The following is a 59,491-nucleotide window of genomic DNA, read 5'->3' as shown; positions in this document are numbered from 1 at the left end:
ATGTAACAGAAATAACACCAGTGCAGATGGTGACTACTTTCATTCTGTAGAGTCCTTAATTAAACTTTTCAGTAATGGGCACTGACTTGTGCCAAACCTCAGCTAGGTGATGAGTCCTGCGCATGACAGGCCTTTCAAAGCTGCATTTGGTTACTTCATGTCTTTGTGGTTAGGGCAGAGAAGGCCTGTCAGGTCTGTGCATCCTCTGTTCATCCTCTGTGAATGAAAATACCACAGCCAGTGATAAACATCCCCTCATTCCCCCTTTTGCTTTCTATTTCTCTAAAGTCTTTTTATCTGAAAAAAATTAATTATGTTTGATTGAACATTCGCTCAGAATCCTAATGTAATATCAGCAAAATAATGTTGCTTCACCAAGAAGTGAACTGGTGAGATAAATATCTCACATAGCATTCAAGCCTATGAACAGTACGAGTCTATGAGGCGTTAATGCTCTGTGTTTATAAGGAGCAGCATCAGTGCATTAGATGGACCTTGAGCATTGCGATGTGTCTCAAATCCCTTTATCTCTGCTGGCCATGCTACACCCCAGCCCAGCTGTCTGCCAGATATGGACTGTTTGGATATAGAGGGCAAACACAGAAGGGCCAAGGATGGAGAACCGAGGGCAGCTTGAGAGGGAGAGAGAGAGAGAGCGTAGTGGAGAGAGACATGGGGAATTCATGCAGCTCTACTTTTTCAGACTCATTTAGTTTCTTGTCTGTGTCCAAACATCCAGCTGTAACAGCTTACTAGGTACATAGTTGCACATCTATCTTATACTACTTTAAATAAATAGCACGTACATACAGTCATTATGCTGATAGTGGCTTAACACTTGATCTTATTGAAAAGTGCATCAGAGTTGGTTTTGTCAAGAAATTTTGAATCTGATACCATGTTAAGATGCCCTTTAAACTTGGCATTCTTTTTTTTTTGTAAATGAGGTTTAGCTTGGAAAATTAGTATCCATTTTTGCATAATTGTTGTTTCATACTTTTAGTTGTCGATGTCATGTTACATGACCATCTGCTATCAAATAAAGAATTCAAATGACTTTTTAGCCACATCAAAATGACTGAATTTCAAATCTCTACTTTCAATATTCTACTTTTCGTCAAGAAGAGAAGAATATGCTCTCACTCCTCACCAGACCTTTTCAACAACTTAAATTATGTTTCTATCACTGCCACTATTACAAAAATAGGAGAGCTCTCATCCTACCCAGACTGACAGTTGACATGCTGTTGAGTAACACAGGAGAGAAAGGGCCGTCTTATCTTTCAGAGTCTGTCAGTGTATGACATCTCTTTCCATCAAAGGAAAGCCTGCCAGTGCAATATCAAACACACACCTCCTCGCCTCACAATAGCTAGATCTGCCATGTGGCCAAGCTGCTGGCTCCTCTTAAAGCAGAAGATTATCCATGCTCATCTCCTTGTGGGTACGGATCGCTTAACCAAATAAAACCATCTTGTCAGTGCAACTGTTTGGCATGCAGCGATAGAAATATTATATAAACTGGACACACCAGTCACAGATCTGATTTACTAATAGGCATTTGAGATGTATAATCAACGAAACACAAAAGCACACAAGATATACACACACCTACTGACACAACACACATTTATGCATATGCACAAACTTTGTGCGTATGCATAAATGTATGTGCATATGTATATACTTCCCTTGTATGATAACTAAAGCCATTTTTGGGCCCAAGACACCACCAAGCTGCCAAATCTTGTTCCATATCTCTCAAAGTGAACAGGTGGCTCTTAATGATTTCCCAAATGAGCTGCAGAAAGCCTCTCTCTCCGGGAGCATGCAAGACAGGAGACGAGTGGAGCAGAGGATTCTTATAAAGGATTCTCCACATGAGCAATGGAAGAGAACCAAGGGGAAGCACAGAGAGATTACACCAGAAAGAGAGAAATTACTTATAACCTGAGAGAGGCAGTGACAAGATGAAGTAGGTAACTCAGAGTCCCAGACGTGGCACAGTGGAGGAATGTGCACAAGCAAAAAAGCCTTTATGGCTACCATCAGGGATTTCAAAAAAAGCTACATCTGCATCCCCATTGAATATTCCCATAGAACTCCCATTCCCACTGGCACAGTGAACAAACCAGTGCTAGATTTTTTTAAAAACGCCGTCATAAAATATTTTGTAGCTTTCTTTAAAATAATAGATAGTCAAGTTGCTACAACTAACAGGTACTGACAAAGAGCAAGAGTTGTTAAATGCAGAATATAGAAAATATTATGTGGAAAATTTTGCATGAATATGGTGTACTCTTATAGAGAATCAATTACTGTGAATTCTTTTTATGCAAAATGTCATTGAAATATGTTACTTTATCTGTATAGGAAAGACTCTGGGTCTGAGCTTGCTCTAGCCCTCTAGCCTGTCATCCTAACACAGAAAGATATGGTCAGCCCTGGCTTGATTTAGTAACATCTGTGTAGGGCTGCTCAAGCATTACTTTGAGGTTGAGGAAGTGAGTCTCAGTGCATGTGAATGCTAGTGAAAGGTATAAGTGCAGCTTTAAACCGGTGTTTTTGGGCTCTCTTTTTGAGTTATTTAAATGCATTGGGCTACTCCACTCCACATAAATGCATGTGTGCACACACGCACAAACACTCACACACAACGCATATATGTCTGTGTTCTCATGCACACCAGCATTCAGTTGCATCTGGTAATTTCAGACTACTGAAATATGGAAAGTACCCCTTTACATTAACATACAACTACTGTGCTGCATTCATTAGAAGATGTTCATTATGCTAAAAAATTGTGTGACCGAAGAAATAAGCACAAAAACAATAGTGAGTGATCACTTGCAAAGAATAAATAATGAAGTCTCTGCATGTGAGTTAAAGGAGTGGAACACTAACTTTACATTAATATCTTAGGCCTACATAAGGCTCAGGTCTACATTAACACCTGTATATTTTGGGAGGTTAGCTTTTCAAACTCATATGCATGAATCTTCATTTGGATAGGATTTTTTGCCATATGTCGGATCACTTTTTGATTATTGTTATTATACTTATACACACTATATGTTCAAAAGTAAGTAAAAATTTGATGATCAAATTTAAATGATTTGTTGGACATCCCATTCTACAACCATGGGCATTAATATTGGAATTGGTCCCGTTGCAGCTATAACGGCCTCCACTCTTCTGGGAAGTCTTTCAAAAAGAATTTGGAGTGCGCATGTGTGAACTTGTGCCATTTAGTTAGTGTTAGATCAAGATCGATATTCAAGACAAAAGAGCATTTGTAAGGTCAGGCACTGATGTTGGCGGAGAAGGTCAGGCCCAGAATCAATTTTCTAGTTTATCCCAAAGGTGTTCATTGGGGTTGAGGTCAGTGTTCTGTACCACTGAAGTTCCTCCATACCAAACTTCAACATAGCTTATCTTTATGGACCTCACATTGTGCAGTCATGCTGGAACAGGAAAGAATCTTTTCCAAACCATTGGCACAAAGCTGGAAGCATACAATTGTCTAAAATGTCTTTATTTGTATGCTGTAGCATTATCGTTACCCTACACTGGAAGTAAGCCCAAACCCTGAAAACTCAGACCATTATCCCTCCCCAGCCAAACTGTATTGTTGGCACAATGCATTCTGACAGGTAGAGATTTCCTGATTCAACCAGCAGACTGCCAGATAGTGAAGAATGATTCATCACTCCAGAGAACATATCCATGGCCTCAGAGTCCACCACATTACACCACTGCAGTAGATGCTTGCTTTGCATGTAATGGTCTTAGGCTTGTGTGCAGCTGCTCAGCCATGGAAACCTATTTCACAAAGCTCTCATTAAACAGTCCTTGTCCTCTTGTGGGTGATGCAGCAGAGGACAGACAATTTGCACACACTACGCATTTGAGCACTTGGAGCCCTGGTCTGTGAGTTTGTGTGCTGTAACTCAGCTTCCCTGAACCCATATGAAATACTACAAGTCCACTGACAAGGACACAAGATACAAGCAAATTGGGGTATATGTACCCAGCCACACGCTCATATGCTTTTTGTTTGATATTAATAAACTAGTTTTGGTAGACCGTGAAACAAAAACAGAGATGTGAAAGTTATTTTGGGAAATATAGATCGTTTTGTCTATAAGCAGCTTTGTGATTTGTCGCCCTCTAGTGGAACAACTAAACCACTTTTCATTATGAAAAAATATATTGGTGTACAAGATATGTCATGTGAACGCTGCACTACAAGATATGTTCTTTTGATTAAGGGCATCCGTCATGTAAAGTAACACACATCCAAAGACTGTTATATGTCATTTTGTGTCATAAGCATCCATAGAGTGTTTTATGTTATATTGTGTTAAACACCACATAGAACCTTTTTTTTCCTTTCTTCCTGATATTGACTCACATTTGCATTTCAGTGCCAGAATAAATTTGTTTATTTGTCTTCAGAATCAATGTACATGAATAATGCATATAAACTTTCCAGAAGTGTTCACTCAAGACTTTAAAGTAGCCTAATTTCCAGTGAAGAAAATACTTTGTTTGGAAAGCTATGAATATAGCATGTGACTAAATCTCACTGCTTAACTGTACTAGTGTTGGGGAATACCTGATAAGGTAACGTCCTTCAAGCAGTTATTTCTTAAAAGAAGCAAAACTCTCATAATAAGAAATATTATAAATAGTTATCCTACATTCAACCATTCAGTATATTTTTACTTGCTAAAATATTTATGCAGTAGTCTTTTCAGGATGTAATATTGCATTAAAGCTACACAGAAAGAAAATGTCATGCTTACCTAACACAACACTGTTTTTATGGTGTTGGTATTTTTGGTCTAACTTTTATACTGATCCGAGACCAGTTTCACCATTTCTCTTATAATTATAATGATTTTGATTTTGTTAATTTTTACACACCTTATTTGGGGGTGTATATAATACTGTATATAGAATTAAACTACAGTATATAGTCCCATGTAGTCCCTAAAAGACTAAATAGGGAAATCTAAGGTTTTATTTTTTTATGCTTATCACCTCACTTGACCAAGCCTACATCACAGAGAGAGAGACCAAGAAGTAAAAGAAGTAAGAAAGAAGTAAAAGAAGTAAGAAAGTTGAGCCTCAGAATATTTTCTAACTCTTCTCATTAGGCATAGGTCATAATGTAGAAAGGTGTGGGTCTTCTCTATGAGGTGAATGTGAAAGATGGTAGTCACTCAGTTACACCAATTGCATGATGGCAAATAATGCAACTCAATATTTCCTGTCACAAAACAAGTGGTTACAAAACTCTGAGCTCTCCAAACATATTTGAACTTGGTCTCTCTCTCTCTCTCTCACAACTGCTCCCGTCATACATCACCATTTAGCAGTCTGCCTACATGCTGGATTACATTTTAATGTCCCATCCCCTTGTGTGCATACTATTTGTGTATGTATTTATTTGCCATGGGTTTGCACTTTGATCTCCCTGTTAAAGAAGGTACAAGAAGCAGTATTTTAGTAATGTATGAAACTAGTGAAGATTAAAATTTGACAGAGTTGAGAAATTATGCCACATATAGAAGGAATAAGGTGGACCTAAAGTAGGTATAGTATAAGTATACTTAATTTTCAGCAGAAGTTGCTTCACTCACTGGCTCATGTTTAACGTAATGTTAAAGGACTAACATTGTAGTGAAATGAACTCTAGTAATGTCATATTTGCTTTAATAAATATAAATAACTAATTTTGATGGAAAAACACATGGGTAACTGATGTTTGCATAATGTTGCAGGTTGCAGATTTAATAATGGTTTTAGAAACTGTGAGAATTATTTCAGAATCCTTTTAGAATGTAGTGCAGCAAAAAGAAATTAGACACATTGCTGTTAACCTTTGCAACTGCATGGTCAGTCTCAAAACTTTTCTTACACCGAGGCATTGTGGTCTGCTATCAGAGATGTTCTATTTTCATAAACCCACTTCATCCATTCCTATCTTTCACACAGTGCTGAACATGAGTAAGAAATTGACACTAATTTAATCACATGGGGAAAAATGCTTGCATGGGTTTTTTCCAAAATAGGATTTTGCATTGTCATGTTTCTCCCAGTTTATGGAAGTATTACATTCATGTTGATGTGATTTGTTCTAATAACCTGTGTAATGCAGCTGATGCTAGTCTTTTATGCATGAGTTTATCATCTGTCACGTTTTCTCACTACTACTAAATGAAACATCACTCGGTGTGATTTTTAAGTAAAAAGGAGAAAATATATAAAGATATGTGAATCTGAAATGTATGCTATATTATTGAGAAAAAAAAAAGTTCAATATGTTGTGTTTTGAGGTTGTAGTTAATTTGATGCATTAATAGTTATTTATCCAGCTATCACTTAGAACACGTCTTGGACATCAGAGTTGCAACATGATGAAACCATAGTATAGTAACGTATTCTCCACTCTTAAGTTGTTCAAATATTAAAATGGCTATTTTGTAGATTATACCAATTGATTACATCAACTGACATGTCAATAACATGACAGATCAATAAATAGTAAGCTTCGATCATGTCAACATTTAATATGACAGCAAACTCAGCTCAAGTTCTTAAAAAAACAAAATGATTTTTCTGTTTTTCCTTCAGATTATATCAATTCACATGAAAAATCAAGTTTCCCTACCAACATTACTTTAGAGTGTTTAGGGAGAAAATGTTGTTTTGTCCTGCAATGCTAGTTGGAATAACAGAGTAGATCTTGTCTGGTGTAAGAACGGCAGTCTCCTTTACAACCGAAGTCCATATAAGAACAAAATACACATCACAAAATGACAAAATACACATCAAGCAGGATATAGTTTGACCCCCAAAATCCAAATAAACTACAGATATCTAATTTACAGCCTTCAGATGCAGGACACTATGAATGTTTCACATTAAGGCAACAATGGATACTGAGCACAGAAAGCAATTTTCTTTTCATATGTATTTTTAGAAATTCTATATGATTGATTAATTATAAAATATCATAAACAAGTGTAAAATACTAAACAAACATTTATTTTTTTCACCTGATTCTGTTGCCAGTCAGGTTGAGCAAACCACTTCCAATGAAAGAAATGCTACTCTACATAGTGCCCTTAGTTATAGGACTCATTGCAGTGTGTCTCATTATCTTCTGCAATGTGTGGAATCACAGGTGAGTCATCACTACAGGACACACCACAATAGCTCTTTCAATAGTTTAAAAATCTCATTGCTCTAGAAAACATACAATTTCAGAACCATTCATAAAAGCTAGGATATATTTTTAGGATATATTGTACATGTCTTGCTGAAATGTTACCTTATAAATTTCATTTATCATTTTTCTGCCTGGTCAGTATTACAATCCATCCAACTTTGATTATTTGGGATTTTCTATTATTCCTATGCAATGCAGACAACACTAGAGTGATGTGCACAGGACATTGCTCTTTTGTACCCTGTATTAAAGCCCCATGCAGGAAATGCTGGAGGCGTTCAAAAGTTCTCAGAGTCAGGGCTCCTGAGACTGCAGGGCTAGGGGTCATGGCTTCACTGACAATGTATGTCATGCATACTTGGAGGTAAATTCTTTATTTATTGTAGAGTTAAACTAGTGCCTAACTGTAAGATTTAAAGTGCATTAGGGCGGTTTTTAGTCAGTTCATGTGACATTGCTGGTGAGAACGGATTGTGCACACTATAAACATTTTGCATCACTTGCAAGGCTAAATAATTAAAAACTAATCTAAAGGTTGCCCAGTTTACATTAATTACAAATGTGTACTTCATTATCTTACCAGTGGTGTCTGGTAAGAGGGAGACAAAGTCTGAGGATGAGCACTGGCATTCAATGACTTTGTTGAGCACAAGTATAAAAGTAAAGGTTCAAATATAGACAAGAGACTCACAAACGATTATTCATGCATAGTATGTATGCATAGCATGAAAAACCCAAGCAAAACACACCAAAATAATCCTAATTCAAGTTCATACAACCCTCAGTAGTATATTCAGGGTAATCCCCATATACCTAAATAAAGTAGTCCACACACAATCTACAAAGCTAAGATACCCTGGCAATCATTGCACATTAACCACATGAATCAACAGCTAACAGATAAATGGCTAAAATGGCCTACACACACTAGAATAAACCAATTGGTTAAAACAATGTGAGAAAATAGCAAACAATCATGAATGGCAAAATGGTCAGAGGTTACAGAAACAAAAGGCATAGAGGGGAAAAAAGCATCAAACCCTTGCATGCAAACAAACTACATGGCTTCTTGCTATAAGGGTTCTTTGGACAACAAGTCCTGGATCCTATGACTCACCCTGCTTTCAGGCAGGTTTTTTGACAGTTCACCCGATGCATGCCAAGTCAGCATATGCATGCTCAAACATCCCTAACACCACCGGAAAACTTATTAAACCTCACGGTTGTCTGCTATATTGCCAGGAAATTGATCATGCTCCCCCTCAAACAGGGAAATCTAGTCCTTTCTGCCAAACCCCCTCATTTCACTGCACTAATTTATCGTGAGTGCAAACTTCGTATATGACAATTTGCAATGAGAAAAGAATGTGAATTTTATTACAGGAAATTGAAAATGAAAGGAGCTTCAAGTCACACAGGAACATGGTTTGTAAGTTCCTTCTTTCTATAAAAATTCTAATGGCATTTTTACATTTGTACTCAATGCATATTCATTGGCATCATTGGACGCTTGTTTAATAGGCTGCTTACCTTGAAAGAAACTGGGTCACTGGCAAGGCCATCTTCAGTCAACAGAGGAAGACACAGGGCCACCTCACAGTAATCAGGAGCAATTAGCAACACCTGTTCACTTGGCTGCTTTAAGCTATTACACTGGCTGATGGCTCACTTAATCTATATTGGTCTCCAGTATATGGAGACCTATAATTGAATCCAGCATGGCCTAAGTTACAATCTTGGCATTTTTGCGACTAAAATAATCAGGCTTAGATCAGCCTACAGTCAATGAAAAAGTTCTGTAAATTCTAGTCTTGGAAATATTGCATATTAGGCTAATGTACTGTATGTCTGAACTAAAATTCATTAGTATACATGATATCATACTAAGAGAAAACAGGAAATAGTTCTGCTTTGTCAAATTTATATTTAAATATTTGTAAGTACTTTTTTATGTTGGTATGAAATATTGTTCAGCTCCACTTTAGTGGGCAAATTAGGTCACGTATTTAGGAAGGATTCTTGAAATGAGACCAAATGATTACTGCCACGGTTTAAAAAGCATACGTCACAGAATAAGCTACTGCTGTGACAGTTTTCTGGGCATGATCATGGAAAATTTCATTCAAAATCAATTCTTTTTCTTACCTTTCTTATGCATCTGCAACTAGGTGAAATCTCTTCACAGCGTTCATCCTGATGAACAAACTTTCTGTGTAAGTTTCATACCCCAACCAACATGACCCCACTCTTGCTACTACCACCATTTCAACTCACTCTCATGCCTGGTATCAGGCACTGGCTTACATAATAAATGCTTTATGTTGCAGGCAACCAGTTTACTCTCTGAGATCAGTGTCTTTTTATTCTCAGGTCTATGCAAATACAAGCTTGAATGGAGATGCCATATGAATCTATAGCGTTGCCTTGAAGCATTGAAGTTTGGTTTCTCAAGATAGCAGCATCTGTGACTGCTTTTTCTAAATTTCCACACATCAGACAAAAATGTTTACCCACATTTCTGACACAATCATATTGAAATGACCTGGACAAAGTAGATCTACTTTCAGAAACCAGTTTACTTCATGTGTATTTAATTGGTAAAAGATTTAGTCATGCCAGTATTAAATTGTATTTCCACTGTAATTCCACAGTAATTTGCATAATGTAACAAGTTGCAGAAGAATAATATTGGTTTTAGAAACTGTGACATCTGAGGAAAGATGCTTATTTTCTATGTGATGAATTGTCAAACTCCTGCAGCAGCATTTAATAACTTTAAGTGTATATTACACAGAAGACCCTCTTACCCAGTGTGATTTACATTTTGAAAACAAAAGACTGAAAAACATTCGCAACATTCACATTTTCTGACTTCTGCACATTCCACCAAATCAGAAGAACAAGCAACTGTGGTCCACATCAAAAACACTTTTTTTTTTTTTTGGTGAAACAGATATTGTGCACAACAGTACATCTCTAGCTGCTGTAGCTAAAGTCATTGGTCATAAAGATAAATATTGTATATTTAGTTATGGTGGTTCACCATCACAAAACGATTAAAAGTTTCCTTTCAGACTGGCAGTACACATAAGGATGTAGACAACTACACATCAAGTAGGATGCAGGTTGGCCCCCACAATCCAAGTAAACTTCAGATAACTAATGTACAGACCAGGGAACGTATTGTGGCTGAGGCACATGATGTAGAATTCTCAGTTGCAGGCAGTTATCTGTGTGTATTTTATTTAGTGGAAAAAAGAAACATATGAGAGAATTAATGATCATTAACCATAGAAAGTGAAAAGATACAGATAATTCAAGCTAATAAATTCAAGATAATAAATATTTTAAAATTTATTCAAGGCATCAGTTCAAGGCATATTATCAAATATCAATATAGATATTTGAGAATAGCAGTAATTGTCACAGGACAAAAATTAAGAATTACTTCAGAATATAATGCAGCAAAAATTAAAGCCAGAAAAGAAACCCTGAAATCAGACACATTGCTGCTTAACATTTGCAAATTCACGGTCAGTCTCACTTTTCTTACACTGAGGCATTGTGGTCTGCTGTTAGATGTTTCTACTTTCATAAACACTTCCTCTCATCATCTCTGTATCCAAGCACTTCAGCAGCATCTCCTTTTTCACACAGTGCTGAATGTGTGTCAGAAATAGACACTTATTTAATCACATGGGGAAAAGTAGAAATTAATTTCAATGTTTTTATAAATATTTTTAACAATTCTGCAAATATACATAAACCAGTAGTGCTGGTTCAGTCTTGAATTTTATACAGGTGCAAACTGTTTCCTGGCTTGAGTTAGTATACATATCTGCATGTGCACAACCATGTTCACACCCACAAACATTAGTGTTTAGCTACAGCTGGTCATTTTGGGTTAAACTGCAATGTAGAAGGCACCCTTTATATTACCATGTTGTACTTATAAGGTGTTGACAATTGTTTTGCTCTAGCCATAGGAACATGACAAATATGAAGAACAGTTGTAACTGATCAAATACTTCATATTTTAATTTTCATCATGCCTGTTTGTTACATTGAGAGAAACATTGAATTCTGCATTAAAACTTTGGGTTTAAGTCTACATGCTTAGGTAGGTTATGTATGTAAACATATGCAAGTAGCTTCATTTATACAATATTTTCTAATATGGAGCATGTTTTATTTATTCTTATTATATTTGTCAAAAGCAAAAATAAATGTCTGAAAATACAAGTACATCACAGGCTTTATCTGTTTTCCTGACACAATGGTGATTAGAAACGCCTCCTATTGAAGGCCTACTATAATTACCTGTACTAGAAATGTCTGAAAAGGGGTTTCAATGAATTTCTGGCGACAGGAGCAAACAAATTACATTTAAATTGATACAATATATGAATTACTAAAAATGACACAAACACACACACACACACACACACACACACACACACACACACACACACACACACACTAGATTAAATGTTGAGATTTTATATTCTTCAAAGTGGGTGTTTTCTATACACAGCCTAATCAGTTTATTCCTAATGGTTTATTTGACTGGCACTTGTGTCTAAAGGAATGACTACCGAAAAGAACATCAGCCTCCCTCTAACCAGCATCATCTATAAAGAGCCATATTTTTTGGTTAGTTGCTATTACTAAGATATTTTTGATAGACTCTACAGTAAAAAATACACAGGGATGTTTACAGTCTGAGAAAAGTCTTGTCTATAAGCAGGTGGGTGATCTGTCTCCCTCTAGTGGTACTAAGTGCACACCTGCTGCATAAAACCATGTTGGAGATGTAGTTCATAGTACTTTTCATTATGACATAATGTGTCAGGTTAACACTGCACTATGGTATACAACTATAATATAGAATAACACAGACAATATATGGCAACTAGAATATAGAATAACACAGACATCCATAACAACACACAGAACCATTTCCTTACAGTGTTGTCTTCCCAATTTTCACTCAAATTTAAATTTAAGGGGCAGAGTCAGAATAAATTAGTGGATAGAGGGAATAAAGGCATTTAGACTTTCTGGGAAGTAGTTGCTTCAAACTTTTAAGAAATTGCCACTGAACAGTTGACTTTAAAATGAGGGTGGGAATCTAATAGTTCAACTGTAGTACTGGTTTGGACTATGCCATGATTATGAAACACTACACTTTTTTATCTGTTGCTTATTTTGTCCACTTGTCTAAGATGAGAAGTAGCAGCACAAAACATGTAGAAGTCTAGCTCTTGACTTTAATACCTATCTACATAATCAAAGTTGTCAACGGACAGCAGAGAACAAAAGGAAGTCTATACGCTAAAGTTTTTTTTAACACTTTAGCATAGGTCACAATGTGGGATGGTGTCAGCCTGGGTTCTGAGGTGAACATGAAAGATGGCTGCTGTTCAGTATGACTCATTTTTCAAAAAAAAGGTGATGCAACATGTGGTGGTTTCAGCAACACAAAAAACGGCCAAGGCACAAAAAGCATCTCAGGGCTCTCTGATCTTCTGATCTCCACTCTGATTATTCTCGCTCTAGTTGTTAACACTATTTCCATTTTAAATTACAGTTATACACAAAACAACTATTTTAGTCAGAATAGTTGTTGTAAGTCAAGAACATTTGACAATATTAAGCACAGTTGGAAGTCCTGTTACACTGAGCAGCTTTTTCTAAAATAACCTTCCAGCATCCCATGCGCTCTCTCTCTCTTTGACCCGTCTCCATTTGAGGCAGCCCATGTGATGAACAAAGAAGCACCACTAGGCCACCCCCTACGCATCACCATTTGGCAGTCTGACATCGCCTGTGAAACTCACTTCTACCACAGCCAAGTTCATTGGCTATCTATGCTGTTCATCAGACCTTCCATCTCCATTACCGTGCTCCTTAGTGGGGTTCATTTTTCTAAGTGAGAGTAAAAATATGTCAAGGTACATGCTTTTGTAGAAAAACTAAAGAACTCATCTTGCTTGCCAAGTTAGGCATTTATAAGATTTTTAGCTTTTAGAATGAATCTAACTAGGATGCATGCAATATGCCCCATCACACATGTTTGTGTTCTGGGTGTGTACGTGTTTCTATTACTCTGTGTGCAAAATACTCATTACAGTACCATTTGACCTGATTTCCCCTGGCCACAGACATGGCCACACATTTAATTTATGTTGATCCCAGTTGAAATTAAATAAAGCAATTAGATAAACTATAAAGGGAATTCATATAGATAGCTAGAAGTCATTTTTGACAAATTTGTCCACATATTTGTACTTATGAATATATGCAGCTCATGGATAAGTACAGGTAATTTTAGAACCTCTGACCTTTTTAACAGAGAAGAGCAGTTGGTTCAACTGTAAAAGTCAATTTGTCTCTCATCCTTATCAAGAAGTTGTAGTCTCTGTGTACTAAGCACATGTATCCAGAAACACAGCGAGAACACTGAAACTCTCTTGTGACTGTGGCACACCACAGGAAATTACTTTGGATGCTGCACAAGGTTATACATAGATTGAATCAGAGAATTCCTTTATGCCATCAGTAACAGTTTAAGTAACTATGCCTTACTTGCACACTTTACTTTCAGAGATATTCCTGATTGGCTGTATTCAACTGTATTTAACTGAAGTCTAGTGTTGTTCATTGTGCTTATTCTGAACTCTCACTACTGCTGTTCACTGTGCTTTTTCCTATAGTCTATTTAAATATTTACTATTTGTTTGCATATATTACTTTTTGTTTATTGTTCCATATATTTAATGTATTTTCATTCATTTTTAGATAGCGATAGCTTTCATGTAAAAACAAACAAATAAATAAATAAATATATATATATATATCTGCAGCTCATGGATGAGGCTAATTGTCATGGTACGGCCCCTCCCCCCTTAAATGTGTGTGTGTGTGTGTGTGTGTGCGTGTGTGTGTGTCTGTATGTGGGCGTCCGTATTGCCACGGCCTCTTGTGTTGTGCACCTGATCCTTGTTGTGTTTAATTGTCATGAGTGTATGTAAGTCTCATGTCTTATCGTCAAAGCTGTCAGTGTTTGACCCACTTAGTGTGTTTTTGTATGTGCTTTTGATTCAAAAGTATGTTCTGTTTAACGTGCTTTGGCCCTGCATCCTCTTTAACCCGTTAAACATCACACTAATTCATTACAACTAGCATTTCTGAAAACACAAATAAAAAGGTGGAGTCTTATGCCACTGTTATAACATTGTTAAACGTTTCCTGAAAATTTGAGTTTTCCCTTGTCTGTGTAGTTAGCCAACACCACTGTCAACAGATACGAACACCCTGTGTTAGTTTCTTACAAAACCAACATAAACCCACTCACATGGTGTTCCCACCATTTGACTCATTCTCTCTGTGAGGTGCCACTAGCTTAAAAACAATATAATGCAGTCAGAACTCACTGTTATTTGTTATTTATTCTCTTCATACACTTTAGACAAGTAATATGTTTTCCCACATTTCTGAGAATATCGTATTGTATTGTTTATTCGGAATAGAAGTATAAATAATTTGTCTTTCAGCAAGTACACTGCATAGTGTATATCTGAACCATCATTCTCTAAGATATTAGCAAATTAACTGCTTTATTAAAACAAACTGACACCACAAGGGTTAACTACATGTATATCTAATTGGTAAAATGTTTATTTATTGAAACATTCATTCACTGTGCTCAGTTGGCATAGTTAATAGACTCTCAATAAGGTATTGCTTTCATCAACAGAAGGAGTTCTCTGTGCTCCGACAAAACAGGTAGCACAGAGAACTCCTTCTCTGTTAATAATCTTTAGACATGACTTTGGATCAGATCTTCTTTCATTTTCACGCACAATAGAAACGGAGAGGCAATGTTCTTGGTCAGAGTTTTCCAGTTCTTGTGGCATCAGCACTACATGTTAAGAGTTTGCTTTGCTCATACACCTCTGATTCAACTTGTCTCTTTCTAATTTGACTGTCATTACAGGCATCCTCACAGGGTTATTCAAATGTGTAGTGCTTTAAACTGTGTAGAGTCTCATTTATCTAATCTTCATTTATTAAATAAAAAGATTTAGTCATGCCAGTATTAAATTGTATTTCCACTGTAATTCCACAGTAATTTGCATAATGTAACAAGTTGCAGAAGAATAATATTGGTTTTAGAAACTGTGACATCTGAGGAAAGATGCTTATTTTCTATGTGATGAATTGTCAAACTCCTGCAGCAGCATTTAATAACTTTAAGTGTATATTACACAGAAGACCCTCTTACCCAGTGTGATTTACATTTTGAAAACAAAAGACTGAAAAACATTCGCAACATTCACATTTTCTGACTTCTGCACATTCCACCAAATCAGAAGAACAAGCAACTGTGGTCCACATCAAAAACACATTTTTTTTTTGGTGAAACAGATATTGTGCACAACAGTACATCTCTAGCTGCTGTAGCTAAAGTCATTGGTCATAAAGATAAATATTGTATATTTAGTTATGGTGGTTCACCATCACAAAACGATTAAAAGTTTCCTTTCAGACTGGCGGTACACATAAGGATGTAGACAACTACACATCAAGTAGGATGCAGGTTGGCCCCCACAATCCAAGTAAACTTCAGATAACTAATGTACAGACCAGGGAACGTATTGTGGCTGAGGCACATGATGTAGAATTCTCAGTTGCAGGCAGTTATCTGTGTGTATTTTATTTAGTGGAAAAAAGAAACATATGAGAGAATTAATGATCATTAACCATAGAAAGTGAAAAGATACAGATAATTCAAGCTAATAAATTCAAGATAATAAATATTTTAAAATTTATTCAAGGCATCAGTTCAAGGCATATAATCAAATATCAATATAGATATTTGAGAAGAGCAGTAATTGTCACAGGACAAAAATTAAGAATTACTTCAAAATATAATGCAGCAAAAATTAAAGCCAGAAAAGAAACCCTGAAATCAGACACATTGCTGCTTAACATTTGCAAATTCACGGTCAGTCTCACTTTTCTTACACTGAGGCATTGTGGTCTGCTGTTAGATGTTTCTACTTTCATAAACACTTCCTCTCATCATCTCTGTATCCAAGCACTTCAGCAGCATCTCCTTTTTCACACAGTGCTGAATGTGTGTCAGAAATAGACACTTATTTAATCACATGGGGAAAAGTAGAAATTAATTTCAATGTTTTTATAAATATTTTTAACAATTCTGCAAATATACATAAACCAGTAGTGCTGGTTCAGTCTTGAATTTTATACAGGTGCAAACTGTTTCCTGGCTTGAGTTAGTATACATATCTGCATGTGCACAACCATGTTCACACCCACAAACATTAGTGTTTAGCTACAGCTGGTCATTTTGGGTTAAACTGCAATGTAGAAGGCACCCTTTATATTACCATGTTGTACTTATAAGGTGGTGACAATTGTTTTGCTCTAGCCATAGGAACATGACAAATATGAAGAACAGTTGTAACTGATGAAATACTTCATATTTTAATTTTCATCATGCCTGTTTGTTACATTGAGAGAAACATTGAATTCTGCATTAAAACTTTGGGTTTAAGTCTACATGCTTAGGTAGGTTATGTATGTAAACATATGCAAGTAGCTTCATTTATACAATATTTTCTAATATGGAGCATGTTTTATTTATTCTTATTATATTTGTCAAAAGCAAAAATAAATGTCTGAAAATACAAGTACATCACAGGCTTTATCTGTTTTCCTGACACAATGGTGATTAGAAACGCCTCCTATTGAAGGCCTACTATAATTACCTGTACTAGAAATGTCTGAAAAGGGGTTTCAATGAATTTCTGGCGACAGGAGCAAACAAATTACATTTAAATTGATACAATATATGAATTACTAAAAATGACACAAACACACACACACACACACACACACACACACACACACACACACACACACTAGATTAAATGTTGAGATTTTATATTCTTCAAAGTGGGTGTTTTCTATACACAGCCTAATCAGTTTATTCCTAATGGTTTATTTGACTGGCACTTGTGTCTAAAGGAATGACTACCGAAAAGAACATCAGCCTCCCTCTAACCAGCATCATCTATAAAGAGCCATATTTTTTGGTTAGTTGCTATTACTAAGATATTTTTGATAGACTCTACAGTAAAAAATACACAGGGATGTTTACAGTCTGAGAAAAGTCTTGTCTATAAGCAGGTGGGTGATCTGTCTCCCTCTAGTGGTACTAAGTGCACACCTGCTGCATAAAACCATGTTGGAGATGTAGTTCATAGTACTTTTCATTATGACATAATGTGTCAGGTTAACACTGCACTATGGTAAACAACTATAATATAGAATAACACAGACAATATATGGCAACTAGAATATAGAATAACACACACATCCATAACAACACACAGAACCATTTCCTTACAGTGTTGTCTTCCCAATTTTCACTCAAATTTAAATTTAAGGGGCAGAGTCAGAATAAATTAGTGGATAGAGGGAATAAAGGCATTTAGACTTTCTGGGAAGTAGTTGCTTCAAACTTTTAAGAAATTGCCACTGAACAGTTGACTTTAAAATGACAATCTCTGAGGGTCGGAATCTAATAGTTCAACTGTAGTACTGGTTTGGACTATGCCATGGTTATGAAACACTACACTTTTTTATCTGTTGCTTATTTTGTCCACTTGTCTAAGATGAGAAGTAGCAGCACAAAACATGTAGAAGTCTAGCTCTTGACTTTAACACCTATCTACATAATCAAAGTTGTCAATGGACAGCAGAGAACAAAAGGAAGTCTATACGCTAAAGTTTTTTTTAACACTTTAGCATAGGTCACAATGTAGGATGGTGTCAGTCTGGGTTATGAGGTGAACATGAAAGATGGCTGCTGCTCAGTATGACTCATTTTTAAAAAAAAGGTGATGCAACATGTGGTGGTTTCAACAACACAAAAAACGGCCAAGGCACAAAAAGCATCTCAGGGCTCTCTGATCTTCTGATCTCCACTATTACTATTCTCGCTCTAGTTGTTAACACTGGCTATTCAGAGGATGCTTTCTATTTCCATTTTAAATTACAGTTATACACAAACCAACTATTTTAGTCAGAATGGTTGTTGTAAGTCAAGAACATTTGACAATATTAAGCACAGTTGGAAGTCCTGTTACACTGAGCAGCTTTTTCTAAAATAACCTTCCAGCATCCCATGCGCTCTCTCTCTCTTTGACCCGTCTCCATTTGAGGCAGCCCATGTGATGAACAAAGGAGCACCACTAAGCCCTTACGCATCACCATTTGGCAGTCTGACATCATCTGTTCAAACTCACTTCTACCACAGCCAAGTTCATTGGCTATCTATGCTGTTCATCAGACCTTCCATCTCCATTACCGTGCTCCTTAGTGGGGTTCATTTTTCTAAGTAAGAGAGTAAAAATATGTCAAGGTACATGCTTTTGTAGAAAAACTAAAGAACTCATCTTGCTTGCCAAGTTAGGCATTTATAAGATTTTTAGCTTTTAGAATGAATCTAACTAGGATGCATGCAATATGCCCCATCACACATATTTGTGTTCTGGGTGTGTACGTGTTTCTATTACTCTGTGTGCAAAATACTCATTACAGTACCACTTGACCTGATTTCCCCTGGCCACAGACATGGCCACACATTTAATTTATGTTGATCCCAGTTGAAATTAAATAAAGCAATTAGATAAACTATAAAGGGAATTCATATAGATAGCTAGAAGTCATTTTTGACAAATTTGTCCACATATTTGTACTTATGAATATATGCAGCTCATGGATAAGTACAGGTAATTTTAGAACCTCTGACCTTTTTAACAGAGAAGAGCAGTTGGTTCAACTGTAAAAGTCAATTTGTCTCTCATCCTTATCAAGAAGTTGTAGTCTCTGTGTACTAAGCACATGTATCCAGAAACACAGCGAGAACACTGAAACTCTCTTGTGACTGTGGCACACCACAGGAAATTACTTTGTATGCTGCACAAGGTTATACATAGATTGAATCAGAGAATTCCTTTATGCCATCAGTAACAGTTTAAGTAACTATGCCTTACTTGCACACTTTACTTTCAGAGATATTCCTGATTGGCTGTATTCAACTGTATTTAACTGAAGTCTAGTGTTGTTCATTGTGCTTATTCTGAACTCTCACTACTGCTGTTCACTGTGCTTTTTCCTATAGTCTATTTAAATATTTACTATTTGTTTGCATATATTACTTTTTGTTTATTGTTCCATATATTTAATGTATTTTCATTCATTTTTAGATAGCGATAGCTTTCATGTAAAAACAAACAAATAAATAAATAAATATATATATATATATCTGCAGCTCATGGATGAGGCTAATTGTCATGGTACGGCCCCTCCCCCCTTAAATGTGTGTGTGTGTGTGTGTGTGTGTGCGTGTGTGTGTGTCTGTATGTGGGCGTCCGTATTGCCACGGCCTCTTGTGTTGTGCACCTGATCCTTGTTGTGTTTAATTGTCATGAGTGTATGTAAGTCTCATGTCTTATCGTCAAAGCTGTCAGTGTTTGACCCACTTAGTGTGTTTTTGTATGTGCTTTTGATTCAAAAGTATGTTCTGTTTAACGTGCTTTGGCCCTGCATCCTCTTTAACCCGTTAAACATCACACTAATTCATTACAACTAGCATTTCTGAAAACACAAATAAAAAGGTGGAGTCTTATGCCACTGTTATAACATTGTTAAACGTTTCCTGAAAATTTGAGTTTTCCCTTGTCTGTGTAGTTAGCCAACACCACTGTCAACAGATACGAACACCCTGTGTTAGTTTCTTACAAAACCAACATAAACCCACTCACATGGTGTTCCCACCATTTGACTCATTCTCTCTGTGAGGTGCCACTAGCTTAAAAACAATATAATGCAGTCAGAACTCACTGTTATTTGTTATTTATTCTCTTCATACACTTTAGACAAGTAATATGTTTTCCCACATTTCTGAGAATATCGTATTGTATTGTTTATTCGGAATAGAAGTATAAATAATTTGTCTTTCAGCAAGTACACTGCATAGTGTATATCTGAACCATCATTCTCTAAGATATTAGCAAATTAACTGCTTTATTAAAACAAACTGACACCACAAGGGTTAACTACATGTATATCTAATTGGTAAAATGTTTATTTATTGAAACATTCATTCACTGTGCTCAGTTGGCATAGTTAATAGACTCTCAATAAGGTATTGCTTTCATCAACAGAAGGAGTTCTCTGTGCTCCGACAAAACAGGTAGCACAGAGAACTCCTTCTCTGTTAATAATCTTTAGACATGACTTTGGATCAGATCTTCTTTCATTTTCACGCACAATAGAAACGGAGAGGCAATGTTCTTGGTCAGAGTTTTCCAGTTCTTGTGGCATCAGCACTACATGTTAAGAGTTTGCTTTGCTCATACACCTCTGATTCAACTTGTCTCTTTCTAATTTGACTGTCATTACAGGCATCCTCACAGGGTTATTCAAATGTGTAGTGCTTTAAACTGTGTAGAGTCTCATTTATCTAATCTTCATTTATTAAATAAAAAGATTTAGTCATGCCAGTATTAAATTGTATTTCCACTGTAATTCCACAGTAATTTGCATAATGTAACAAGTTGCAGAAGAATAATATTGGTTTTAGAAACTGTGACATCTGAGGAAAGATGCTTATTTTCTATGTGATGAATTGTCAAACTCCTGCAGCAGCATTTAATAACTTTAAGTGTATATTACACAGAAGACCCTCTTACCCAGTGTGATTTACATTTTGAAAACAAAAGACTGAAAAACATTCGCAACATTCACATTTTCTGACTTCTGCACATTCCACCAAATCAGAAGAACAAGCAACTGTGGTCCACATCAAAAACACATTTTTTTTTTTGGTGAAACAGATATTGTGCACAACAGTACATCTCTAGCTGCTGTAGCTAAAGTCATTGGTCATAAAGATAAATATTGTATATTTAGTTATGGTGGTTCACCATCACAAAACGATTAAAAGTTTCCTTTCAGACTGGCGGTACACATAAGGATGTAGACAACTACACATCAAGTAGGATGCAGGTTGGCCCCCACAATCCAAGTAAACTTCAGATAACTAATGTACAGACCAGGGAACGTATTGTGGCTGAGGCACATGATGTAGAATTCTCAGTTGCAGGCAGTTATCTGTGTGTATTTTATTTAGTGGAAAAAAGAAACATATGAGAGAATTAATGATCATTAACCATAGAAAGTGAAAAGATACAGATAATTCAAGCTAATAAATTCAAGATAATAAATATTTTAAAATTTATTCAAGGCATCAGTTCAAGGCATATAATCAAATATCAATATAGATATTTGAGAAGAGCAGTAATTGTCACAGGACAAAAATTAAGAATTACTTCAAAATATAATGCAGCAAAAATTAAAGCCAGAAAAGAAACCCTGAAATCAGACACATTGCTGCTTAACATTTGCAAATTCACGGTCAGTCTCACTTTTCTTACACTGAGGCATTGTGGTCTGCTGTTAGATGTTTCTACTTTCATAAACACTTCCTCTCATCATCTCTGTATCCAAGCACTTCAGCAGCATCTCCTTTTTCACACAGTGCTGAATGTGTGTCAGAAATAGACACTTATTTAATCACATGGGGAAAAGTAGAAATTAATTTCAATGTTTTTATAAATATTTTTAACAATTCTGCAAATATACATAAACCAGTAGTGCTGGTTCAGTCTTGAATTTTATACAGGTGCAAACTGTTTCCTGGCTTGAGTTAGTATACATATCTGCATGTGCACAACCATGTTCACACCCACAAACATTAGTGTTTAGCTACAGCTGGTCATTTTGGGTTAAACTGCAATGTAGAAGGCACCCTTTATATTACCATGTTGTACTTATAAGGTGTTGACAATTGTTTTGCTCTAGCCATAGGAACATGACAAATATGAAGAACAGTTGTAACTGATGAAATACTTCATATTTTAATTTTCATCATGCCTGTTTGTTACATTGAGAGAAACATTGAATTCTGCATTAAAACTTTGGGTTTAAGTCTACATGCTTAGGTAGGTTATGTATGTAAACATATGCAAGTAGCTTCATTTATACAATATTTTCTAATATGGAGCATGTTTTATTTATTCTTATTATATTTGTCAAAAGCAAAAATAAATGTCTGAAAATACAAGTACATCACAGGCTTTATCTGTTTTCCTGACACAATGGTGATTAGAAACGCCTCCTATTGAAGGCCTACTATAATTACCTGTACTAGAAATGTCTGAAAAGGGGTTTCAATGAATTTCTGGCGACAGGAGCAAACAAATTACATTTAAATTGATACAATATATGAATTACTAAAAATGACACAAACACACACACACACACACACACACACACACACACACACACACACACACTAGATTAAATGTTGAGATTTTATATTCTTCAAAGTGGGTGTTTTCTATACACAGCCTAATCAGTTTATTCCTAATGGTTTATTTGACTGGCACTTGTGTCTAAAGGAATGACTACCGAAAAGAACATCAGCCTCCCTCTAACCAGCATCATCTATAAAGAGCCATATTTTTTGGTTAGTTGCTATTACTAAGATATTTTTGATAGACTCTACAGTAAAAAATACACAGGGATGTTTACAGTCTGAGAAAAGTCTTGTCTATAAGCAGGTGGGTGATCTGTCTCCCTCTAGTGGTACTAAGTGCACACCTGCTGCATAAAACCATGTTGGAGATGTAGTTCATAGTACTTTTCATTATGACATAATGTGTCAGGTTAACACTGCACTATGGTATACAACTATAATATAGAATAACACAGACAATATATGGCAACTAGAATATAGAATAACACACACATCCATAACAACACACAGAACCATTTCCTTACAGTGTTGTCTTCCCAATTTTCACTCAAATTTAAATTTAAGGGGCAGAGTCAGAATAAATTAGTGGATAGAGGGAATAAAGGCATTTAGACTTTCTGGGAAGTAGTTGCTTCAAACTTTTAAGAAATTGCCACTGAACAGTTGACTTTAAAATGACAATCTCTGAGGGTCGGAATCTAATAGTTCAACTGTAGTACTGGTTTGGACTATGCCATGGTTATGAAACACTACACTTTTTTATCTGTTGCTTATTTTGTCCACTTGTCTAAGATGAGAAGTAGCAGCACAAAACATGTAGAAGTCTAGCTCTTGACTTTAACACCTATCTACATAATCAAAGTTGTCAATGGACAGCAGAGAACAAAAGGAAGTCTATACGCTAAAGTTTTTTAACACTTTAGCATAGGTCACAATGTGGGATGGTGTCAGCCTGGGTTATGAGGTGAACATGAAAGATGGCTGCTGTTCAGTATGACTCATTTTTAAAAAAAAGGTGATGCAACATGTGGTGGTTTCAACAACACAAAAAACGGCCAAGGCACAAAAAGCATCTCAGGGCTCTCTGATCTTCTGATCTCCACTATTACTATTCTCGCTCTAGTTGTTAACACTGGCTATTCAGAGGATGCTTTCTATTTCCATTTTAAATTACAGTTATACACAAACCAACTATTTTAGTCAGAATGGTTGTTGTAAGTCAAGAACATTTGACAATATTAAGCACAGTTGGAAGTCCTGTTACACTGAGCAGCTTTTTCTAAAATAACCTTCCAGCATCCCATGCGCTCTCTCTCTCTTTGACCCGTCTCCATTTGAGGCAGCCCATGTGATGAACAAAGGAGCACCACTAAGCCCTTACGCATCACCATTTGGCAGTCTGACATCATCTGTTCAAACTCACTTCTACCACAGCCAAGTTCATTGGCTATCTATGCTGTTCATCAGACCTTCCATCTCCATTACCGTGCTCCTTAGTGGGGTTCATTTTTCTAAGTAAGAGAGTAAAAATATGTCAAGGTACATGCTTTTGTAGAAAAACTAAAGAACTCATCTTGCTTGCCAAGTTAGGCATTTATAAGATTTTTAGCTTTTAGAATGAATCTAACTAGGATGCATGCAATATGCCCCATCACACATGTTTGTGTTCTGGGTGTGTACGTGTTTCTATTACTCTGTGTGCAAAATACTCATTACAGTACCACTTGACCTGATTTCCCCTGGCCACAGACATGGCCACACATTTAATTTATGTTGATCCCAGTTGAAATTAAATAAAGCAATTAGATAAACTATAAAGGGAATTCATATAGATAGCTAGAAGTCATTTTTGACAAATTTGTCCACATATTTGTACTTATGAATATATGCAGCTCATGGATAAGTACAGGTAATTTTAGAACCTCTGACCTTTTTAACAGAGAAGAGCAGTTGGTTCAACTGTAAAAGTCAATTTGTCTCTCATCCTTATCAAGAAGTTGTAGTCTCTGTGTACTAAGCACATGTATCCAGAAACACAGCGAGAACACTGAAACTCTCTTGTGACTGTGGCACACCACAGGAAATTACTTTGTATGCTGCACAAGGTTATACATAGATTGAATCAGAGAATTCCTTTATGCCATCAGTAACAGTTTAAGTAACTATGCCTTACTTGCACACTTTACTTTCAGAGATATTCCTGATTGGCTGTATTCAACTGTATTTAACTGAAGTCTAGTGTTGTTCATTGTGCTTATTCTGAACTCTCACTACTGCTGTTCACTGTGCTTTTTCCTATAGTCTATTTAAATATTTACTATTTGTTTGCATATATTACTTTTTGTTTATTGTTCCATATATTTAATGTATTTTCATTCATTTTTAGATAGCGATAGCTTTCATGTAAAAACAAACAAATAAATAAATAAATATATATATATATATCTGCAGCTCATGGATGAGGCTAATTGTCATGGTACGGCCCCTCCCCCCTTAAATGTGTGTGTGTGTGTGTGTGTGCGTGTGTGTGTGTCTGTATGTGGGCGTCCGTATTGCCACGGCCTCTTGTGTTGTGCACCTGATCCTTGTTGTGTTTAATTGTCATGAGTGTATGTAAGTCTCATGTCTTATCGTCAAAGCTGTCAGTGTTTGACCCACTTAGTGTGTTTTTGTATGTGCTTTTGATTCAAAAGTATGTTCTGTTTAACGTGCTTTGGCCCTGCATCCTCTTTAACCCGTTAAACATCACACTAATTCATTACAACTAGCATTTCTGAAAACACAAATAAAAAGGTGGAGTCTTATGCCACTGTTATAACATTGTTAAACGTTTCCTGAAAATTTGAGTTTTCCCTTGTCTGTGTAGTTAGCCAACACCACTGTCAACAGATACGAACACCCTGTGTTAGTTTCTTACAAAACCAACATAAACCCACTCACATGGTGTTCCCACCATTTGACTCATTCTCTCTGTGAGGTGCCACTAGCTTAAAAACAATATAATGCAGTCAGAACTCACTGTTATTTGTTATTTATTCTCTTCATACACTTTAGACAAGTAATATGTTTTCCCACATTTCTGAGAATATCGTATTGTATTGTTTATTCGGAATAGAAGTATAAATAATTTGTCTTTCAGCAAGTACACTGCATAGTGTATATCTGAACCATCATTCTCTAAGATATTAGCAAATTAACTGCTTTATTAAAACAAACTGACACCACAAGGGTTAACTACATGTATATCTAATTGGTAAAATGTTTATTTATTGAAACATTCATTCACTGTGCTCAGTTGGCATAGTTAATAGACTCTCAATAAGGTATTGCTTTCATCAACAGAAGGAGTTCTCTGTGCTCCGACAAAACAGGTAGCACAGAGAACTCCTTCTCTGTTAATAATCTTTAGACATGACTTTGGATCAGATCTTCTTTCATTTTCACGCACAATAGAAACGGAGAGGCAATGTTCTTGGTCAGAGTTTTCCAGTTCTTGTGGCATCAGCACTACATGTTAAGAGTTTGCTTTGCTCATACACCTCTGATTCAACTTGTCTCTTTCTAATTTGACTGTCATTACAGGCATCCTCACAGGGTTATTCAAATGTGTAGTGCTTTAAACTGTGTAGAGTCTCATTTATCTAATCTTCATTTATTAAATACAGCAATTTCAACATTCTTCTGCGAAGTGATGTATCAGTCAAACAGCCAATATCTGATGACTGACATGTTCATGCTCTAGTGAAAGAATTCATACTTATTGCGCATGTCTCCCAAAACAAAGCAGATTTTTTCTAAGAAAGAAATGGATTGTTATTTAGTTATTCACTTTAAGGAGTATTATTCCGTTATTACTGCAAATTATTCACTAACCACATTGAAAATATTTTGACTGATATGCAGTTGCAGGATTCAACAGCAAGTCTTGGAAGTTTAAAGGTGCCATGTACACCTTAATGTTTTCTGACGCATTGTGGTCTGCTGTCAGAGATGTTCTGCTTTCATAAACCCACTTCCTCTCATCCTCTCTGTATCTGCACACTTCAGCAGCATCTCCTCTTTTACACGGCGCTGAATGTGTGTCAGAAATAGACACTTATTTAATCACATGGGCAAAAATACTGACATGGTGGTTTTTCAAACTAGGATATTGCATCTCGGTTGCTGCATCATCATGTTTCTCCCAACTTATGGAGGTATTTCATTCATGTTCATATGATTTGTTCTGATTAACTGTGTGTGCAGCCAATGCTAGTCTTTCATGTGTGAGTGCAACCAACGTGTGTCACTTTTTCTCACTACCACTAAATGAAATATCACTCAGTATGATTAGCAAGTTAAGAAGAGACCCCATATACATAGATAAATATGTGAATATAAAATTACGCATTATTATTAAGAAAAAAAAATTGGTCAAGAGCTTGTGTTTGAGGTTATGTTTAATTTGATGCATTAGTGCAGTTATTTATCCAGCTATCAGGTAGTACAGGTCTTGATCATCAGAATCGAGTTCTTGTTTTGATTTGATGTCCCATAATTTTGGAACATCTGGCATGATAAATCCATAGTGTGATGACATAGGTGAAGAGAGTAGGTAAAATTTTTAAAATATGAAAGATGTTTTTTTTGTAGATTATACAAGATGATATCAGCTCATATGTGCCAAATATTATTCACCAGATCAATAAATATTAAACCTTGATGCTGTCAACATTTACAGTTTTTTTTCCACACTTTTTTCAATATTGTGTCCATTTTTTCCAAACACTTAACACATTCACTATATCAATACACTATGTGAACTATACTATACTTTTGCATTGTTTTGATACTGTAATGCTCGGTGGTTCAAGCAGGATGCGGGGACGAGTTGCAGAAACATATATGTTTCTTTTTTGAATTACATTATATTGCAATTTGAGAACAAATAGCAAAATATAGTAAACCCCCTGAAGAATACTGTGGCTTTGTTTCTTTATCATATATTGTTGTTCATTATACAGTAAATATTGTTCTTCTTGATTTCTGATACAGTCAAACATTCATTTATTGTTTACTGTAAATGTACTGTAACAGTCATGACATCTATTATGTAAGGTAAGCCAAGAGAACAAAAGTTTCTGTAGATGGATGGAGAAATATTTGTGGAAGTAAACACAGTGGAAAGAGAAATACATGGTATATGTATTTTGCAATGTTACAAGTTTGCATTTTGAAGTTCTATGGGCTTATAAAGTGGAGAGAGGATGAGGATGTGAATAAGGGACGTACACGTGTGTGTGTGTGTGTGTGTGTGTGTGTGTGTGTGTGTGTGTGTGTATGTGTGTGTGTGTGTGTGTGTGAGAGTGTGGGCATGTCCCTTGGGCTGGGTGCTGACCAAACCATGACAAAATGACTTTTCTGATTTTCCATCTTGCCTATGAAAGATGGCAAATATTATTCACCAAATCAATAAATAGTAGACCTTGATCATGTGAACATTTAATATGGGACTGAACTTACCTCAAGTACTTTTATGTTTTTCCTGCAGATTATATGAAATCACACAAGAAATCAAGTTTCCTTACCAACATTACTGCATCTCAGGGAGAAAATGTTGTTTTGTCCTGCAATGCTAGTAGAAATAACAGAGGAGATATTGTCTGGCGTAAGAATGATAGTCTCCTTTACAACCAAAGCCCATATAAGAACCAAACTAAGACAAACTACACAACAAGCAGGATGCAGGTTGATCCCCAAAGTCCATGGAAACTACAGATATCTAATGTACAACCTTCAGATGCAGGACACTATGAATGTTTCCCATTCAAGCAACAATGGATACTGAGCATAGAAGGTAATTCCAGATTATGATCAGTGATTTTAAAATACATTTTTAGTAATTGTAAAAAATGGCTCCCTTTTAACATAATACATTTTGTGATTAATAATAAACAAGTCAAATTGTAAGTATGTATGTTCATCTGATTTTGTTGCCAGTCAGGAAGAACAAACCATATTCACTGAAACAAATGCTGCTCTACATAGTGCCCACAGTTACAGGACTCATTGCAGTGTGTCTCATTATCTTTTGCATTGTGTGGAATCACAGGTGAGTCATCACTTCAACAGATTGAGAAAAATCACAGGACTCTTTTACCAAACTGGGCCCCATTTCTCAAATGCATCAAGCAATTAAGATAATCTTAAATAAGAGAGAGAGTGTTCTGTATAATACCATTTAAAGATTATCTTTGTTTATGGTGCTTTTGGGAAACCTAGCCCTGATCTGATAAGCATCACATAAGGTTTTATTAACATCTACTTATAAAACATTCACCTAATTTTATAATAACCCCATTGCCATTGAAAACTATACTGTATGCTATATTAGTAGAGCTTAACACAGCAGGTCATTTAAATACAGTCTTGTGTAAATAGGACCCTTAGTGGTAAATTTAATGAGCGGGATTGTTCAAATTCAAGTTCAAGTTCAAGAGGTTTTATTGTCATTTCAGCTATATACAAGTACACAACAAAAACGAGACAATGTTTCTCCGGGACCATGGTGCAACATAAAAACAAGAGTGCAACAGACAACATGCTACACAAGTGCAAACAGTCCAATATAGTGCAAAATGTCATTAAATAAGGAACAATGGTGTTGAATGCTGAACTGAAGTCTATGAACAGCATTCTTACGTAGGTGCCCTTTTTATCCAGATGTGTGAGTACCAGATGAAGTGTGGTAGAGATGGCATCATCTGTAGAGCGGTTGGGGTGGTACGCGAACTGCAGGGGGTCCAGAGAAGGGGGAAGCTGGGTCTTGATGTGTCTCATGACGAGTCTCTCGAAGCACTTCATGATGATGGATGTGAGTGCGATGGGACGGTAGTCGTTGAGACACGACACCGTGGGCTTCTTAGGCACGGGGACGATGGTCGTGGTCTTGAAGCATGTTGGGACCACGGTGCAGCTCAGAGAGATATTGAAGATGTCTGTCAGGACATCTGCAAGCTGGTCAGCACATTCTTTGAGCACACGCCCTGGGATGTTGTCTGGTCCAGCAGCTTTCCGTGGGTTAACTCCACGCAGAGTACGCCTCACATCAGCCGCCGTCAGGCACAACACCTGGTCATTTTGCGGAGGGATGGACTTTTCTGCTGCAACGTTGTTCTGTGCTTCAAACCGTGCATAGAAGTCATTCAGTGCATCTGGGAGGATGGCATCACTGTCACAGGAAGGTGATGTTTTCCTGTAGTTAGTAATGGCCTGAATGCCCTCTCACATGCCACCAGTTTGGGGAGTACATTTCAACCTTTACCAAAATGGTTATTCTATGTTACATCATCTGAAGTAAGGAACACGTGACTAGAGGTTTTGAAGTTATTAATCACACCTAGATTAGTAACACCACAGAAACTGATACATAAAGGCTTTCCTATCAGAAAAAGAAAACATTTGCTTCATTTTAATTAAACCTGGCTCGTGCCAAATACTCACAGATAATCAGAACTGTTTAGGAAATACTGTACTCATGCTGTCAGAGTCTTACCTTACAGCACATCATACATTTCAGCATGTGTCTTGGTGTGTTAATCAACATTCTTAGTATAGCTCTCAACTTCAATCTTTGTATATGTTATGCTGCAGATCAGAGAATATAACATTTAATTTCTGCTACAGAAAACTAAAACGGAAAGTGGCTTCTGGTCACAGGGAAACAGAGGATGAGTCTGTGAGTTCTTTCTCTCTATACATTTAAATGGAATTGTTAAAATATATGTATATTTAATAAGCGCATGTGCTACATGCACATAAATATAATTTTACTTTAATATTGTCAAATCATACTACTATATCTGTAATTAAATAAATCTTCAAGTTAGATTTAGTCATTTATATATATATATATATATATATATATATATATATATATATATATATATATATATATATATATAAATGACTAAATCTAACTTGAAGATTTATTTAATTACAGATTATATTATATATTATATAGAAGATTATATAGTGAATATCAATCACTTAGAATGTTTTGCTGTTGCTTAATACAAAATAAGATAGCAGCAGGACAGGCCACATAAGAATAGGTCATTTTGTTTTTAACATATATAATCAGTGGCCACATTGCAAATTAAATCTACATCTGTACCTACTAAGACAATAACTGAGTTACTGTGTCTAAGTACCTTAGGTCTATATACTAATAGATTGTAAGTACCATTTCTCATTTGTTTGTGAAAAGCAACAAACACATGGAAGAAAAAAGGACCAATTTCAAAGCAGTCAATATTTTGAAAGATTCAACTCAGTATATGGAGAAATCCAGAACTGAAAATATAAGAATGCTTACTGGTAAGCACTACACTACACATCATGCAAAGTTATGTGACACATTTGGTGTCACATCTAGAAGAGAGCAATTGTTATTTATCAGTTTACTATTGAATTCCTTGCAAAGTGCCCATAATGTGATCAACACAGAAATGGATTATGAAAAGTTGTAAAATTTACATAATTTATGATATACTTCAACAACCAATTTAATTAGATTCTTAAACATAATTAATTAGAAGCTCCCTGCTTACCCAAGCAGAGGATATGAGAGGTGTACACCTCATAGCTGATGGTCCATGATATTTCCAGGGCTGTACAAAAAAATACTGACAGATGCGGCGTTTAATCAGCACACCCTCCTGTTGATACTCCACTTCAGCTCACGTGTTTGTGTGCTTATGAATGCTCTTGAAACAATATAGTGAATATGTTGTAGGATGTTGCACTTTGTGCTATGAAAAGCTGCAGAATTTTACAAAAAAATGGGACTGGGGAGAGAATATCAATCACAGCCTCTCACATATAGGAAACCTTCAGACACAAACAAACGCATACATAAAAATAAATAAAGCATGAACTGTATCCCATGAAGTAATAAAATTGTTTAATTGGATCGTATGTATTTAGGCTAATTAGCCTATTTATTTTGATGTTCCTACATATATATGTATATATATATATTTCATATTCAGAGGTGGATAGTACATAACTACATTTTCTCAGAATGATCTACTTGTAACGGCTGGTGGCCTGAATGCCGCAGGGCGTGGAGCAGGAAGCGCAGATTTCCTCGACAGGGACGAACATTTATTACACAAATGATAGCGGCACTCAAACGTATTACAAACGATAACATGAACACGAAACGAGTGACATTTAAACAAACACGATGAACACGCATACGCTTTCACAATGACGAAGAAACATTAACACGTTACATAGACAGTGACCAACAACGCTGCACACCCTGACGTGAGTTTAAATACACGCAGACAAAACGAAGTACAGGTGTGCGCAGGCGTGGCCACAAATGAGTCCTCCCACTGCACGTGGCTGGCCAAACCACGTGCCTCGCGGGAGGCGAGCGTTCCGTGACATTACTTAGATATTTTTGGACTTGCAGTTCTTTAACTATTGTCAAATCATAACTTTGTATACTTGTTTGAAAGGTTATTAAAACATTCCTATTTAATCATTAAGATTTAACTATAAATTAATGTGTGTGTGTTTAGTTTTACTAACTTATGTGGGTGACAGTAATTGAACTACTTTTTGTTGGTCATAAATCTAAATTTTTAAAACATCATATTTTTATTATAGACCAATATATGATAAAAATAAAAAACAATACCAAGCTTTTTCCTGGAAAATGTTGTTAATACTAATACGGTAGTACTAATATTAGTTAATACTAATAATACACATTAATACATTTACATTCCGAATTTATATCTTAATTATTTTTATATAACACTTGATTAGATTTATAGCTTTTATTGTTGCATTGTTTGTATTTTACTTTATTTCTTGTCTTTATTTTTACTTTTATGCATTCTTAGTAAACTATGTTGTAGTTGTGTTCAATTTTTAGTTTTATTTTTAATTATTCTTTCAGTTATCTGAAATTGTTTATTTCTTGTGGTATAGTGCTGTTTTTTTTTCTGATGTTATTGTTTTAGGCATTCTGTATCACTTTGAGTAAATGTGCCTCCTCAACTCTGTCCAAAAGGAAACAGTAACAACTCTATCTAACATTTACATCATTTAGCTGACACCTCCAAAGCTGAATACTCCTTGATTAGTTGAGGGTTAAGAGCCTTGCTCAGAGGTAGAACACTGGCAACCTGTTAGTGGTGAGGCTTGAACTGGCAACCTTTTGGTTACTAAATGAGTAGCTTAGCCACTGAGCTACCCCTCCCTTGACCTTAGCACTGATGTTACACAGGCCTGTGTGCTCACTTTACAGTGACTGTACTTGTAACAATGAGTCTGTTAAACTAATTTTGCAAATGACCACTCTGGTTGGTAACAATGTGGTGTTAAACACAAAACAGTGTGGAGATGATCATTGATTTCAGGAAGCTCAACCCTGCAGTGCCATTAGAAAGTCAGTAAGCAGAGCAGATTCTTATAAATTCCTGGGCACCAATATTAAGCAGGATCTGCAATGGGACACACACGTATGGTGCTAATTTAGTGCCAAAACTTCACAAACAGAAACTATTCTGTAAATATTACACTATTTGCAAGCAAACGGGACATGGTGTACAAATCCAAAACTCCATACACACAACGCTGCTGATATGAATAAGGTCTAGCAGTGCCTTTATAATTGAACATAATGGAACTCACCATCACCTCTTCCATCTCTGTCTGTTTCGACACACCAAGTCTAGGCTGCAGTGAGTTGTGTGATGGTGCAGAGAAAATTACTGGCTGCTGGCTCTCCACACCCAAGCACATCATCTAGGTGGAGGAAGAGGCTGAGGAAGATCATGGCTGATGCAATACACCCTAGTCACTTTCTTCCAATGGCTTCCATCTCAGTGGAGGCCAGGAGTAAGAGCTCTAAAGACTCAAACTAACCGTCAGCTCCATACCTGCTTTCTCCACTTTCCTCTCCTGTAGTCAATGTGCACACATGCCTTTTAACGTATGAAATATATTTGCTACACACAAAGTGCTCATGTCTTCAGCCGCAATACCACGGTATAATATATACTGAAGCACCTGATTTTAACTAGAATTCCAATGCACTTATAAGAACTTGTAGATTGTATATTTATGTATATACATACATATGTACATCTGGTACTTGGCATATAAAGATTCTGAGTCAGATTCTGATGATCAACCTGCTTTTGCTTCCTTTGTGCCTTTTCTTGAGAAATTTGGCAAATGGATCCTAAACTGTAGAATCTGTGCACCATTACATTTACATTTACAGCATTTAGCAGATGCTCTTATCCAGAGCAACTTACAAAAGTGCTTTGTCATATACTCATAGAATACATCCTATCCAGTAGAGTAGGTTAGAGTCCAATATATCAATGAACAATGTTGTTAGTCAACATAGGAGCAGGGTCAATGGTCATTTAAACATTTCATGAACAGATGGGTCTTCAATTTGCATTTGAAGACTGCAAGGGACTCTGCTGTTTGGACAGCAAGTGGAAGTTCTTTGCACCATCTTGGAGCCAGGACAGAGAGCAGTCTCAATGCTTGTCTTCCGTGAGACTTGAAGCATGGCATTTCAAGCCAAGTCATAACTGAGGTTCAAAGTGCTCGATGTACTCGGGCTTTGACCATTGACATCATGTATGGAGGGGCTTGTCCATTTTTGGCTTTGTAGCATCAAGGATTGCTACCACCCCCACCCCCACTACCACGCCCACCCCCCATCACGTTCAGGTTTTCATAGATTATGGAATAGTGGAGAAGTTTATGGATGATTCTGTGGCTGTGCAGCTTGCACTTCCCCTGGTTTCTTGTTTGCCTTTGCCTTTTTTCCAATTTGCATTCCAAAATTCTAGGGTTTTTATACAGCATACACATTAAATAAATGCCAACTGTTCACTTGATATACACTTTCGAAATGTTCTGGTTAGAACAAAATAGGGAGCTCTAATATTATTGTAATGGACTTCAGTACCGTTAAGAACCTAATATTTGCCCATTCACAATTTAAGCACCGAGCTTGAGCACAGCCATCCTACCAGTGTTGTACAAGTTAAAAGTAGCTGTTAATGCTTTCTGTAACATTAGTTACATTGATATTTATCCATTTTTACCACTATGATGACCATCTGAAATGATTCATGGGTATTTTGTAAAGTTTTAATGATTTTTATTTCAGCATGAACTGGAGAATGGCCACTAGAGGTCCCTATATGTTTTCACTGAAGAATGATTCATAGACAAAAACTAAAACAACAAATTCACCTGAAGTTGTCAACAATTCTAAAATTAAAGCCACATTTTGCACTGTACGAATTCACCATTCTACAAACATACGGTAATCTCCTTCTTCACTTGGGGTCTCTTTTCTCCATTTTCTTCTCCCACCATCTCTGAGACATCTTGCCTTCTGCTGCACTGAGCCTGTCCTCTGCTGTCTAATAGTTATGATGGACATAACTCACGTTGAGACTTCATTTTAGCTCACACTTTATGCTTATTTGAAGGCAAGTCTAACAGCTAATGCTTATTATGAAAGAATCCTTGTGGCCTTTGGACTGTGGTGAGAGAGGCAATTGTTCTCACCTGTTCTAAAACACTTGCTCTCATAGCTCAGTGAACAGCTGACTTTAATGTGTAGACAATGCAAGTTATATGTGGAAGCTCCATCACACTGCTCTTTGTTTTTTCATACAGTGCATCAATGCTTTGAAAAAAATGCCACCTTAACACTGTGTAACTACGTTCCAGCGCAATAATATAGGGATCTAAAGTAAGCAATAGCTTCTGTTCTTGTCTTTGACGGGCTAGAATTCTAGGCTAGTGTGCTTTGGAAGAATCCACTGATTGTTAGATCTTACATGTTTAGCTAAACCTGGAGGCTGGGTTAACATGGGCCTACACCATTTTGCATACATGGGTGTAAGAGAGAGAGATGATATTTACTAACCGTCAAAATGATTTATTGCTTGATTTGATTGATTGATTTGACAGTTGTCAATCATCCCACCACCCCGACCCCTCCCCTCCCCCACATATAGATAGATAGATAGATAGATAGATATTATAATAATAATAATAATAATTATTATTATTATATGATTTATGATGTGACAATATTAATGAAAATGAATTAAAGCACAATGAGGGATCCTCAAAATAGTTTTATTGACTTAAAAAAAAAATTTAATTGAGAAATAATCAAGTGATTAAATTGAGTCTTAAACGAATACATACCACCCAGTCTTTAATGTCCGCTCTGCTCCGCTGCCGGTCATGTACTGATACCCAAACATGCGTATGGGTCTTGGTTATATGTCTCTCTCTCTCTCACTCACCCACTCACTCACTCACCCATCCCACTCCCTTCCATTGACCGATTCTCTAAGAAGTCACACCTCCGCACAAATCCTCCCCCCTACCCATACAGGAAAAAACATTCTGACAAAAATTGATGTAAGGCCCCTCATCCCTGCCACTCCCCTACCATTGGCTGATTCTCTAAGTCACACCTCCTCACAAGTCCTCCCTCCTACCATGCAGGAAAAACTTTCTGACAAAATTGATATAAAGACTCCCCCCCAAAAAACCAAACTTCTCCCAGGATCAGAAATGCACTAGGCCAGAAAGATCAAATTTTGCCACCTTTTTTTTTTTCTCCCTACACAACCACCCGGTCTGACCAATGTGTATAAGAGGTTTCTTTAATTGAGAAATATTATTGCGATTAAAGAAAATGACTTTTTTCAGTCTCATACTACACCAGTTTTTCCCCACTTTCTCTGTGTGTTCAGTATCCTCTCTGACACACACTCTGCAGTCAGGGGTCACTGGCACACTCATTCTCTCTCTCACACACCTCCTCACATCTTATCTGCTATATGTACTCAATCAGGGCAATAAGTAAACTTTTCACAAAACATCATAAAGTTTCCTTTTATTTATTTTTTTCTGTGATTTCTAAACAAATGTGTTTACTCTGTAAGTTTTATCACACAAGGTTCTTGTCCGTTATCACACGTTGGGCCCTTAAGACTTTTCAGTGCATTCCACATCTGAGAGTGGTGTTGGGGAGGGGTGGATTGTAATTTACAGCTTTTATCCAAAAACCATTTATTTTCTCCACCTACACTTCTTTTTTAAAGCCGTGTTTTACGTACTTCACTCCTTTAGCTCACAGTCGTAATTGTAAGCGATACATCTGAAAACTTTTGTTAAGACCTCCGAACGAACATGGACATGGCTCAACTGTTTTCAACAGGTACGTTTTTTTTTATCCATTCATGTTAAAACATATTAGTATAAGTTACAAAAAAGGCTGACGTGTATTTAACTATTTATTTAGCTAATGGTTGAAATACTTTATCGTGCGTTGTGTAATTTAACTCCGTGGGGCTTAGCGTCATAATTAATTTCAGGTCTACACAAAACATACATTTTAACAAACAATCATTATGTATTATGTACAAGCTATTGTATCTATTCTTTTGCAAGCTAGCTAGGAAAGGATATTGTCTTTATTCTGATGATTTTTTGATCAATATGTAATATGACCATTGTGTTTTAGAGTACATGAAACATTTTGATCGACTGAAACTCTTTTGATCGACTGAAACTCTTTTGATCGATGGCTATTCTTATTCTCATGGCTAGCTATATAGAAAAACTTTAACTTAGGTAATTCTATTTACTTAAATTAAGCATTAAATGACGTAAGATCTATTTGTTCTGGTAAAGAGGACACCATCATGACGATCTTTTATGCTCACGGTCTATAATTCTGTTCTATGCATTTCTGTAGATTCAGACGATCACGAGTTCCTTGAATATGTGGAGAACTGCCAACCAAGGTAATTTCTCATTTGTGAACTTTGATACATTTTAATTTTATGTATTTTATTTATCATTTAAATTTTTTGTTATTTTTTATCAGCAGATATAAGGACACAAGATGATGAAACAGTTTATATACTGAATGAGTTGATACAAGGTATTACATTCTATAGCAAGTCTATGTTGAAATATCGAATTTTGTCTAATAGTTTATGCAGTGCATTAATTTATCACACAGAGGCAGAAGGGGTGAATCCCTCTACTGTCATCCACTATTCATTGAGCCCTCTGGCTGAGCTCACAATTTTTTCAGGGGAGCTCATACAACCGGTGACATCTTTAGAAACGTATGCAGAGGTCACTGTGGCTTCTAACATACGTCTAACTAACTCTAGGCCTGTTCAAGCTGTTCAAGCATTAACCTGAATCAGTGCTTGACTGTGTTAAATGAGAGGCTCTTAAGTGGTGATTGTACTCAACAGCCGGGTTCTTCAGCCAGTTTTGATAACAGTTTTGATAACGATGAACAGAGTCCAAAAACGTATGAAACTGATGTAGAATTTCTCCCTTCAGATAATACTGAAAACCGTATGGAAACGGAACAAACGGGGTATGGGGTAAATCCTGACATTAGAATAATTCGTAGAGAAAAGTTCAATAACACAGAAATTAGGAGGAGAGTTAATTTTGCCTCACTGGGTAATGTTAACAGTTTTGTAGAATTTTACAATTACGTTCTAAAGGTTATAAACAGTATGATGGATACCGCTAATGAAATAGCTGGACCAAGAGATGCTGTAAATGTTCTAGTTCAAGGTCCTAATCTGAATGTTTCATCGCAACTTGAGTTGAATAACGGGGCCATGGAACTAGATTCTTTTCTAACCACGCTCGAGAAAGCTATGCAGAGAAATCTTGAGATCCTGGCAAGTGATAGTATGGAACTGGTGATTCAGATAGTGCACCCCCCCCAAAGGCGATGTTAGGAATAAAATAGCACACCTCTTCAGATCAGACGTTTTCCAAAAGAAGATGAGACATCTGTATGCTTTGTACAACACCGACAGCAATCTATGTTTTTCCTTATGTGTCGCACAGCTTTTGAATCCTCAGGAAACACCCCAATACATTGAAAATGTTGCTAGTCAGATGCAGTGGGGTGTAGGATTATCCAATAATGATACAGATAGTTTTAACAATATAAACCGATTTGAGAAGTTATTGAATTGTAAAATAGTTGTGTTGTATCAGATGCTCAACAAAAGCGGTTACTCCTTTTTTGAAACTAGCAGGACACCCCATGAGAAAACCATTTTCTTATTCTTACACGACAACCATTACTAGTGTTAAAAATATTGAGGGTCTTCTCGGGTTTGAATACGTCTGTTGTTTTTGTTACAAAGGGTTCACAAGTATGAGAAAACACAAATGCAATTATTACTGTAACATATGTCTTGATCCAGAATGTTATAGTTATACTCAGAATACGTTGCAGTGTTCAGATTGTCTAAGACTGTGTAGGTCAGATTACTGCTACGAAAAACACAAAGAAGAGATGCGAAACCTGTTGGGTGATACATATTCATTATGCAAAATAGGATTCTACTGCCCCAAATGCGGAATGGTAGAACATCTGAGCCCCTTTAGCACAGGTAAAAAAGAATATAAATGTGCTCAGCCTCGGTGAAAAGTTTGTAGTTAAAAAAATAGAATCGGAGGTCAAACACGAATGTTTCATACAACCGTTACAGGTAGAGATGGTGAACGAAAGTTACATATTTTATGATATAGAGTCCAGACAGGAAACGGGCATACATATAGCTAAATTTATTTGCTGCATGGGGTTTAATGAGGGGGTGTGGACGACTGAAGGTGATGGGTGCATCTAAGCCTTTTTTAAAATGTTCCATCATAGAAAATTCGAAGGATACACATTTGTAGCACATAATGCAAGGGGTTATGATTCCTATCTTTTGTTGAATGAAAGAAAGAAGGGGTTATTCCTACTATCATAGCACAAGAGGGGAAAATTTTGTGCTTTGAAGACACCGCATATCAACAGAGATTTATAGACAATTTCTCATTCCTACCTATGTGAAACTTAGCACCATTCCAAAAGCCATGGGCTTTACAGATGTTAAAAAAGGAACATTCCCCCACTTCTACAACACCATAGAGAATCAGAACTATGTGGGGTCATATCCTCAGTCTCAGTTTTACGGTGTGGATACGATGAAGCCCAAAGAGAGGCAAGATTGGTATGAAATGGTCACTGATAAAGTCTTTGACTTCAGAAAAGGGATTAAAGAATACTGCTGTAATGATGTAAAGATTTTGCAAACAGGGTGTAAAATTTTCAGGAGTGAGATTCTGAGAGACACAGGCGTTGACCCTTTCAAGTTGATTACCATAGTATCCGTACGCAGCCGTACGAAAACACTTCACCTCCCTCTACCCTTATGTGAATAAGGTAAAAATGTATCCCATAGGTCACCCCGTTATCCTTTATCGTGACTTTGGGTCGTTGGAAAACTACTTCGTCATCATCAAGGTAAAGGTTTTACCTCCCAGGGGGTTGTGGGCCCCTGTTCTTCCCTACCGGGTAAAGAAGAAACTCTTGTTCCCTCTCTGTAGAACCTGCGCTGAGCAACAACAGCAGAGCTGTGATCATGGGAATGATGAGAGGGCCCTGACAGGTGCAGTGTGGAGCTGATGTCGGCCCTGCAGAAGGGGTACAGAGTGATGAAAGTATTTGAGATTTGGCACTTTCCTAATAGAACAAATGAGCTGTTTTCAGAATACGTTAAAATGTTTTTGAAAACCAAACAAGAGAGCTCAGGTTATCCTTCCTGGGTGATTGATGAAACCACAAAAAAAGGAGTACATTCAAAAATATAAAGAGAATGAAGAGGTTAAGCTGGAGGAAGAGAAAATTTCAGTCAACCCAGCCAAGAAGTCCACAGCTAAACTCGCGATGAATTCTTTGTGGGATAAGATGTGTCAAAAACCAGACAGGTGAAACACGGTTTTGTTCAGAGATCCTAATAAATTTTTAGAGTAAATGTTCTCAAACCTGTACGATGTAAGTCATTTCTCTTTTCTGAACGACGAGGTGGCAATGGTGTTGTGGCATCACAAGGATATCAGCTGCTATAAACCGGGGTAAGCTAACGTTTTCATAGGTATATTTATGACTGCATATGCTAGGCTCGAGCTGTACAATTTGATAGATCGTTTACAAGACCGTGATCTTGTACACAGATCTTGTACACAGATATGGATAGCATCATCTTCAAAAGTCATCAAGGTGATTGGATACCGCCTTTGGGCGATTACCTGGGGCGATTACCTGGGGGGTCTTACAAGTGAGTTGGACTGCGGAGACGAGATTGTAGAATTTGTCAGCTCAGGACCTAAAACATACGGGTATAGGACTCTCAAAGGTAAAACAACAATGAAAGCCAAGGGTATCACTTTAAACTATTCAAATGCTAAACTTGTAAACCTGAAATCTCTGACAGAACTGGTTGACGAATGTGTGAAAAACGATGATCAGACTAGAGTACTTACGACCACCCACAATCAAATCATGAGAGATAAAATGGGCTTTCTCTTGAAAAGCAAAGCACAAATGTAGATTCACGATCGTTTATGACAAACGTGTTTTCTTGCCCGATTTCAGGACTCTGCCGTACGGGTATTAAGAATCTGATTGTATATAGGATTTGTATTTTTTTTAGTGTTATTGTAAAATGTCTCTAACTCATTGTTTTGATGCTAGCATGCAGGTACCATTTTCGTGTATCTTTTGCGGTCCTAGCAATAGCGGAAAATCTTTTTTCATCAAAACATTACTTGAAAATTGTAATGGGACGTGGTCTAAAGTTCCTGTCCAGATAAAGTCCAGATAATCATCACCATTGCCTACCACGTAAAATTCGATCGGAGAATTGTCAGTAACGATTTTAAATGAGGTTTTGCTATAGAGATACCTCTTTTAATAATGGGTACAGCCATCCTGTATAGCGCTTTGAATATAGCACCGAGCCCGGAACCATACATCATCGGGGTTCCTGCAAACCTGGGAAGTCCATTCCCCGCCTGGTGCTTGTAGTAGTCCACATAGACCTGAGGATTCACGTAACTTGCGCCAATCATTAAAACAAAACAAAACAAAACAAAACAAAAACATTATCTATTCATTTAATCAAATATGAAATGTGTGTTTTGTGGGGCTAAAGTTAAGCTTTGCCACAAATTTCGCATACAGAAACGGTATATGAATGTTTTGATCAGATTTCACCTGGATGGCAATATCGTTTATGAAAGATTTGCTAACAGGTACGTAGTGTGGCTTGTCGTACGTTAAAGTGATTCTTTCGTTGTTCTCCCCAGTTATATGTACACATCTCAGCAAAGGAACAAAACCGTCCCCTACTCTCTGATATTGTATAATATCCGTATACACGAACATGGTGTAAGACCCCGCGTGAATGCCTCTGGCTCCTCACGTGTGAGAGGTTCATGATCCAGACCCAGAATGAATGAAAGGTTTCATTGAGTCCCTAGCGAATAGAGTTTGTTAGTCATCAGACGAATTTTGTTTTTCATGGGTTGTTATTCTATTTTTAGATCAAGATCTAAACTTCTTATCTCCTTATTCACTTCCATAACCAGATGTTCTATATTATTATAATACCCATGGTTCAGAAGACATGTAAATACCACACCATTTTCTTCTTCTGCAGAGAGTTTAACAAAAAAGACACTTTCCGTGTCCGACTCCTTCAGCGAGTACCATGTGTGCCACCTCCCATCCCCCCACCAACTCTATGGGCTTCAGAAATTTGGTTGTGTAGCACGAAATCTTATTATCGGGGTAAATGTCTTTGGAGGCGTTGCGCGGTAGAGTCACGTAGAATCCGCTCTCTTCCATGGTGATCGGATTATAATTTCATTTTGATTTAGCACCCCTTTTAACCTTTCACAATGTTAAGGACGTCCTCGGCCGGAATCCAGGAGTTAAATTTATCGGGCCACCCAACCTACTTGATCAAGCACATCTTTTTTCGGTTCCTAGTTTTTTCAGATATAATCTTTTTTTTTTATTTTAAAGACTTTGTCTTTTCCCACTATAATGTTTTGCAGCACCTGTTCATAAAAGGTCCCATCTATATTTTCCCCATCGAAATCCCGTAATTTGTATACGGGAGTGTCTCTCTTTAGACATTCAGAAACGGTCAAATATTCATCCGTAAAGTTCTGCTCGTACCCTTTCTCGAACTGTAATCGTGAAATTCTGACGGTATCACCGACTCTAAACTTCAATCTTAGTTTTTCCATTTTGTTCGGTTGAAACAACCCATACAAGGTTTTAAACACCTTGAAGGATTTTCCTTTGTTCACTTCAACGGGTTTCATTTTAATGCTGCTGTGATAGCTGTTGTTATAAGCATGAACCAAGTCCTTGTGGGGTTTCAGAAATTAAATGAAAGTTACACTAATAGAGAATAATGCACAGAATGGAATAGGACTAATGCTTGAATTAATAAAATAATTACTGTATGTCCAGACATAACAGGAAATGCCCTAAACGTGCATATGTGCGATTGTGCAGGAAGACATGCGTACGCGACAGTTAGACAGAGGCGACGGCTGAGATGGAAAAGTACAAAAGCAGAAGTGACGCAAGGCGAGAAAACTATAAGTCTGTCTGTTGCAAAGTTATGCTTTAGATTTCACTCGCACTGCGTTGTGAAGTGACATCTCCAGAGCTCTGTATTAATAAAAGGCCACAAGGTAACGCACTGGTTCCTGTCTCTTCTTTCCTGCATCAACGGACACGACATCCTCTACCACATCGATGTATTTTATCGTATTGGCTGTGAAGTATCTCCACATTTCAATGTCCTGTAGAGCCGTTCACACATTGATGCTTTTTGTCCCGTCCCGGTAGCAGAGTGACTGAACTTATGTTTTTTCATTAATGTTTTAAACTTTTATTAAAACATTCTTTCCCTTCATCAGTCTGAAGTTTTTTAGGAACTCTACCTTTTTAGAATCGAAACAAAGGCTTTGGTAACCTCGGCACCTGTCTTGTTTTTCATCAAGCATACTTGGAAAGTATATGTATTCACGTTAGCATAAATTTCATGTCCCCGTTATGTTGGTCATGTCCACCAAATCGGCCTGCCATTGTTTATCTGTTTTTTTTTTTACAATGACTGTTTCTTTTAAGTTTCACAGAGATTGGTTTATGTAGTGTGTACGCATCCTGAGCCGCTAACCAGTTTTTGATTTCCTTATCACCAACGCTTTTACCAATTTCATCCACCACGGATGTTTGCAGACTCTCGACCCCTTCATAGGATCCGGGGTTTGAAGGAGTACAGTAAATATTTTTTCAGCAGACGTTCAGTCATGGCGAAATGATTGAAACGCAATGAAGAGAGTGCTAGAATGGATTATGGTTTTATTAGCATATTTTCAGCAAAAGAGGTTATGTTTACATTACGTTCAACTAAAAATGAAAGCATGCAATCATAGGTTTTATATACATCAACCTTTTCATCGTTACTTAGTTTCAAAATGCATACATCTATTACATAGGTGAATATACATATTAGATGCCCGTTTTTACATTCACCGGGGTTTTCAAACATGAGAAAGAACATGACATATATATATATATATATATATATATATATATATATATATATATATATGTAAAGGATAACATGTATTATTGGCTTCTGATACTAGAGAACTCCACTGACTGTTAGACTCACGTACTACACACATCAGCTTTTCCAAATTATATACAGATTTGATCTTATTGTTAACGTTTACTGTTCTGACTCTATTTTCAAGGGTTTTACAGAACAGCGTGATCAACTCCATCCTCAGTACTCTTTTTTTTTTTTCCTCGGGTGAAGGACCGGTACAGGTGTCGAAGAGGTTTCCCATATGAGCTGATCACCCGGCTTCAGGCTTTTGTGCAGATTCCAGTAGTCCAGTAGTCCAGAGAAACAAATGTCTACCTCACCCTCGGAGATCGTCTTCGCCATGACGTTGTACATGCCGTATGGAGGTCTCTGGCTTTTCCATTCATGTTCGCTAACACCCTCGGAACACCACAGCTCTTTCTCGTTAACGTAGTCAAACTCTGTGCACCATCTTCTGAACTCTGTCCAGTCATAGTGATCAAACACCATTTGTTCTCTAGCTCGTGTCCGGATTATTGACAGCTGTCAAACCAATCAAGCAATAAATCATTTTGTCGGGTTGTAAATACAATCTCTCTCTGGTTTATAGTAAGGATTTTGGTGCTTTGATTAATAAATTATATTTTAAATATGCTTCTACCAAATGTCATGTGTGCTACTATATTGCTTGGAATGCTAGCAATCATGCTATAGAATGTTTTAAAATAAAATGTTTAAAAATAAAATTAAATTAAAAAATAAATAAATTTTAAAAAGGAACCTATAACCAGTGCACTTATATAATATTAAAACTTCAATTTGTTTCAAGGCTGCTTCATGAGAGTAAATCTTTCATTGGCCATTTTAACACCAGCTAGACATAGAGCCAAATTCTCCAGTAAGGGTTCAATCAACTATAGGCAGCTGGCAGCAGGAAGTACCTGTCAGTGGCAGCTGCCAGAAGGGAGATACCAGTCACGTATGGCAGCTGCCAGTCAAGACTGGATGCCTAAGCCTGAATGGCAGCTGCATCGTAGCTGCTAATATCTAGTCAGTGACTGCTGCTATAGAAAGTAATGATCTGAGAGGTGGAGGGGGTGACTGTGATGGCCCTGCACTGGGACATTACCTGTTTTGTGAGTGGGAGGAGAAAATAGCAGATTTAGACCTTCACTCATCTCTCCTTTTCAAGTTCTCACTGGAAGTAACATCAGCAAAGTCATCCTACTTCAGAGGAAAAATAGAAACATCAGCCTTTGATCTACGAATCCTTCCCTCCCCCTCCTCCCTCTTCTCTTACCTCTGAGTATTTTGTCACATTCTTTGAGGAGAAGGTTGCAAGAAGGTTGCCAGTCCTTTTCCTTTGTTCCCATTCCTCCCACCAATATTCCCACCCTTGCATCCAACTAACTGACCTGTTTTTCTCCACTCTCCACAGGCAAGAACTTTCCACTCCTGACACCCAGCAATCTGACTAGCTTTTTGGATCCCATTCTTTCCACTCTGTTGCACACAGAAATCTGCTTCCATTCATCACTACCATCATCAACCACTGATTAATCTCAGGATATGTGCCTATGAAGTTCAGTACTGCCAAGTTGGTACAAACCTAAAGAAGGCCCCTCTTGATATCGCTGACCTCACTCTTTCCTCTCAAAAATTCTTGAACAAGCAGTCTATAATCACTTGTCCTTCTTTCCCACCCAGAACCAGCTCCAGGATCTGTTTGTGCAGGTGTTGCTTCTGCGTTCACAGGAGAGAAAGAGCTCTTTTCTTTGAGAGGTGACCTCGATTGCAGAAATACAGTTAAACATCTCAGCCACATGTACTTACAAGGCACAAAAAATATGTTATACATGTTTAAAATTAATAAGTACATTTCCTCAATTCTACACAATAAATTACAATCTTGTGTCTGTGCACCTATAAAAATCATGATTAATGTAATTTTTTTCATCTGAATTGGTTCTGTATTTTTTATTGATCCAATTTAGTGCTACATTGTTTGGTTATGATTCAAACTAATTTGCTAATCTTTTTTGTTTCAGGATTTGTCATTCTGCCCTACTCCACCAAACCAAACACGAAATCCCTGCATGCCTCAGGAGAACATCGGAGATCGGCCTCTCCGAATATTGATTACATCTGACTCTAATTAGCCTCTTTTTTACATATTTATGTAAAGCCATAACCATTCCCCAGTGTATTTTCATTTCATTATGCAAACTAAGTGGTATATTTGGATTGTATTTTTTCGTGTTTTGTACCTGGACTGTTTTTTGGAGTACACTACTTTGGTTTTTCCCTGTCTACACATCACATGTTTATTGTTACTTTGGATTTGACTTACGCCTGTACCTGACTCTGATTTGGAAAACCTTTCCTGTTTGTTCATTCTCGGCATCACTTCTGGCCCCTTGTCTTTCCCCAAGTAAATCATTATTCATCATCCTAATCTGCAAGTGTCCTTATTACCTTCATATTACAAATCCTGAAATCAGACACATTGCTGCGTAACATTTGCAAATGCAGTCAGTCTCGTCACTTTTCTTAAACTGAGGTTTTGTGGTCTGCTGTCAGAGATGTTCTACTTTCATAAACACACTTCCTCTCATCCTCTCTGTATCTAAGCACTTCAGCAGCATCTCCACAGTGCTGAATGTGTGTCAGAAATAGACACTTATTTAATCACATGGGGAAAAATAGAAAGTAGAAAGTAATTTAAATTTTTTATGTATATTTTTAGAAATTCTGCAAATATACATAAACCAGTAGTGCTGGTTCAGTCTTGAACTTTATACAGGTGCAAACTGTTTCCTGGCTTGAGTTAGTATACATATCTGCATGCACACAACCATGTTCACACCCAAACTCATATTAGTGTTTAGCTACAGCTGGTCATTTTGGGTTACGATGCAATGTAGAAGGCACCCTTTATATTACCATGCTGTGACATTGCTGTACTTATAAGAAGGTGTTGATTATTCAATACGACAATTGTTTTACTCTAGCCATAGGAACATGACAAATGTGATGAACAGTTGAAACTGATCAAATACTTAATATTTGAATTTTCACCGTGCCTGTTTGTTAAAGCAGAGAAACTTTTGGGTTTAAGTCTACATGCTTAGGTAGGTTATGTATGCAAACATATGCAAGTAGCTTCATTTATACAATATTTTCTAATATGCAGTCACGTTTTTTTTTTTTCTTATTATATTTATGTCAAAAGCAAAAATAAATGTCTGAAAATGCAAATACATCACAGGCTTTATCTGTTTTCCTGACACAATGGTGATTAGCAATGCCTCCTATTGAAGGCCCACTATAATTAACTGTTCTAGAAATGTCTGAAAAGGGGTTTTAATGAATTTCTGGGGACAGGAGCAAACAAATAAAATTTAAATTGATACAATATTTTAATTACTAAAAATTACACAAACACACACACACACACACACACACACACACACACACACACACACACACACACTCACAGACACACACTGCTGGATTATATGTTGAGATTTTATATTCTTCAAGGTGGGTGTTTTCTATACAGAGCCTAATCAGTTTATTCTTAATGGTTTATTTGACTGGCACTTGTGTAAAGAAATGACTCCCGGAAAGGACATCAGCCTCCCTCTAACTAGCATTATCCATAAAGAACCATATTATTTGGTTAGTTGCTATTACTAAGATATTTTTGATAGACTCTACAATAAAAAAATACACAGGGATGTTAAAAGTCTGAGAAAAGTCTTGTCTATAAGCAAGTGGGTGATCTGTCTCCCTCTAGTAGTACTAACTGGACTCCTGCTGCATAAAACCATGTTGGAGATGTAGTTCATAGTACTTTTTTCATTATGACATAATGTGTCAGGTTAACACTGCACTATGGTAAACAACTATAATATAGAATAACACAGACAATATATGGCAACTAGAATATAGAATAACACACACATCCATAACAACACACAGAACCATTTCCTTACAGTGTTGTCTTCCCAATTTTCACTCAAATTTAAATTTAAGGGGCAGAGTCAGAATAAATTAGTGGATAGAAGGAATAAAGGCATTTAGACTTTCTGGGAAGTAGTTGCTTCAAACTTTTAAGAAATTGCCACTGAACAGTTGACTTTAAAATGACAATCTCTGAGGGTCGGAATCTAATAGTTCAACTGTAGTACTGGTTTGGACTATGCCATGGTTATGAAACACTACACTTTTTTATCTGTTGCTTATTTTGTCCACTTGTCTAAGATGAGAAGTAGCAGCACAAAACATGTAGAAGTCTAGCTCTTGACTTTAACACCTATCTACATAATCAAAGTTGTCAACGGACAGCAGAGAACAAAAGGAAGTCTATACCCTAAAGTTTTTTAACACTTTAGCATAGGTCACAATGTGGGATGGTGTCAGCCTGGGTTCTGAGGTGAACATGAAAGATGGCTGCTGTTCAGTATGACTCATTTTTTAAAAAGCAGGTGATGCAACATGTGGTGGTTTCAACAACACAAAAAACGGCCAAGGCACAAAAAACATCTCAGGGCTCTCTGATCTTCTGATCTCCACTATTACTATTCTCTCTCTAGTTGTTAACACTGGCTATTCAGATGATGCTTTCTATTTCCATTTTAAATTACAGTTATACACAAACCAACTATTTTAGTCAGAATGGTTGTTGTAAGTGGAGAAGCACTTGACACTCTTAAGCACAGTTCAAGTTTCAAATTTCAAGTTTGGTTTATTTCTCACATACACAGTATAACTCACAGTGAAATGGTTGAGAGTGCTCTGTCCAAACTGAGGAAAAAGAAAACAGGGGTGCATAGAGAAATATATATATTCTATATATGTACAAAAATATATTAACAATGTATGTACAATATATGTATAATACATATATATGTGTACAATTACCAGTTGCAATATACAATTTACAGTTTACAATTTAGTTATTTCAGTCTTTTTATGATGTTATTGACATCATACGCAGTGCACAGAGTGGTCCCCACAGTTCATCCTTTGCCCTGATTCAGGGCCCGAATGGCCTGCGGGAAGAAGCTCTTTTTCAGTCTCTCTGTGCTGGTCTTCAGGGAGCGAAAGCGCTTCCCTGACCTCAACAGAGAGAAGAGGCTATTGTTGGGATGAGTGGGGTCCTTCACAATCCTCCTGGCCTTGGTCTGGCACCGCTTGTGGTAGATGGTCTGCAGGTCAGGAAGTTCCGTGTGAGTGATGCGCTCTGCTGAACACACTACCCTTTGTAGTGCTTGTCTGTCCTGCTTGGTGCTATTCCCAAACTAGACTGTGATGTTCCCCGTGAGGACGCTCTCGATAGGGCAGGTGTAGAAGTTCCGCAGTACCTTGGAGGGCAGTCTGAAGTCTCTTAGGCGTCTGAGGTGGTAAAGACACTTCTTTGCCAGGGAGTTGGTATGGCGGGACCAGGACAGGTCCTGCGAGATGTGAACACCAAGGTACTTGAAACTATCTACTCTCTCCACCGTGGTTCCACTGATCCTCACTGGTTGGTAGTGCCGCTCCTACTTCTTGATGCAATCCACAATCAGCTCCTTTGTCTTACTGACGTTTAGGAGGAGATTATTTTCCTGGCACCAGTTTTCCAAGTGTTTAATCTCCTCCAGGTAGGCCCTCTCATCGTTGTCTGAGATCAGGCCCATGACAACGGTGTCGTCAGCAAACTTGACAATGATGGTGGAGCTGGAAGTGGCTGTGCAGTCGTAGGTGTACAGTGAGTAGAGCAGGGGGCTTAGGACACAACCCTGAGGAGCTCCAGTGCTGAGGGTGAGGGTGGATGAGGCACAGTTGCCCACCCGTACTGATTGTGGTCTGTCTGGTAGGAAGTTGCAGATGCAGTCGCACAGGGATGTATGCAGTCCTAGATCCTCCAACTTAGTAGTGAGTAGGGAGGGGATGATAGTGTTAAATGCTGAACTGTAGTCGACAAACAGCATTTTAACATAATTTCCCCTCCCTTTGTGCAGGTGGGTCAGTGTGGTATGGAGCAGATGTGCAATTGCGTCATCAGTGGAGCGGTTGTGGCGGTATGCAAACTGCAGTGGGTCCATGGAGGCTGGCAGTGAAGATGTGATGAAGTCTCTGACTAGCTTTTCAAAGCACTTCATCACGACCGATGTGAGGGCAACAGGGCGGTAGTCATTGAGGTCGGAGAGTCGAGGTTTCTTCGGGACGGGGACGACGGTGGATCGCTTGAAGCTGGACGGGACGATACCGAGCGTCAGGGAGAGATTGAAGATGTCGGTGAATACCGGGGCTAGCTGGTCTGCGCAGGCTTTGAGGACCCTCCCGCAGATACCGTCTGGTCCCACCGCCTTCCTGGTATTCACCCTTTTAAACACTCTCCTCAGGTCACTCTCCGTGATGATGAGAGGGCGCTGTTCTATGGTGGGCTCTGCGCATACACCGTTGGCTGCGCCGATAGTACCATTACCATTAGCACTAGCGCTGTTAGCATTAGCGCGGCTAGCATTAGCGCTGCTAGATGTAGCCTCGAAGCGAGCGAAGAATGTATTCAGCTCGTTCGCCAGAGACTCATCCGCACTCATCAGTCCGGAGGGTGGGCTCCTGTAGTCCGTGATCGTCAGTAGTCCCTGCCACAGGGATCTAGAGCCACTCTGCTGGAACTGTCTAGTTTCTTCCCGTAGCGCCGCTTCGCCTACTTCACCGCCCTGCGCACTCCGTATGCTGCAGACTTGTACTCGTTGGAAGTCCTGTTAAGAATGTTTTATTAATCAATTAATCTTTTGTTATATTATCTCTGTATGTAAGATATTTACCACTTGAAGATATGTAAATTAGCAATATTTAATCCACCTAAGTACAATTAATTTCAGAACCCCTGACCTTTTTAACAGAGGAGAGCAGTTGGTTCAGCTGTAAAAGCCAGTTTGTTTCTCATCCTTATCAAGTAGTTGTAGTCTCTGTGTACTAAACACATGCATCCAGAAACACAGTGAGAACACTGAAACTCTCTTGTGGCTGTGGCACACCACATGAAATTACTTTGTATGCTGCACAAGGTTATACATAGATAGAATCAGAGAATTCCTTTATACCATCAGTAACAGTTTAAATAACTATGCCTTACTTGCACACTTTACTTTCAGAGATATTCCTAATTGGCTGTATTCAACTGTAATTAACTGATGTCTAGTGTTGTTCATTGTGCTTATTCTGAACTCTCACTACTGCTGTTCACTGTGCATTTTGCTATGGTCTATTTAAATCTTTACTATTTGTTTGCATATATTACCGTTTGTTTGTTGTTCCTTATATTTAATGTATTTTCATTCATTTTTAGATAGCGATAGCTTTCATGTAAAAATAAATATATATAGAGAATTCATTTTTGACAAATTTGTCCACATATTTGTACTTATGAGTATATCCATGAGGCTAATTAAATATATGGATGAGGCTAATTCATTACAACTAGCATTTCAGAAAACACAAATAAAAAGGTGAACTGTTATGCCACTGTTATAACATTGTTAAAATTTCCCTGAAAATTAAAGTGTTTTCCCTTGTCTGTGTAATTAACCACTACTTTCAACAGACACGAACTGCCTGTGTTAGTTTCTTACAAAACCAGCATAAACCCACTCACATGGTGTTCCCACCATTTGACTCATTCTCTCTATATGAGGTGCCACTAGCTTAAAAACAATATAATGCAGTCAGAACTCACTGTTACTTGTTATTTGTTCTCCTCATACACTTTAGACAAGAAATATGTTTTCCCACATTTCTGAGAATATCGTATTGTATTGTTTATTTGGAGTAGAATGTAAACTAGAAGTATAAATAGTTTGTCTTTCAGCAAGTACGCTGCATAGTGTATATCTGAACCATCACTGTCTAAGATATTAGCAAATTAACTGCTTTATTAAAACAAACTAACACCATATAGGTTAAGTACATGTATATCTAATTGGTAAAATGTTTATTTATTCAAACATTCATTCACTGTGCTCAGCTGGCATAGTTAATAGACTCAATAAGTTATTGCTTTCATCAACAGAAGGAGTTCTCTGCGCTCTGACAAAACGGGTAGTATTTGTTAAAAATGTTTAGACATGGCTTTGGATCAGATCAGATCTTCTTTCATTTTCACGCACAATAGAAACGGACAGGCAATGTTCTTGGTCAGAGTTTTCCAGTTCTTGTGGCATCAGCACTACATGTTAAGAGTTTGCTTTGCTCATACACCTCTGATTCAACTTGTCTCTTTCTAATTTGACTGTCATTACAGGCATCCTCACAGGGTTATTCAAATGTGTAGTGCTTTAAACTGTGTAGAGTCTCATTTATCTAATCTTCATTTATTAAATACAGCAATTTCAACATTCTTCTGCGAAGTGATGTATCAGTCCAACAGCCAATATCTGATGACTGACATGTTCATGCTCTAGTGAAAGAATTCATACTTATTGCGCATGTCTCCCAAAACAAAACAGTTTTTTTCTAAGAAAGAAATGGATTGTTATTTAGTTATTCACTTTAAGGAGTATTATTCCGTTATTACTGCAAATTATTCACTAACCACATTGAAAATATTTTGACTGATATGTAGTTGCAGGATTCAACAGCAAGTCTTGGAAGTTTAAAGGTGCCATGTACACCTTAATGTTTTCTGACGCATTGTGGTCTGCTGTCAGAGCTGTTCTGCTTTCATAAACCCACTTCCTCTCATCCTCTCTATATCTGCACACTTCAGCAGCATCTCCTTGTTCACACAGTGCTGAATGTGTGTCAGAAATAGACACTTATTTAATCACATGGGGAAAGATACTGACATGGTGGTTTTTCAAACTAGGATATTGCATCTGGGTTGCTGCATTGTCATGTTTCTCACAGCTTATAGAGGTATTTCATTCATGTTGATATGATTTGTTCTGATAAACTGTGTGCGCAGCCAATGCTAGTCTTTCATGTGTGAATGCAACGTGTCACTTTTTCTCACTACCACTAAAAGAAACATTACTCAGTATGATTAGTAAGTTAAAAGGAGACCCCATATACATAGATAAATATGTGAATCTAAAATTATGGCATATTAGTGAAAGAAACATGTAATTGTTCAAGAGCTTGTGTTTTAGGTTATGTTTAATTTGATGCATTAGTGCAGTTATTTATCCAGATATCAGGTAGGACAGGTCTTGAACATCATAATAGAGTTCTTGGTTTGATTTGATGTCGCATAATTTTGGAACATCTGGCATGATAAATCCATAGTCTGGTCACATAGGTGAAGAGAATACATTTTTAAAATATGAAAGATGGGTTTTTTTGTTTTTTTTTGTAGATTATATAAGATGATATCAGCTCATATGTGCCAAATATTATTTACCAGATCAATAAATAAGCCTCAATGCTGTCAACATTTAGTTTTTTTTCACACTTGAAATATTGTGTCCATTTTTTCAAACACTTAACACATTCACTATATCAATAGACAATGTAAACTAAACTATACTTTTACAATGTTTTGATACACAAGGCATTCAACCACCACTTCTTCGAAAATTCATGAATACCTCAGTATTCGGCACCAGGAAAAGTCTGTTGGACTCTCTGTGTGTGTGTGTGTGTGTGTGTGTGTGTGTGTGTGTGTGTGTGTGTGTGTGTGTGTGTGTGTGTGTGTGTGTGTGTGTAAGAATGTGGGCATGTCCAATGGGCTGGGTGCAGACCAAACCATGACAAAATGACTTTTTTGGTTTTCCATCTTGCCTATGAAAGATGGCAAATATTATTCACCAAATCAATAAATAGTAGACCTTGATCATGTGAACATTTAATATGGGACTGAACTTACCTCAAGTATTTTTATGTTTTTCCTGCAGATTATATGAAATCACACGAGAAATCAAGTTTCCCTACCAACATTACTGCATCTCAGGGAGAAAATGTTGTTTTGTCCTGCAATGCTAGTAGAAATAACAGAGGAGGTACTGTCTGGCGTAAGAATGGCAGTCTAATTTACAACCAAAGCCCATATAAGAACCAAACTATGACAAAGGACACTATGAATGCATCCCATTCAAGCAACAATGGATACTGAGCATAGAAGGTAATTCCAGATTATGATCAGTGAATTTAAAATACATTTTTAGTAATTGTAAAAAAATGGCTCCCTTTTAACATAATTCATTTTGTGATTAATAATAAACATGTCAAATTGTAAGTATATATTTGTTCATCTGATTTTGTTGCCAGTCAAGAAGAACAAACCATATTCACTGAAAGAAATGTTACTCTACATAGTGCCCTTAGTTGCAGGACTCATTGCAGTGTGTCTCATTACCTTCTGCAATGTGTGGAATCACAGGTGAGTCATCACTACAGGACACACCACAATAGCTCTTTCAAGAGTTTAAAAATCTCATTGCTCTAGAAAACATACAATTTCAGAACCATTCATAAAAGCTAGGATATATTTTAGGATATATTGTACATGTCTTGCTGAAATGTTACCTTATAAATTTCATTTATCATTTTTCTGCCTGGTCAGTATTACAATCCATCCAACTTTGATTATTTGGGATTTTCTATTATTTCTATGCAATGCAGACAACACTAGAGTGATGTGCACAGGACATTGCTCTTTTGTACCCTGTATTAAAGCCTCATGCAGGAAATGGTGGAGGCCTTCAACAGTTCTCAGAGTCAGGGCTCCTGAGACTGCAGGGCTAGGGGTCATGGCTTCACTGACAATGTATGTCATGCATACTTGGAGGTAAATTCTTTAATTATTGTAGAGTTAAACCAGTGCCTAACTGTAAGATTTAAAGTGCATTAGGGCGGTTTTTAGTCAGTTCATGTGATATTGCTGGTGAGAACGGACTGTGCACACTATAAACATTTTGCATCACTTGCAAGGCTAAATAATTAAAAACTAATCTAAAGGTTGCCCAGTTTACATAATTGAAGATGTGTACTTCATTATCTTACCAGTGGTGTCTGGTAGGGAGACAAAGTCTGAGGAAGAGCACTGGCATTCAATGACTTTGTTGAGCACAAGTATAAAAGTAAAGGTTCAAATATAGACAAGAGACTCACAAACGATTATTCATGCATAGTATGTATGCATAGCATGAAAAACCCCAGCAAAACACACCAAAATAATCCTAATTCAAGTTCATACAACCCTCAGTAGTATATTCAGGGTAATCCCCATATAACTAAATAAATTAGTCCACACACAATCTACAAAGCTAAGATACCCTGGCAATCATTTCACATTAACCACATGAATCAACAGCTAACAGATAAATGGCTAAAATGGCCTACACACACTAGAATAAACCAATTGGTTAAAACAATGTGAGAAAATAGCAAACAATCATGAATGGCAAAATGGTCAGAGGTTACAGAAACAAAGGCATAGAGGGGAAAAAAGCGTCAAACCCTTGCATGCAAACAAACTACATGGCTTCTTGCTATAAGGGGTCTTTGGACAACAAGTCCTGGATCCTATGACTCACCCCGTTTTAAGGCAGGTTTTTTGACAGTTCACCCAATGCATGCCAAGTCAGCATATGCATGCTCAAACATCCCTAACGCCACCGGAAAACTTATTAAACCTCACGGTTGTCTGCTATATTGCCAGGAAATTGATCATTCTCCCCCTCAAACAGGGAAATGTAGTCCCTTCTGCCAAACCCCCTCATTTCACTGCATTAATTTATCGTGAGTGCAAAGTTCGTATATGATCATTTGTGATGAGAAAATAACGTGAATTTTGTTACAGGAAATTGAAAATGAAAGGAGCTTCAAGTCACACAGGAACATGGTTTGTAAGTTCCTTCTTTCTATAAAAATTAAAATGGCATTTTTACATTTGTACTCAATGCATATTCATTGGCCTCATTGTGAAGGACACTTGTTTAATAGGCTGCTTACCTTGAAAGAAACTGGGTCACCAGCAAGGCCATCTTCAGTCAACAGAGGAAGACACAGGGCCACCTCACAGTAATCAGGAGCAATTAGCAACACCTGCTCACTTGGCTACTTCAAGTTCTTACACTGGCTGATGGTTCACTTAATCTATATTGGTCTCTAGCCTATGGGGACCTGTGATTGAATCCATCATGGCTTGAGTTACAATGTTACAGTCTTGGCATGTTTGGGACTAAAATGATCAGGCTTAGCCTACAGTCAATGAAAAAGTTCTGTAAATTCTAGTCTGGGAAATATTGCATATTAAGCTAATATACTGTATGTCTGAACTAAAATTCTTTAGCATACATGATACCATACTAAGAGAAGACAGGAAATAGTTCTGCTTTGTCAAATTTATATTTAAATATTTGTAAGTACTTTTTTTATGTTGGTATGAAATATTGTTCAGCTCCACTTTAGTGGGCAAATTTGGTCATGTATTTAGGAAGGATTCTTGAAATGAGGCCAAATGATTACTGCCAGGGTTTAAAAAAGCATAAGTCACAGAATAAGCTACTGCTGTGACAGTTTTCTGGGCATGATCATGGAAAATTTCATTCAAAATCAATTATTTTTCTTACCTTTCTTATGCATCTGCAACTAGGTGAAATCCCTTCACAGCGTTCATCCTGATGAACAAACTTTCTGTGTAAGTTTCATACCCCAACCAACATGACCCCACTCTTGCTACTACCACCGTTTCAACTCACTCTCTTGCCTGGTATCAGGCACTGGCTTACACAGTAAATGCTTTATGTTGCAGGCAACCAGTTTACTCTCTGAGATCAGTGTCTTTTTATTCTGAGGTCTATGCAAATACAAGCTTGAATGGAGATGCCATATGAATCTATAGCGTTGCCTTGAAGCATTGAAGTTTGGTTTCTCAAGATAGCAGCATCTGTGACTGCTTTTTCTGAATTTCCACACATCAGACAAAAATGTTTACCCACATTTCTGACACAATCATATTGAAATGACCTGGACAAAGTAGATCTACTTTCAGAAACCAGTTTACTTCGTGTGTATTTAATTGGTAAAAGATTTAGTCATGCCAGTATTAAATTGCATTTCCACTGTAATTCCACAGTAATTTGCATAATGTAACAAGTTGCAGAAGAATAATATTGGCTTTAGAAACTGTGACATCTGAGGAAAGATGCTTATTTTCTATTTTCTTTTTTTTTTTTGGTGAAACAGATATTGTGCACAACAGTACATCTCTAGCTGCTGTAGCTAAAGTCATTGGTCATAAAGATAAATATTGTATATTTAGTTATGGTGGTTCACCATCACAAAACGATTAAAAGTTTCCTTTCAGACTGGCGGTACACATAAGGATGTAGACAACTACACATCAAGTAGGATGCAGGTTGGCCCCCACAATCCAAGTAAACTTCAGATAACTAATGTACAGACCAGGGAACGTATTGTGGCTGAGGCACATGATGTAGAATTCTCAGTTGCAGGCAGTTATCTGTGTGTATTTTATTTAGTGGAAAAAAGAAACATATGAGAGAATTAATGATCATTAACCATAGAAAGTGAAAAGATACAGATAATTCAAGCTAATAAATTCAAGATAATAAATATTTTAAAATTTATTCAAGGCATCAGTTCAAGGCATATAATCAAATATCAATATAGATATTTGAGAAGAGCAGTAATTGTCACAGGACAAAAATTAAGAATTACTTCAAAATATAATGCAGCAAAAATTAAAGCCAGAAAAGAAACCCTGAAATCAGACACATTGCTGCTTAACATTTGCAAATTCACGGTCAGTCTCACTTTTCTTACACTGAGGCATTGTGGTCTGCTGTTAGATGTTTCTACTTTCATAAACACTTCCTCTCATCATCTCTGTATCCAAGCACTTCAGCAGCATCTCCTTTTTCACACAGTGCTGAATGTGTGTCAGAAATAGACACTTATTTAATCACATGGGGAAAAGTAGAAATTAATTTCAATATTTTTATGTATATTTTTAAATATTCTGCAAATATACATAAACCAGTAGTGCTGGTTCAGTCTTGAATTTTATACAGGTGCAAACTGTTTCCTGGCTTGAGTTAGTATACATATCTGCATGTGCACAACCATGTTCACACCCACAAACATATTAGTGTTTAGCTACAGCTGGTCATTTTGGGTTAAACTGCAATGTAGAAGGCACCCTTTATATTACCATGTTGTACTTGGTAAGGTGTTGACAATTGTTTTGCTCTAGCCATAGGAACATGACAAATGTGAAGAACAGTTGTAACTGATGAAATACTTCATATTTTAATTTTCATCATGCCTGTTTGTTACATTGAGAGAAACATTGAATGCTGCATTAAAATTTTGGGTTTAAGTCTACATGCTTAGGTAGGTTATGTATGTAAACATATGCAAGTAGCTTCATTTATACAATATTTTCTAATATGGAGCATGTTTTATTTATTCTTATTATATTTGTCAAAAGCAAAAATAAATGTCTGAAAATACAAGTACATCATAGGCTTTATCTGTTTTCCTGACACAATGGTGATTAGAAACGCCTCCTATTGAAGGCCTACTATAATTACTTGTACTAGAAATGTCTGAAAAGGGGTTTCAATGAATTTCTGGTGACAGGAGCAAACAAATTACATTTAAATTGATACAATATATGAATTACTAAAAATTACACAAACACACACACACACACACACACACACACACACACACACACACACACACACACACACACTAGATTAAATGTTGAGATTTTATATTCTTCAAAGTGGGTGTTTTCTATACACAGCCTAATCAGTTTATTCCTAATGGTTTATTTGACTGGCACTTGTGTCTAAAGGAATGACTACCGAAAAGAACATCAGCCTCCCTCTAACCAGCATCATCTATAAAGAGCCATATTTTTTGGTTAGTTGCTATTACTAAGATATTTTTGATAGACTCTACAGTAAAAAATACACAGGGATGTTTACAGTCTGAGAAAAGTCTTGTCTATAAGCAGGTGGGTGAACTGTCTCCCTCTAGTGGTAATAAGTGCACACCTGCTGCATAAAACCATGTTGGAGATGTAGTTCATAGTACTTTTCATTATGACATAATGTGTCAGGTTAACACTGCACTATGGTATACAACTATAATATAGAATAACACAGACAATATATGGCAACTAGAATATAGAATAACACACACATCCATAACAACACACAGAACCATTTCCTTACAGTGTTGTCTTCCCAATTTTCACTCAAATTTAAATTTAAGGGGCAGAGTCAGAATAAATTAGTGGATAGAGGGAAT

The 59,491-nt window shown here is 37.0% G+C and overlaps 5 long non-coding RNA genes across 7 annotated transcripts; all 5 read left to right on the top strand.

Annotated features, from left to right (window-relative positions):
* The first annotated feature begins 9,406 nt into the window (after positions 1 to 9,406).
* Positions 9,407 to 10,850, top strand: LOC145657661 (uncharacterized). The gene is made up of 2 exons (XR_014123536.1): positions 9,407 to 9,453; positions 9,611 to 10,850. It is a non-coding gene; the product is annotated as an uncharacterized LOC145657661 (long non-coding RNA).
* Positions 10,851 to 26,701: 15,851 nt separating this feature from the next.
* LOC118240957 (uncharacterized) lies at positions 26,702 to 34,392 on the top strand. 3 transcript variants are annotated; one of them, XR_014123410.1, is made up of 6 exons: positions 26,702 to 26,854; positions 28,189 to 28,494; positions 28,638 to 28,749; positions 30,324 to 30,375; positions 30,907 to 31,016; positions 31,722 to 34,392. It is a non-coding gene; the product is annotated as an uncharacterized LOC118240957 (long non-coding RNA). The 3 variants fall into 3 exon arrangements; XR_014123412.1 differs by having other exon boundaries at positions 33,395 to 34,385; XR_014123411.1 differs by having other exon boundaries at positions 33,390 to 34,385.
* Positions 34,393 to 35,791: 1,399 nt separating this feature from the next.
* Positions 35,792 to 43,337, top strand: LOC113568514 (uncharacterized). Its single transcript, XR_003409598.3, has 3 exons — positions 35,792 to 36,936; positions 37,477 to 37,525; positions 40,143 to 43,337. It is a non-coding gene; the product is annotated as an uncharacterized LOC113568514 (long non-coding RNA).
* A 9,672-nt stretch (positions 43,338 to 53,009) lies between these two features.
* LOC145657368 (uncharacterized) lies at positions 53,010 to 54,926 on the top strand. The gene is made up of 3 exons (XR_014122990.1): positions 53,010 to 53,122; positions 54,100 to 54,326; positions 54,473 to 54,926. It is a non-coding gene; the product is annotated as an uncharacterized LOC145657368 (long non-coding RNA).
* An 881-nt stretch (positions 54,927 to 55,807) lies between these two features.
* Positions 55,808 to 58,739, top strand: LOC145657660 (uncharacterized). Its single transcript, XR_014123535.1, has 3 exons — positions 55,808 to 56,052; positions 56,802 to 56,846; positions 57,004 to 58,739. It is a non-coding gene; the product is annotated as an uncharacterized LOC145657660 (long non-coding RNA).
* The last annotated feature ends 752 nt before the right edge of the window (positions 58,740 to 59,491 follow it).

This window comes from Electrophorus electricus, chromosome 4, assembly GCF_041902795.1.
Source record: "Electrophorus electricus isolate QZ-2024a chromosome 4, ASM4190279v1, whole genome shotgun sequence".
NCBI lineage: Eukaryota > Metazoa > Chordata > Actinopteri > Gymnotiformes > Gymnotidae > Electrophorus > Electrophorus electricus.
This window is presented reverse-complemented; position numbering and strand designations above follow the sequence as displayed.